This window comes from Rhinopithecus roxellana, chromosome 12 (genome assembly GCF_007565055.1).
Source record: "Rhinopithecus roxellana isolate Shanxi Qingling chromosome 12, ASM756505v1, whole genome shotgun sequence".
Classification (NCBI taxonomy): Eukaryota; Metazoa; Chordata; class Mammalia; order Primates; family Cercopithecidae; genus Rhinopithecus; species Rhinopithecus roxellana.
This window is the reverse complement of record NC_044560.1, coordinates 80,360,398-80,432,486: the sequence shown is the minus strand read 5'-3', so window position 1 is coordinate 80,432,486 and position 72,089 is coordinate 80,360,398. Positions and strand designations below refer to the sequence as shown.

At 38.9% G+C, this 72,089-nt stretch overlaps 1 protein-coding gene and 1 pseudogene across 1 annotated transcript; one reads left to right on the top strand and one right to left on the bottom strand.

The window, feature by feature from the left end:
* Positions 1–32,088: 32,088 nt before the first annotated feature.
* Positions 32,089–69,573, bottom strand: LOC104662184 (zinc finger protein 91-like). The gene is given in 5 exon segments (XM_030943025.1): positions 32,089–33,066; positions 33,068–36,018; positions 47,246–47,341; positions 48,317–48,443; positions 69,493–69,573. Coding segments are annotated over 5 exon segments (3,228 nt in total). The 5' UTR covers positions 69,514–69,573; the 3' UTR covers positions 32,089–33,033.
* Positions 57,774–58,539, top strand: LOC115900858 (annotated as a pseudogene).
* Positions 69,574–72,089: the final 2,516 nt, after the last annotated feature.

Sequence of the window (72,089 nt, the reverse complement as noted above, 5' to 3'; positions counted from 1 at the left end):
TTTAAATAAGTTTAACCTACAGTATTCAAGTTGCAGACAAACTTTGGTGAAACCCATTTCTTAGCCAGGTTTGTCTGTATTTGCATTAAATCATATAAACCAGAAGTTAAATCTTTCTGTTTCTCTTCTACCTGTGCTAGACCTATTAATAGATAGGAATCCAGTCTGGTACGTCAATAATCAAAAGTTGTACTTTAATTTTCACCCTTTTTTGGTTGTTAGCTTTTTTACTTAGAAACACACTCAGCATGATGGCAATAAGAGCAGAAGTCATAAGATCTACAACTATTGAGCACTAGCTACCTGCATCCTAATTTTTTTTTACGTATCACACTTTTTCATTCATTACAATTCTATGACAGAGGGATGTAGATGTAATTATTATCCTCAGGATTCATGTGAGAAAATAGAGACCCAGAGAGATGCCCAGCTATTAGAACTCAAACTATTAAGTTTGTTTCCAGGGCTGTGCTTCTGACCCCTGCCAGACTACCTACCATAGAGACATGATTTGTTCACCAAAAAATACTAACTGAAAACCTCCTGTGTGCAGAGTTCTCCCTGTTAGGCACATCAAGGGAAAAGATGGGCACACCAAGGAAACAGTGTAAGTGTTCCAGGACAGGGTTCTGGTTTCCAGAAATAAATCACAGCTTACCTATTCAACAGCTCATTTTAACTAATATTTGATGACATAAGTTAGACCTTCCCTTCTGTGATGATCAGGAACGGAGACGTGTTCTGTGGACTGAGGGGCTTGCAGAGGTCGTGTTAGTACATGAACTGACTGACTTGGATTTGTGTGGCCTCAAAGAGGGGGAGTTCAACAAGACAGGAAAGCAGAATGCTGGCAGACTGAGACCCAGTGGGAAAGTAGAGTGAAACCCTGAACAAAGCCTATCAAGGATCAAATTTTTACTATGTTCTCATTGGAAAGGATAGTGTGTGAAAAACAGGTGGTCTTTCACATGGGGGGAAATATTCCAGAAGTGAAAAAGGGTGGGCATGGACTCTGCGGTTCTGCTGGTCTTCTGTGTGGTGGGTAGTGGGGGACTCTCTTATCTCTTGAAACCTTTTCTGCAGACATCCACTTTTAACTTCAATGAAAGTGCTGAGCCCTGTTCAAGAACTCATATGAAACCTACTTTTGAAGAGACTTGAAACTGTAAACTCGTGTTTGGGAAATTTAGTTTTGCTTTGGGTAGGGCCAATGCCTTGAGAACAGGTCTATTGGTTTGTTATAATAGGTTATTGTTACTGTACATATTATAGAAACTCAAGATTTTGCCTCAGAATTTGCATTGGGATGATCCTAAGAAGTTCATAACATGTGATATGAGCCAAGTAAAGGCAACATTTGAATTGACTTGATTACTAATGTAATCTAAAGATTTGTCCAAGATCAACTGTGATAGCCTCTGGGAGGTATTATTTATTTGTTGTTTTGCTTTTTAAGCTGGAGGAGCAACATGTACTGGAGGACAGTGAGAGGAAGACCTGTGTGTTTTGAGTGTGTTTGAGATGGGGTCACCAGTGTGCCTAGATTCTTTTATGCGGGTGCCTGAGCAAGTTATGAAATTGGCAAATCTTGCATTGTGATAGGCACTTGAGGGTCTGTTTCCTGTTTCTTCCTATCTGTGGATAAGGACTATTTTGAAACCAGGAATACAGAATTGAAGTCATTCATGCTACCAGCTCAATTTTAACTGACTTATCCTCTGTATTTACTACTAGTATTATTATTATCATTGTTATGTTTCTCATGACATTGGGAGAGTTTCAGCAAAACAATAGTGGAAAGCAATCTGGATGAGTAGACCAGAATTCTGGCTCCTTTCTTTTCTCATCTGCTGAATATCTCTTTCAGCAAGCTTGCATTGGGAATAATTTTTTGACATCCAAACCTGGTCCCAGGCTCTAGAACTGCAAAGATGGATATAATATGGTTCTAGTTCTAAAATTCACCAGTGCCTCACAACCAGCAAGAACAAGTGGAAAACTGGCAAGTGAGAAGTTGCAGTGGAAAGAAAAGGTGATACTCTCAAATGTACAGGTTTTCCATGTGTAGAAGAAGATTGTGGGAAAGAAGAAATGTAAATTCAGGCAAAAAAGCAGTTTAAGTACAGGATTTGAAGTATTAAAATATGAGGCTTATTTGAGGACAGGGTAGGACAAGAAGTAGAGTGTGACAAGAGAATATAGTTTGGGAGTGTTGTGTAGAGATGGCGTGATAAGAGATATTGGCCTTAGGAAAACGGATGGGGGCTCAGCTGTGTAGGCTGTTACAAGCCATCAAATGTTTTGGAGCAGGGCTGTAATGTGAGCAGCTCTGTGTTACAAAGAGAACACTGCTAACCTTTTAGAAAGTTTAAGCTTGAAAAAAGACAATGTGTTCAGCAAAATGCAGTAGAAACTTGTACTTTGGTACCCTTTTTGAAAGACTACATTTTCCCTTTTTTAAAAGACTTTTCAGCCCAGAATATATGGGCTGCCTTTCTACACATGGTTAAATAATAGAAAGGTGAGAACATTTATTTTCCACAAATCAAATTCAATTAGACAATGTTTAAACTTCCCTAATTGTGTTTACTAATTGGTGCTTATTTAAACTCCTTAGACAGTAGACATCTTTAGAAGGGAGGGACTTCTTTTCTCTCAAAAACATTGAATATGAACACTAGCAGCTGAATGGAGATATGTGTAAAATAATTTTGAACAAAATGATTACTGTAATGGGGATACCAAAAACTTACACAAATCAGTAAAAAGTTAAATAATTCAGTAGCAAAATAAGCAGAAGATCTTACTAGATAATTCAAAAAGTGGTACACTAAACATATATAAAACCAAGTTACCTAGTTACTAAAATGTGTATTAAAATAATGAGATGCCAGTTTTTCACACATTAAAAAGGAATTTATCTTTAATTGGAAAGTTTTTTAAATTTTTTATTAAACTGTAATTTCTAGGGTACATGTGCACAGCATGCAGATTTGTTACACATGTATACATGGGCCATGTTGGTGTGCTACACCCATTAACTTGTCATTTACATTAGGTATTTCTCCTAATGCTGTCCCTTCCCCCACCCTCCACCGGATGACAGGCCCTGGTGTGTGATCTTTCCCACCCTGTGTCCAAGTGTTCTCATTGTTCAATTCCCAGCAATGAGTGAGAACATGTGGTGTTTGGTTTTCTGTCCTTGTGAGTTTGCTCAGAATGATGGTTTCCGGCTTCATCCATGTCCCTACAAAGGACATGAACTCATCTTTTTTTATGGCTGCATAGTATTCCACCGTGTATATGTGCCACATTTTCTTAATCCAGTATATCATTGATGAATATTTGGAATGTTTCCAAGTCTTTGCTATTGTAAATAGTGCAATGATAAACATACACGTGCATGTGTCTTTATAGCAGCATGATTTATAATCCTTTAGGTATATACCTAGTAATGGGATGGCTGGGTCAAATGGTATTTCTAGTTCTAGATCCTTGAGGAATTGCCACACTGTCTTCCACAATGGTTGAACTAGTTTACAGTCCCATCAACAGTGTAAAAGTATTCTTATTTCTCCACATCCACTCCAACACCTGTTGTTTCCTGACTTTTTAATGATCGCCATTCTAACTGGTGTGAGATGGTATCTCATTTGTTGGTTTTGGTTTGCATTTCTCTGGTGACCAGTGATGATGAGCATTTTTTCATGTGTCTGTTGGCTGAATAAGTGTCTTCTTTTGAGAAGTGTCTGTTCATATCCTTTGGTCACTTTCTCATGGGTTTGTTTGATTTTTTCTTGCAAATTTGTTTAAGTTCTTTGTAGATGCTGGACATTAGCCCTTTGTCAGATGGGTAGATTGCAAAAATTTTCTCCCATTCTGTAGGCTGCCTGTTCACTCTGATGGTAATTTATTTTGTTGTGTAGAAGCTCTTTAGTTAAATTAGATCCCATTTGTCTATTTTGGCTTTTGTTGCCATTGCTTTTGGTGTTTTAGTGATGAAGTCCTTGCCCATGCCTATGTCCTGAATGGTATTGCCTAGGTTTTCTTTTAGGGTTTTTATGGTTTTAGATCTAACATTTAAGTCTTTAATCCATTTTGAATTACTTTTTATATAAGGTGTAAGGAAGGGATCCAGTTTCAGGTTTCTATATATGACTAGCCAGTTTTCCCAGCATCATTTATTAAATATGAAATCCTTTCCCCATTTCTTGTTTTTGTTAGGTTTGTCAAAGATCAGATGGTTGTACATGCATGGTGTTATTTCTGAGGGCTCTGTTCTGTTCCATTGGTCTATATCTCTGTTTTGGTACCTGTCCCATGCTGTTTTGGTTACTGTAGCCTTGTAGTATAGTTTGAAGTCAGGTAGCATGATGCCTCCAGCTTTGTTCTTTTGGCTTAGGGTTGTCTTGACAATGCGGGCTCCTTTTTGGTTGTGTATGAACTTTAAAGTAGTTTTTCCAATTCTATGAAGAAAGTCATTGGTAGCTTAATGGGGATGGCATTGAATCTATATATTACTTTGGGCAGTATGGCCATTTTTACGATATTTATTCTTGCTATCCATGAGCACGGAATATTCTTCCATTTGTTTGTGTCCTCTTTTATTTCGTTGAGCAGTGGTTTGTAGTTCTCCTTGAAGAGGTCCTTCACATCCCTTGTAAGTTGGATTTCTAGTTATTTTATTCCCTTTGAAGCAATTGTGAATGGGAGTTCACTCACGATTTGGCTGTTTGTCTGCTATTGGTGTCTAGGAATGCTTGTGAGTTTTGCACATTTATTTTGTATCCTGAGACTTTGCTGAAATTGCTTATTAGCTTTACTGGAGTTTGGGCTGAGACAATGGAGTTTTCTAAATATACAATCATGTCATCTGCAAACAGGAACAATTTGACTTCCTCCTTTTCTAATTGAATACCCTTTATTTCTTTCTCCTGCCTGATTGCCCTGGCCAGAACTTCCAACACTAGGTTGAATAGGAGTGGTGAGAGAGAGCATCCCTGTCTTGTGCCAGTTTTCAAAGGGAATCCTTCCAGTGTTTGTCCATCTAGTATGATATTGGCTGTGGGTTTGTCATAAATAACTCTTGAGATACTTCCCATCAATACCTAGTTTATTGAGAATTTTTAGCATGAAGAGGTGTTGAATTTTCTCAAAGGCCTTTTCTGCATCTATTGAGAAAATCATGTGGTTTTTGTCTTTGGTTCTGTTTATGTGATGGATTACATTTATTGATTTGTGTATGTTGAACCAACCTTGCATTCCAGGGATGAAGCCAACTTGATCCAGGTGGATAAGCTTTTTGATGTGCTGCTGGATTTGATATGCCAGTATTTTATTGAGGATTTTTGCATTGATATTCATCAGGGATATTTGTCTAAAATTCTCTTTGTGTGTGTGTGTGTGTCTCTGCCAGGTTTTGGTATCAGGATAATATTGGCCTCATAAATGAGTTAGGGAGGATTCTCTTTCTCTATTTATTGGAATGGTTTTAGAAGGAATGATACCAGTTCCTCTTTGTACCTCTGGTAGAATTTGGGTGTGAATTTATCTGGTCTTGGACTTTTTTCAGTTGGTAGGCTATTAATTACTGCCTCAAATTCAGAGCCTGTCATTTGTCTATTCAGGGATTCAACTTCTTCCTGGTTTAGACTTCGGAGGATATATGTGTCCATGAATTTATCAATTTCTTCTAGATTTTCTAGTTTATTTGCATAGAGGTGTTTGTAGTATTCTGTGATGGTAGTTTGTATTTCTGTGGGATCAGTGGTGATATCCCCTTTATCATTTTTTATTGCATCTATTTTTCTCTTTTCTTCTTTATTAGTCTTGCTAGCAGTCTATCAATTTTGTTGATCTTTTCAAAAAAGCAGCTCCTGGATTCATTGATTTTTTGAAGGTTTTTTTGTGTCTCTATCTCCTTCAGTTTTGCTCTGATCTTAGTTATTTCTTGCCTTCTGCTAGCTTTTGAATGTGTTTGCTCTTGCTTCTGTAGTTCTTTTAATTGTGATGTTAGGATGTCAATTTCAGATCTTTCCTGCTTTCTCCTGTGGGCATTTAATGCTATAAATTTCCATCTACACCCTCCTTTAAATGTGTCCCAGAGATTCTGGTATGTTGTGTCTTTGTTCTCATTGGTTTCAAAGAACATCTTTATTGCTGCCTTCATTTCATTGTTTACCCAGTAGCATTCAGGAGCAGGTTGTTCTGTTTCCATGTAGTTGTGAGGTTCTGAGTAAGTTTCTTAATCCTGAGTTCTAATTTGATTGCACCGTGGTCTGTGGTTTGTTATAATTTCCGTTCTTTTACATTTGCTGAGGAGTGCTTTGCTTCCAACTCTGTGGTCAATTTTGGAATAAGTGTGATGTGGTGCTGAGAAGAATGTATATTCTGTTTATATGGGGTGGAGAGTTCTGTAGATGTCTGTTAGGTCTGCTTGGTGCAGAGCTGAGTTCAAGTCCTGGATATCCTTGTTAACTTTCTGACTTGTTATCTGATGTTGACAGTGGTGTGTTAAAAGTCTCCCCTTATTATTCTGTGGGAGTCTACATCTATTTGTAGGTCTCTAAGACTTGCTTTATGAATTTGGGTGCTCCTGTATTGGTTGCATATATATTTAGGATAGTTAGCTCTTCTTGTTAAATTGATCCCTTTACCGTTATGTAATGGCCTTCTTTGACTCTTTTGATCTTTGTTGGCTTAAAGTCTATTTTATCCGAGAGTAGGATTGCAACCCCTGCTTTTTTTGTTTTCCATTTGCTTGGTAGATCTTCCTCCATCCCTTTATTGTGAGCCTATGTGTGTCTCTGCACATGAGATACATCTCCTGAATACAGCACACTGATGGGTCTTGACTCTTTATCCAATTTGCCAGTCTGCGTCTTTTAATTGGGGCATTTAGCCCATTTACATTTAAGGTTAATATTGTTAAGTGTGAATTTGATCCTGCCATTATGATGTTAGCTGGTTATTTTGCTTGTTAGTTGATGCAGTTTCTTCCTAGCATTGATAGTCTTTATGATTTGGAATGTTTTTGCAGTGGCTGGTACTGGTTGTTCCTTTCCATGTTTAGTGCTTCCTTCAGGAGCTCTTGTAAGGCAGGTCTAGTGGTGACAAAATCTCTCAGCATTTGCTTGTCTGTAAAGGACATTATTTTTCTCTTAGAAAGCTTAGTTTGGCTGGATATGAAATTCTGGGTTGAAAATTTTTTCCTTTAAGAATGTTGAATATTGGCCCTCACTCTCTTCCGGTTTGTAGAGTTTCTGCTGAGAGATCCGCTGTTAGTCTGATGGGCTGCCTTTTGTGGGTAACCCAACCTTTCTCTCTGGCTGCCCTTAACATTTTTTCCTTCATTTCAACCTTGGTGAATCTGACAATTATGTGTCTTGGGGTTGCTCTTGCTCTTCTTGAGCAGTATCTTTGTGGTGTTCTCTGTATTTCCTAAATTTGAATGCTGGCCTGACTTGCTAGGTTGGTGAAATTCTCCTGGAGAGTATCCTGAAGAGTGTTTTCCAACTTGGTTCCATTCACCCCCTCACTTTCAGGTACACCAATCTGATGCAGATTTGGTCTTTCCACATAGCCCCATATTTCTTGGAGGCTTTGTTCATTTCTTTTTACTCTTTTTTCTCTAAATTTCTCTTCTTGCTTCATTTCATTCATTTGATCTTCAATCACTGATACCTTTTTTTCCACTTGATCGAATTGACTACTGAAGCTTGTGCATGCATCACGTAGTTCTCGTGCCATGGTTTTCAGCTCCATCAGGTCATTTAAGGTCTTCTCTATGCTGTTTATTCTAGTTAGCCATTCATCTAATCTTTTTTCAAGGTTTTTAGCTTCTTTGCAATGGATTCGAACACCGTCCTTTAGCTCGGAGAAATTTGTTATTACCAATCTTCTGAAGCCTACTTCTGTCAACTTGTCAAAGTCATTCTCTGTCCAGCTTTGTTCTGTTGCTGGCAAGGAGCTGCATTCCTTTGGAGAAGAGGCACTCTGATTGTTAGAATTTTCAGCTTTTCTGCTCTGGTTTCTCCCTATCTTTGTGGTTTTTATCTACCTTTGGTCTTTGATGATGGCGACCTACAGATGGGGTTTTGGTGTGGATGTCCTTTTTGTTGATGTTGATGTTATTCCTGTTTGTTAGTTTTCTTTCTAACAGTCAGGACCCTCAGCTGCAGGTCTGTTGGGGTTTGCTGGGGGTCCACTCCAGACCCTGTTTGTCTGGGTATCACCAGCGGAGGCTGCAGAACAGCAAATATTGCAGAACAGCAAATGTTGCTGCCTGATCCTTCCTCTGGAAGCTTCGTCTCAGAGGGGTACCAGGCAGTATGAGGTGTCAGTCGCCCCTACTGGGAGTTGTCTCCCAGTTAGGCTACTTGTGGGTCAGGGAGCCACTTGAAGAGGCACTCTGTCCATTTTCAGATCTCAAACTCTGTGCTGGGAAAACCACTACTCTCTTCAATGCTGTCAGACAGGGATGTTTAAGTCTGCAGAAGTTTCTGCTGCCTTTTGTTCAGCTATGCCCTGCCCCCAGAGGTGGAGTCTACAGAGGCAGGAGTCTACCTCCTTGAGCTGCGGTGGGCTCCACCCATTTTGAGCTTCCCAGTCACTTTATCTAGTCAAGCCTCAGTAATGGTGGATGCCCCTCCCGTAGCCTCGCTGCCACCTTTCAGTTCTATCTCATACTGCTGTGCTAGCAGTGAGCAAAGCTCCATGGGCATGGGACCCTCAGGGCCAGGCACAGGATTTAATCTCCTGGTGTGCCATTTGCTAAGATTGTCAGAAAAGTACAGCATTAGGGTGGGGGTGTCCCGATTTTCCAGATACCATCTGTCATGGCTTCCCTTGCCTAGGAAAGGGAATTTCCCAACCCCTTGCACTTCTCGGGTGAGGTGATGCCCTGCCCTGCTTCAGCTCACACTCCATGGACTGCATCCACTGTTCAAAAAGTCCCAGTGTGATGAACCCAGTACCTCAGTTGGAAATGCAGAAATCACCTGTCTTCTGCATCACTCATGCTGGGAGCTATAGACTGGAGCTGTTCCTATTCAGCCGTCTTGGAACCCCAGAAAATATTTTTTAAAATAACATGTTCCCCTGAACTCCTGGCTGATTTTGCACTGTGCATCAGCAGCCTTTAAAATGTGCTACATTTCTTAATATGGCAATTTTAACTAATACATTAATTTTGACATAATGAAGTGGAATCACTTGTCTGGGGTAAATACCTGAGGTTCACCATCTCATACCAAGGAAATCAAGTGGACACACAAAAACTTGGTTTAGGAGCAGATGTTTAATAGGCAAAAGAAAGAGAAAGGAGACTAGCTCTCTCTCCTGAGAGAGAGTGGGACTTCCAGTTTGCAGAGAAGTGCATTGGATTTTACAGACTGCCTTCAGGAGGCAGTGTCTGATTTACACAGGGCCAAAGATTGGCTGGATCAGTTATGGATGTTTACACAGCTCACAAGGAAGCTGGCTTCCCCACCTTAATCTTTGATTATGCAAACGGAGCATTTGCCAGCACCATGTTGCCTGCTTCTTACTCTACATGTGGTTTACAAAGAAAAGGGAAGATGGAGCCACCATTTTGAACATGTGTAGTTTCCAGGTAGCTCCTTTTCCTATTAGCAAAGGTTCCGGCATTTATTCATGCAAGCTTACAGCTTGCTTATCTATGTCTGCAGCTCAATCTTACAGGCTGCTCTTTGTTAAACAGAACTAATTTGTGGGCTTCTTATTAAAAGGAAAACTTTACCAAGGACTTTTTTTTTTGCCCTCACTCACTATTGGCCTAAATAATTATTTTTAACTCCTGTATCAATAATAGTTAATGTCATGGGAAATATTTATAATGTATTTGTATGTATGAATAAGCAAGACAGCAAGCTCTAACTAGTGGTTGATTTTAATTTATTTATACAAATGTGTTGGGTACAAGCATAATTTAGTTACATGCATAGATTGCGTTTATGGTATCCATCATTCGAATAATGTTCATTATAGCTATTAAGTAATTTCTCAGCATCCATCCCCACCCTACCTTCTCACCCTTTCATGTCAGGTGTGCTGGCCCTCAATGACCAATACACCAAAGGTAAATTTATTGTTTTCTGTGACTTAGAATTAAAAATCAGCCGAAGAGAAAAGATGACCCCTAAGTCAATAAAACATTTGTTTTATATATATATAGATAGATAGATAGATAGATAGATAGATAGATAGATATACACACACACACACATACACAGACAGACATATGTGTGTGTGTGTGCGTGTGTGTGTATTTCTTTACACTGAAGAAACTTATACAGAGTCTTTCCCACTGCACAAACCCAAAAGTAAAGCCAAATGGCTCTACGTAATAAACATTATGGTAATAACTTCCAAAAAAAAAAATTCCTCCAATGAATGTAAATTCAAAAATAAAATGAAACAACTGTTTCTTCAGATGTGCAGAAATCAATGTAAAGACACGTAAAGACATAGAAAACACAGAAAACCAAGGTTTATGACACTTTCAAAGGAGCATAATAATTCTCCAGTACTCTAAGAAGAAAAAAAATTTCATTTAAATGACTTTAAAATAGTTTTAAAAGACTTCAAAGTATAGATTTTAAAGAAGCTCAAAGAGACACAAGAGAAATCTGAAAACCAATACAACAATAAATAAATAAATGTAGAGTATGAATGGGAAATGTTCCAAGGAGATAGGTATCTTTTAATAGAAACTGAAACAAAAATTATGGAACTGATTTATTGAAGGAAAAAGAAAATACACTGAAAGATTCAATAACAGACTGAAACAAACATAAAAAGAATTTTCAAACCTTTAAACAGGTCTTTTAAAATAATATACTCAGACAAAAATAAGGAGAAAAGAATAAAAAAGAATGAACAAAGACTTTGAGATGTTTCTGACCACATAAAGTGACTAAACTTCAAAATTATCAGTTTTTCTGAGAAAGAAAAAACATCAAAAAGTTTAGAAAACCCTTACGAGTTGATGGGTGCTGACGAGTTGATGGGTGCAGCACACCAACATGGTACAAGTATACATATGCAATAAACCTGCACATTGTGCACATGTACCCTAGAACTTAAAGTATAATAATAAAATAAAAATAAAAATAAAAATTTTTTAAAAAGGAAAACCTATTTAAGAAAACAATTGATGAAAACTCCCCAACTCTAGCAATTGAATTAGACATACACATACAGGAAACTCAGCAAACAAAATACAACAAAATACAAATACAATATATTGAAAAACAGACATCATCATGGCACATGATAATCAGAATATCTAAAGTCAAAGTGAAGGAAGTAATTTGAAAATAAGCAAAAAAAAAAAAAAAAAAAAAAAAAGCATCTAGTCATTTATAAAGAAAATCACATTAGATTAAAAGCAGACTTCTCAGCAGAAACTCTACTGGCCAGAAGAGAATGGGATGGCACTTTTAGAGTATTTAAAAAAAAAAGTGCCAACCAAAAACTTTACATCAAGCTAGAATAACCATCACAAGTGAACAACATAAAGACTTACCCTGAGAAATAAATGCTGGGGAAACTAATTACCACTAGACTGGGCCTATGAAAGATGTTAAAAAAAAATCTAATATAAAAACAAAAGATTGATATTCACCATTATTAAAACATATAAAAGTATAAAACTAATAGGTCTTACAAAAAACAGAAAGTGAAATAAATCAAATCACAACATGACAGAATTTTATTAAACTACAAAGAAAAAATAAAACAAGAAAATAATTAACATTATGATAGTAACAAAACCTTACATATTAATATTTACCTTGAATATAAATAAATACTTCATTGAAATGTATAGATTTGGTTGGGTGCAGTGGCTCACGCCTATAGTCCCAGCACTTTGGGAGGGCAAGGTGGGTGGATCATGAGGTTAAGAGATAAAGACCAGCCTGGCAAATATGGTGAAACCTCATCTCTACTGAAAATACAAAAATTAGCTGGGCATGGTGGTGTGCGCCTGCAGTCCCAGCTACTCAGGAGGCTGAGAAAGGAGATCACTTGAATAGGGGAGGCGGAGGTTGCAGTGAGCAGTGGGACGAGATCGTGCTACTGCACTCCAGCTTGGCAATGCAGCAAGACTGCATCTCAAAAAAAAAAATAGATTTATGAAATGAATAAGAAAAAATAATCCAACCCTATGTTGCCTACAAAAATCTCAGCTTACTTGTAAGAAACATACAGATTAAAGGCAAATGGGGGGAAATATATTAACACAAACAGAAACCAAAAGTAAACAGGAATATCTATACTTACATCAAATAAAACAGGCTTTAAATAAAAAGCTGTAACACAAAGGATAAAGAAGATCATCATCCAATAATAAATAAATCATTTCAGCCAAAAGATATAATAATTCTAAATGTATATGCACCAAACATCATGGCACCCAGATTTTAAAAATAAATATTAATAAATCTATACAAAGAGACAGTAATACAATAGTGGAGAAATTCAACATTCTACTCACAACATTTGAGAGACCATTGAGATAGGAAATTTGGCAAATCAACAAAGTATCCCCAAAAATCAAAGTTATATCAACTACCTACTTAGATCACAATAGACTAAAACTACAAATCAATATCAAGAAAAATTTCAGAAAGTATAAATTTACAAAGAATTTAAACAAAATACTCCTCGGCTGGGTGCGGTGGCTCAAGCCCGTAATCCCAGCACATTGGGAGGCCAAGACGGGCGGATCACGAGGTCAGGAGATCGAGACCATCCTGGCTAACATGGTGAAACCCCATCTCTACTAAAAATACAAAAAACTAGCCGGGCGAGGTGGCGAGCACCTGTAGTCCCAGCTACTTGGGAGGCTGAGGCAGGAGAATGGCGTGAACCCGGGAGGTGGAGCTTGCAGTGAGCTGAGATTGTGCCACTGCACTCCAGTCTGGGTGACAGAGCGAGACTCCGCCTCAAAAAAAAAAAAAAAAAAAAAACTCCTCAACAGTGACTGTGTAAATGAAGTAATTAAGATGGCTGACCAGGGGTGGTGGCTCACACCTGTAATCCCAGCACTCTGGGAGGCTGAGATAGGTGGACCACCTGAGGTAAGAAGTTTGAGACTCGCCTGGGCAACATGGCAAAACCCCATCTCTACAAAAAAAAAAAAAAAAAATGAAAAAACAGCTAGGTGTGGTGGTGTGCACCTATTGTCCTAGCCACTCAGGAGGCTAATATAAAACGATTGTTTCAGCCTGGAAGGCAGAAGTTGCAGCGAGCCAAGACTGTGCCACTACACTCCAGCCTCAGTGACAGAATAAACCCCATCTCAAAACAAACAAAAAAAATTTTAAGATGAAAATTAAAAATTTGTGGGAAAAAAGATGGAAATAGAAACACAATATAATAAAACCTGTGAGATACATCAAATATAGTACTAAGAGGAAAGTTCATAGCCTAAAGACCTGCATCAAAAAAATAGAAAGCTTACATATTAAGGACCTGACATCACACTTCAAGTAACTAGAAAATTAATAACAAATCAAATTCTAAGTTAGAAGAAGAAATAACAAAAATCAGAACAGAATCAAATGACATGAAGTCCAAAAACAATAAAAATGATCAACAGAAGAGTTGGTTTTTCAAAAAGACAAAATTGGTAAATTGTTAGCTAGATTAACCACAAACAGAATAGAAATCTAAATAAACAAAATCAGAAATGAAAGAACAGACATTACAGTGGATACAACAGTAATATAAAAGATCACTAGAAACAATTTTAAACAACTAGACAGACACTCACAAACCTGAAAACCTAGAAAGAATGAATAAATTCATGGAAACAAACTCCCAAGATAGAGTCGGGAAGAAATAGAGTACCTGAACAAACCAATAATGAGTAGCATGATTGAGTTAGCAATAAAAAATGTCTTGACAAAGAAAAGTTCAAGACTAGATAAATGCACAGCAAAATTCTACCAAGTGTACAAAGAATAATAATCCTCCTGAAACTCTTACCAAAAATTGAGGATAATAAAATTCTTCCTAAGTCACTTCGAGGTCAGTATCACCCTGATACCAAAACTAGCCAAGGACACAACAAAGAAAGCTATTATTATAGTATTATTTATTATATTATTATTATATAAAATAGACAAATGGAAATCAAACTAAAAGTTTTGGCGCAGAAAAAAATCAACAGGATAAATAGGCAATCTACAGAATAAAAGAAAATACTTGCAAACTGTGTGCCAACATGGAACTAATATTCAGAATTTACAAATAACTCAACTCAAAAATATTACAATAATAATAAACAAAGAATTCTATTGAAAATTGAGCAAATAACATTACTAACCATTTTTCAATAAAGACATGAAAAATGGCCAACATGCATATGAAAAAAGTGCTCAATCTCAACTAAAAATAAAACCACCATTTTTGTTTTACTTTCTGAGATGGAGTCTTAGTTGCCCAGGCTGGAGTGCAGTGGTATGATCTCAGTTCACTGCAACCACTGACTCCCAGGTTCAAGTACTTCTTCTGTGTCAGCCTCCCGAGGAGTTGGGGCTGCAGGTGAGAGCCACCACGCCTGGCTAACTTTTGTATTTTTAGTAGAGACGTCGTTTCACCATATCGGTCAGGCTGGTGTCGAACTCCTGACCTCATCATCTGCCTGCCTCCACCTCCCAGAGTGCTGGGATTACAGGTGTGAGCTACCATGCCTGGTCAGAACTATCATTTGATTCAGAAATCTCATCACTAGGTATCTATCCAAAGAAAAATAGTTTATTATATGAAAATGATACCTATACTTGCACATTTATTGCAGCATGCTCACAATAGCAAATTGTATATACCAGAAAAGCTTAATATTCAAAATATATAGAAAATTCAAAGCAAAGGCAAGTATAATGATAATAATAATAATCCAACTAAAAAAGTCAAAAGACTGAAAAAATATTTTGCCAAAAATATTTCCCAAAAATAACCAGAAAATTAATAACAAATCAAATTCCAAGTTAGAAGAAGAAATAAATAAAAATCAGAACAGAACCAAATGACATTAAGTCCAAAAACAATAAAAATAATCAATAGAATAAAGAGTTGGTTTTTCAAACAGACAAAATTGGTAAATTGCTAGCTAGATTAACCACAAACAGAATAGAAATCTAAATAAACAAAATCAGAAATGAAAGAACAGACATTACAATGGATACAACAGTAATACAAAAGATCACTAGAAATGATTATCTGTATATATTTGTATATTTGAAAATATTTGTATATATTTATATACAATGACCAACAGATATATAAAAAAGTGCTCAATATCACCTACCAACAGGCAACTGCAAATGAAAACAATGATGAGTTATCACTTCAAATCTGTTAGGATTGTTAATATCAAAAAGAAAAAATAGAGAAATAAGTAACATCTGCCATTCATATTCCTGAGATTTCTGAAACAAATCTTAGTATCACCACTGCTCTCACACATTTCAGACATGATGGGAAAAGAAAACTTAAGAAATGATCTAACATGCAGTTCCTCAAAAATACTCAGAAATATTCTTATATTCCCCCGAAACAATGGAAGAGCAGGCATATCATGCAGTACCTTATAAGCCATCAAGAGGACTTTAGCTGTCACGGTACCCTCTAAGGAAAGTCACTAAATAGGAAGTAGAGTCCTTAGAGAATTTAAGGGTATGGGACAAAAGATGCTCCTATTTGAGAGCTAGAGAAATAAAAATGGCTTTTAAGGAAACCTTTCTATCGAAGCAAAGCATTTTATACCACATTTTAAGGTCTGGAATTCTTTTTGACCATTGTACCCCTCGTCTCTGTTATCTGCTTCATTCATGCTTACCTACCTGAGTATTTGACTACTGTCTCATGTCTCTTCACATTCCAGGCTTTTATTTGCTCAAAGCAGTAGATCAGATCAATTACAGACAGCAAGGTCTGTTTTGTTAGAAAAATTAGCATGACTTTCTGGGATTCTCCAGTTACCAACCTAGTACTATGTTCAGTAGAGAGGAAAGAATATTATGAAAGATTCCAGAAATTTAATTCCAAAATACTGTTTTCTGACAGAAACTTTTGAATATTTAAAACATATGTGACATTTCTGGGTCCTTAGCTGTACTATCCAATACTATTGAATTTAAAATTAGTGCTGGATATTGGATTTTAACATTTGTACAACAATGTTTAATGCCATTGAATTTCTAGAATTATCATTAATCTAGAGTGAAGGATACATATTAGCTCAAGAAAGGGGAAGGTTCCTGTTAAGATAAAACATCTTGAAAATTTTCTTATCTATTTCAATAAACCTTCAAGTTTTTCTTAAAAGTATTAATCTAAAAATAATTTATGCAGAGCAAAACCTCCCAAAATCATTCCACAGATAGAGAAAATAGAAGCCTTACAGTATATTAGAAAATCTGGGGGATATTTATTCTCACCGAGAGACCAGGTTTCTGTAGTTCTCTAACTTTGCATCTCTATACAAATTTCACTGAGTAGGATTCAGACATACCCACTCCTCCTGACAGAATTCTATGGCCAAAGCCTTGAATGTTAACATTTCCTAAGAAAACCAAAACACCCACACATATTTAGCAAATGGCCATGGGCAGTATTGTTAATTTTACTCTAGGTGTTTGAGAGTTACGAGAGCTGCCTCTGTTTTACATGAGAGACTGGAATTATCCGATAAAATATTGTTAAATAGAGAAAGATTCTCTAATGTAGTTTTGCATTCTGAGGAAATAAAATGAAAAAAGATCCACAAACCAATGTAGGTACTATAATTTTCTAAATAATACAGCGTAAAATTTATGGCATAAACACAAGCATATACAGTTTTGAGTGCCACATGTACATTATACACAGTAAGTTCTGTCTAGTTCTCATATGGAGAAATCACAGAAAGTTAGAAGGTACCTCTCAAATTTTAATGCATACATCAATGAACTGCAGATTTTGTTAAAATATGGATTCTAATTCAAGAGGTCTGGGATGAGATCTGAGTTACTGATTTGCTAACAAACTCAAAAATGACATAAATGATTCTAACTTAAGGAAAATACTTTGTAAAACATCTAGTGATAGAACCTAGGTTTTATCCCTATATATATGAGCAGTGAACGAAGATGACAGCCTTCATTTTCCAAAGCAAGATATAGAAAAGAGAAACTATTAAGAAAAGGGATATAAGAAAAATGGATGTGCTGTGGTCAAGAATAAGCTGAGGTAAACATCTGGTTCAGTATGACTCAGTGAGTTTGAGTGCAGGTGCACAATTCTCATTATGTAACCTAGTTACATAAGCTCATACTTGGCTCTGAGCCGCTACTCTGTGTAAGGAGTACACAGACAGGTGGATAGGAGGGGAAGAGAGTAAAGCTGCTGATCCTGTACACATGGCTCATGTCCAGGCTTCTGCCCAGAGATAATAAAGCCATATCAAAACTGCCTACAATTCCTTGAGTGTTTTTCCAGCAACCCACCACTCGCCCACTGACTTATGTCAGACCTCAGCTTGGTTAGGAACCTGACACTTGGCATGACTGGGGAGCTTTCAGATTAAATGTGATTCTTGACGCACATTAGTCAGAAAGTCTCTCCAAAATACCTGTTAATAATACAGTTTTTAGAAAGTAATCTTAAAGTGAAGAATTCCTTCAGAAAACACGTTAACCAAGTGAATAAAATGAATTGGACAGATTGGCATCGGGTGCTGATACATATAGGAGGATGCAACATGACTTCTATGAGATTACTGGCCAAAAAACATAAATTATTATTTAATTAATTTATTTATTTATTTTGAGATGGAGTCTCATTCTGTCACCCAGGCTGGAGTGCAGTGGCGTGATCCTGGCTCACTGCAAGCTCCGCCTCCCGGGTTCACATCATTCTTCTACCTCAGCCTCCTGAGTAGCTGGGACTACTGACACCCGCCAACATGCCTGACTAATTTTTTGTATTTTTAGTAGAGAAGGGGTTTCACCATGTTAGCCAGGATGGTCTCAATCTCCTGACCTCGTGATCTACCCGACTGGGCCTCCCAAAGTGCTGGGATTACAGACGTGAGTCACCACGCCCGACAAAAAATATAAATTATAATCTGAATCTAATCTTGAAAAACATGTTTTATGCAAAGTTCAAGCCACATATGATGCCCATGTTTTGTAACTTCTAGTAGTCTATTTAAATAATATCTCTTCAGCATTCTAGAGGCACATTTCTTTGAATTAATTCCTTTACATACATATCTTTCTAAATTATTCCAGGCTATTAATTCCATCCTTTTCCAGTTGGAATTTTAAAATTATGTTCTTCAGAGAGCTGATGAAGCATTCAGATGGAACCTAAACGGTGCACTTTTCTCCCTCACTGATATCTGAGGACCCAGCAGCAACCCCAATAAGAATGTTTTATATCCCTGAAAGATTCTCTCGAAAGCTTAAGGGAATGAGTAACTCCACCTTCCACAGGCTTAATCCCAAGGCACAAAGCCACCTGCACCAGCAGAATGAGTCAGCAAGACAGCAGAAGCAGGAAGAATTGGCGGGAAGACACATATCCCCTGAAGATGGAGAAGGAGGCCATCTGGGTACAGCAGCTGGACAAAGGAAGCTCCTCAGCCTCCAGTCGCCTCTCTGTGCATGCCCCGTGGTCACTGATCTCACCCACCAACAAGTGTCCCAGGAGCCCAGTTAACAGGGAAAAATCGACACAGCCTCTCTTGGTTTCTCCGGTCCAAAAATCCAACGTTGGTCCAAGAAGGCTCTGACATGTGCCAGGCATGTGCTGATCATCTGGTCTTAGGGGGATGCCTCTAAGCCATTCGATCCCGTCCTGGGAACAAAAAAGGCAGTGGTGACAATCGCTTCTTTTATCGTCTCCCTCCAGCTGCCCAGGACAGTACCCTTTTCCCTGTTCTCTCTAGCCTAACCCCTGTTATGCGAAATTCCAAGCTTTCCATTCCAAAGGACAGCCTTGGAGGCTGCCTCATAAAAAACCTACAAACCTTAGGCCTAAGGCAAGATATCCGTGCCTTGTCTTGTTTCGCAATTCAATCTGGACACAATACGAATTGGATAATGGGTCCAAATGGCCCACAAATGGAACACTGGCCTTTACAATTTTAACTGACTTAATCAGTTATTGCTGATGGCTGGAAAAATGAGAAATTCCTTATATCCAGGCCTTTTTTGCACTCAGATCACAACCTAATCTCTGCAGTTCTTGCTCACCTGTTCAAATCCTCCTCCTCTATTCTCGCCGCCCTGATCGCCTTCCTCCTCCCGACCCTACCTCTTCTTTGGATCCAGCAGACTGCCATCCACCCGTCTCAGCCCCTACCTCTCCCTGTCAACCATCTTCTTTCACCTCCAAGCCTCTTCTTTATCTTCTCAGCCACGATCTTCTCAGTCCCCATCTTCTCAGTGGCCATATTCCCAGCCACCATGTTCCTAGTCAACAGTATCCAATTCTTTTCCTACATCGTCCCCTCCTCATGACAATTCTAGTATTGCCTGTACCCATTAACCTCCCCCACCACCCTCTCCTGAGGCTTGTAAACCCATCCCGCCACCTTATACTCCTACCTATCCTCCACTGCCTGTTAACTCAACCCCCCTTCCCCATTCAAACCCTCAGCAGGAACCACTTCCATGTTCCTCCTTCTCTCCTATCCATGCTTGCTCAGGCGCCATCTTTGGCCCATGCTCCAGCCTTACTTCAGTGCCGGTGCTACAGTGCCCCCTTCAGGAAGTAGCAGAAACTGAACATACTGTTAAGAGTTCATGTTCCCTTCTCCCTCACTGATCTCTCTCAAATTAACAAAAAGACTCAGTTCATTTCCAGAAGACCCTACCTCTTATACTGGAGAGCTTCAGTACCTCACCCAGTGTTATGAACTAACTTGGCATGACCTCTACATTATCCTCTCTGCCACCCTCTCCCCAGAAGACCAGGACCGTATATGGACCCTAGCTCAGGTGCATGCCAATACAATTCATAACCAGGCTCCTGCCCAGCCTGCTGGTGCAGAGGCGGTTCCCAACCAGGACCCCCACTGGGATTATCAAGACGTGGTCCCTGGATGCCACCATCGAGACAACATGATTGTGTGTCTCCTTGTAGGACTCAAAAAGGGTGCCCATAAAGTGGTAAACTATGAAAACCTTTCAGAAATCACCCAAGGTCATAACGAAAACCCAGCCCTTCTTCTCTCTTGTTTAACTGACACCATGAGAAAGTATACCAACCTAGACCCAGCTAGCCCAGAAGGAACCACTAAACCTTTCTCTCTATATACCGATGAATGGTGTGGAGTTGCAGCAGGTGTTCTAACCTAGTCTAAGAGACCCACCCTCCAGGTTGTTGCCTACCTCTCTAAATGGCTTGAAGCCACAGTTCTAGGATGGCCTGCCTGCCTCTGAACATTGGCGGCAGCTGCTGTCCTCACCCTTGAAAGTCTAAAACTATCTTTCCAAGCCAACTTAACAGTTTATTCAACCCATAACGTCTAAGACATGCTAGTTCACCACAGTGTACTAAGTTTCATCTCTCCCCCACGGCTCCTCCAACTGTATGCTCTATTCATAGAAACTCCACACATCACCATGCTAACCAGCTCCCATCTAAACTTGGCCACGTTCTTAGCTGAAGCTACCACTGTCCAAGATCCTACACACTTCTGTGTCAACACTGTTCAAACCTTTCTTATAGCTTTTCCAAACCTAACAGAGCAACCCCTTCCAGATGCCTTCTTTACTTGGTTTGTAGATGGCAGCTCCTTCCTACATCAAGGATGCTAGCATGCTGGCTATGCTATAGTGTCACATCCCCCCCCCCCCCCCCACCCGACACACACACTATTCAAGCTAATCCGCTCTTCCTAGGCACCACCTCCCAAAAAGCTGAACTCATCACCCTCATTCAAGCTCTCACCCTAGCAGTCAGACAACAGATCAACATATATTCAAATTTTCATTATGCTTTCCACATAGTGCACTCACATTCATCCATCTGGAAAGAACAGGGTTTCCTAACTGCAAAAAAAAAAAAAAACAAAACACTCCTGTCATAAATGACTCTCATCAGCAAGCTCCTCAAGCCACTAGACTCCTGCAGAAAGCTGCCATCATTTATTGCAGGGGCCACCAAATGCTGGACAATCCTGTATCGGCTGGAAATCTAGCAGATAGAGAAGCCAAACAAGTAGCCCTACAACCTGTGCAAGGCCACTTTCTGTGCCTCTCTTCGTTCTCTCCTCTTTACTCCCCAGAAGAAAAGGGGGACTACCAAGCCCAAAACCTTCAAAACCAAGGACCATTGTATGTCAAGGAAAGGCGCTTCATTCTTCTTCACAATCTCTATCCTCCATAAGCCTCCACAACTCTTTCCATGTCAATTACAAATCTCTCCTGCAACTTCTCCACCCTATCCTCACTTGCCTTCACCTTTCCAGCCATGTTTGAGAGATTACCCAGTCCTGCTCTATCTGCCAATCAGTATCAACCCACAGCTGCCTCTGGCCACCGCCTTTTCCCACTCACTAAGCCCAGGGCCAGGTACCCAGGCAAGACTGACAAGGAGACTTTACTCACATGCTGCCCGATAAACAGCTCTGCAATCTTCTAGCCTTTGTCTGTACTTTCTCCAGGTGAGTAGAAGCTTTCCCAACAACTTCAGAAGATGCAAATGTAATCACACAAACTCTCAACATGCATAATTCTCCATTTTGGACTATCAACATTCATCCAGTCTGATAATGGGCCTGCCTTCCTCAGACAAAGTACCCAAGGTGTCTCTATATCCTTACGTATAAAATGAGTTCTCCACACACCCTACAGTCCTCAATCTTCAGGCAAATTTGAAAAAAATTATCTGTTGTTAAAGCCCAACTCATCAAGCTGGCTCTAGAAACCCTCCAGTGGTGCACAAAAAAAATCTCCCTTTTGCCCTCATGAGATTCTGCACAACACCAAAGGCACAGTCTTTATAGTCCCTTTGAAATTATGTTTGGCTGAATGTTGCGGGAAGTCAGGGACTGGCTGAAGCTGCGTCAGAAGAACATAAAGTGTGAAGATTTCATGGACAATCACTAATTCCCAAAATTAATACTTTTATAATTTCTTACACCCGTCTTTATTGCAATCTCTGAATATAAATTAAGATTTCATGAACATTTATCACTTCCCCAATCAATACTCTTATAATTTCCTATGCCTGTCTTTAATCTCTTAATCCCATCATCTTCATAAACTGAGGATGTATGTTGCCTCAAGACCCTGTGATGATTGCATTAACTGTACAATTGTTTATAAAATGTGTGTTTTACAAATGAGATCTGATTGTAAAACATGGGTGGTTGAACAATATGAAATCAGGGCACCCTGAGAATGAACAGATTAACGGCAATTTTCAGGGAACAAGGAAAGATAACCATAAGGTCTGACTGCCTGCGGGGTTGGCAGAATACAGCCATATTTTTCTTCTCACAGAGAGCTGATGGAAGGACATGTGAATAGGGGAAATATCACTGATTTCTTTTCCCAGCAAGGAATATTAATAATTGATAATAACCCTGGGGAAGGAATGCATTCCCAGGGGCAGGCCTATAGACGGCCACTCTGGGAGTGTCCTTTTTTTTTTTGAGACAGAGTCTCGCTCTGTCACCCAGGCTGGAGTGCAGTGGCCGGATCTCAGCTCACTGCAAGCTCCACCTCCCGGGTTCCCGCTATTCTCCTGCCTCAGCCTCCCGAGTAGCTGGGACTACAGGCGCCCGTCACCACGCCCGGCTAGTTTTTTGTATTTTTTTTTTAGTAGAGACAGGGTTTCACCGTGTTAGCCAGGATGGTCTCGATCTCCTGACCTCGTGATCCGCCCGTCTCGGCCTCCCAAAGTGCTGGGATTACAGGCTTGAGCCACCACACCTGGCCGGGAGTGTCTGTCTTATGTGGTTGAGAGAAGGCATGAAATATGCCCTGGTCTCCTGCAGTGCCCTCAGATTTGCTTGGATTGGAAAATTCCAGCCTGGTGAATTCTAGTCAGACTGGTTATCTGCTTGTGAACTCTGTTTCCTGTTAAAATGTTTATCAAGACAATGTGTGCCCAGTAGGACATGGACCCTCATCAGTAATTCCAATTTTGCCCTTGCCTTGTGATCCTGTTCTCCCCATTTGCCTTGTGATCTTTTACTGCCTTTTGAAGCATGTGATCTCTGTGACCCACTCCCTATTCATACCCCACCTTTTGAAATCCCTAATAAAAAATTGCTGGTTTTGCAGCTCGGGGTTGCCATCACAGTCCTACCAATATGTGATGGCATTCCCGGAGGCCCAGCTGTAAAATTTCTCTCTTTGTACTCTTTCTCTTTATTTCTCAGACCGGCCGACACTTAAGGAAAATAGAAAAGAACTTACGTTGAAATATTGGGGGGCTGGTTCTCCCAATAACCAAATTTTGTCTCGGGGCCTCCACCCTTCCCAGATTCTGAGCCACTAGGGAATTACCTCCCCTCCTTAATCCAGACACAGTCTTTCTTTCATGAAGCAGCAAATGAGGCCATGCCCCTCCCTGTCAACACCTCCTTGTCCTTTCAACATAACTGTCTTGCAGGCACAGATGTGTTTATCTGCCAACCCAACCCTCACAAAAACCTACAACTGAAGTTGACAGGCCCCTGCACTGTGATACTCAGCACGCTGACTGCAGTGAGAGTCCAAGGACTCCCCAACTGGATTCATCGCACCAGGGTCAAGCTCACCCCCAAGGCTACTCCTTCCTCCAAAACATTAACAGTGGGAAACACTATTGGAGTCCCTGTATGTAATAATAATATAAAACAAACAAACAAAAAACAACCACGATCCTTAAAGGCAGGAGGAAGCCAAAGATGGCAACAGGATGAATGGCCTCCAGAACCGATCATCGAATATTACGGTCCTGCCACTTGAGCTGAGGATAGTTCATGGGGTTATTGCACTCCCATATATATGCTAATTAGAATAATTAAGACTACAGGTAGTTTTAGAGATAATCACTAACCAAACCGCCTCAGCTCTGGAAATGCTCACAGAACAACAAAACCAAATGCATGTGGCTATTTATCAAAACAGGCTAGCACTAGACTACTTATTAGCAGAAGAAGGTGGGGTCTATAGTAAGTTTAATATCGCCAATTGTTGTCTTAACATAGACGATAACAGAAAAGCAGTACTAGGAATCACTTCAAAAATCAGAAAAGTAGCCCATGTACCAGTCCGAACCTAGAAGTGGTGGGGCCCAACAAACCTTTTAGGAAGGTGGTTCTCTAATTTAGGAGAATTTAAAACGCTGGTAGGACCAGTAATCTTCATCACCGCATTCCTCCTGTTGCTCTCCCATGTAATCCCACTAATGATAAAAGCCACTAGAACTCTTGTTGAAACTACAGTTGGCCACCAGACAATCCAGACAATGCTCCTGCTACAATGACACAATGGGTATCAACCCATCTCTCAAAAATACCCCAAAAATTAAGTTTTTATTTTTTGAAGGTACCCATCCCACTCCTATGTCATGCCTGAAGTAGTTAATGAGAAAGTTGTCCCTTTTTTCTATAACCAAATAGACAGGAATGAAAGATTCTCCCTGGGGTCTGAAAGCTTAAGGGAATGAATAACTTCTCCCTCCTCAGGCCCAGTTCCAAGGTGCAAGGCCACTTGTGCCAGCAGCATGCATCAGCAAGAGAGTAGAAGGAGGAAGAGATCTGGCCAGGAGACACATTCCCCCTTAAGATCAAGAGGGAGGTTGTCCGGTACTAGGTAGCAGTCACGTCAGACTGGGACACTTCCTGTTTACAGAGGACTATAAAACCCCTGCTCTGTCCTTACTTGGGGCTGAGGCCATTTTAGGTCTCAGCCCACCTGCACCCAGGTTCTCATTAAAACAGTCTGTTCTCCACATTGCCTCATCTTGTCTGTTGGCGTGCTCTCAGGGTTCGAACCAATACAAGAGCCTTGCAATCCCCATCTGCCCAAGCTGATCTGTCAACAAAGAAAATACTTTCATGCTGGGCAGTGGCTAAAGCCTGTAATCCCAGTCCTTTGGGAGGCCGAGGTGGATGGATCACCTGAGGTCAAGAGTTTTGAGACCAGCCTGGCCAACATGGCAAAACCCCATCTCTACAAAAACACAAAAATTAGCTGGGCATGATGGTACACACCTGTAATCCCAGCTACTCGGAAGGCTGAGGCAGGAGAACCGCTTGAATCTGAGAGGTGGAGGTTGCAGTGAGTCAAGATCGCGCCATTGCACTCCAGCACAGATGACAGAGCAAAACTCCACCCCAAAAAAGGAAAAAAAAAAAAAGAAAAGAAAATGTTTTCAATATTTCAGGGTATAAATTCAAGATGAGTATTATTTGTGATATATAAGAAGACTGGATGGAGAGAATAAAGGCTCTGATAAATTGGGAAGAATTATTTTAAAGAGATCCTTTCACTGTCATGAGAAGAAAATGGAAAAGGTAGTTGAAACAATCTTGTTAGGCAAAAGCATCAGAAGTAGAAATGTAAATGATTGCAATTCTAAATACATGAAATTCTAGAAGAAACTGTGAACACAGTTTTGACCTGGGACACCTATCTAAGAATCAACCATGTTTTCTCTCTTCTGTAATTCTTTCTCAGGTGAGATTATCTGAACAAATTACCACCTTCAGCTTGAGAATGTGTCTTTAAAGGCATTAGGAACAGACCCTCTGAAGGAGGCAGACTGCTCCGACAGGACCCGGGAGACACCCCAAATACTGTGAGTGCCCCAACTGCAGAAGTGGGAACGGGAGACCCTCCTCTCCTGAACACAAACCCCCATACAGAGTGCAGGAGGCAGCAGGGAGGCCCTGGGAGCTTGCTGAATCCCCAGGCAGCCCATTCCTGCCTGGCACCACAGGAATCCATCAGGAGGGAGGACAGAGGAGCAGGGGGTAAAACACCAAGGGGAGAAGGACTTCCCTAGCTGAACTTTGCAAGAATTTGAACAAGGCAAGAAGCCTCCTGGCCAGAACTCGGGGTGAGGCAAGAATCTGGCTTGCAGACTTCACAGGCAGAGAAAAACTAAAGCACTGTTCTTTCCCAGCTGGGAGGCAGGAAGCCTTAAGCAATTTTCAAGCCCAACTTGCCCTCCACCTGGAAACAGACTAGGGGCTGTTGTGGGGGCAAAGTGAAATTGAGACCGGCTCTTTGGTTTGCATGGGAGCTGAGTGACGCTTGTGACTGATGGCTTTCCCCACTTCCCTGACATCCTGTATGACTGAGCAGAGACATCCATAATCCTCCTAGGTACAAAACTTTAGTGACCTTGGAATCTCACCCCCACCCTCCACAGCAGCCGCAGCAAGACCCGTCCAACAAGAGTCTGAACTAGACACATCTAGCACCTCTCGCACCCAATTATTCTTCCCTACCCAACCTGGTGGTGGTAGACAAAGAACATAATCTTGCACTGCAGTCTTGAAGACAGAGCAAGACTCTGTCTCAAGAAAAATAAAAATTAAAAAATAATAATAATAAAAATTAAAATAAAAAAACCCACAAAACACCAAACTATGCAGGCAATAAAGAGCGTGATGAATGCAATGCTACCGCACATTTCAATATTAATATTGAATGTAAATGGACTAAATGCTCCACTTGAAAGACACAGAACTGCAGAATGAATAAGAACTCACCAATCAACTATCTGCTTTCTTCAGGAGACTCAGCTAACATAACACATAAGGACCCAAATAAACTTAAAGGGGTGGAAAAAGGCATTTCATGCAAATGGATACCAAAAGCAAGCAGGGGTAGCTATTCTTATACCAGACAAAACAAACTTTAAAGCAACAGTGATTAAGAGACAAAGAGGGACATTATGTAATGGTAAATGGCCTAATCCAACAGAAAAACATCACAATCCTAACGATGTATGCATCTAACACTGGAACTCTCAAATTTATAAAACAATTACTAACAGACCTAAGAAACGAGATAGACAGCAACACCGTAACAGTGGCAAACTTTGATACTCCACTGACAGCACTAGACAGGTCATCAAGACATAAAGTCAACAAAGAAACAATGGATTTAAACTATACCCAGGAACAAATGGATTTAACAGATATGTATAAAACATTTTATCCAACAACTGCAGAACGCACATTCTACTCAACAGTGCATGGAACTTTCTCCAAGACAGATCATATGATAGGCCATAAAATGATCCTCAACAAATTTAAGAAAATTGAAATTATGTCAAGCACTCTCTCAGACCATAGTGGAATAAAATAGGAAATCAACTCCCTTCAAAACCACACAAATTCATGTAAATTAAATAACCTGCTCCTGAATGAGCACTGGGGCAAAAAACAAAATCAATATAGAAATTAAAAAATTCTTCAAACTGAGTGACAATAATGACACAATTTATCAAAACCTCTGGGATACAGCTAAAGTGATGCTAAGAGGAAAATTCATAGCCCTAAATGCCTACATAAAAAAGTCTGAAAGCAAAAACGGACAATCTAAGGTCACACCTCAAGGAACTAGAGAAACAAGAACAAACCAAACCCAAACCTAACAGAAAAAAGGAAAATAACCAAGATCAGAACAGAACAAAATAAAATTGAAACAAAAAAATACAAAAGGTAAATGAAACAAAAAGCTGCTTATTTGAAAAGATAAATAAAATTGATAGACCATTAACAAGATTAACCAAGAAAAGAGGAGAGAAAATCCAAATAACCTCACTGAGAAATGAAACAGGAGATATTATAACTGACACCACTGAAATACAAAAAAATCATTCAAGGCTACTATGAACACGTTTACACACATAAACTAGAAAACCTAGAAGAGATGAAAAAATTCCTGGAAAAATACAACCCTGTTAGCTTAAATTAGGAAGCATTAGACACCCTGAACAGACCAATAACAAGCAGCGAGATTAAAGTGGTTAATTTAAAAATTACCAACAAAAAAAGTCCAGGACCAGATGGATTCACAGCAGAATTCTACCGGATATTCAAATTAGTACCAATCCTCTTGACACTATTCCACAAGATAGAGAAAAGAGGAACCCTCCATAATTCATTCTATGAGGTCAGCATCACCCTAATACCAAAACCAGGAAAAGATACAACCAAAAAAGAACACTACAGACCAATATCCTTGATAAACATTGATGCTAATATTCTTAACAAAACACTAGCTAACCATATCCAACAACATGTCAAAAAGATAATCCATCATGATCATGCTGATTTCATACCAGGTATGCAGGGATGGTTTAACACACACAAGTCAACAAATGTGATATACCACATAAACAGAATTGAAAACAAAAACCACATGCTCATCTGGATAGATGCAGAAAAAAAATTTGACAAAATTTAGCATCACTTTATGATTAAACCTCTCAGCAAAGTTGGCATACCAGGGACACAGCTTAATGTAATAAATAAAAATTATCTATGACAAACCCACAGCCAACATAATACGGAATAGAAAAAAGTTGAAAGCATTTCCTTTGACAATGGGAACAAGACAAGGATGTCCACTCTCACCACTCCTCTTCAACAGAGCCATGGAAGTCCTAACCAGAGCCATCAGACGAGAGAAAGAAATAAAGGGCATCCAAATCAGTAAACAGGAAGTCAAACTGTCCGTTTGCTGATGATATGATCATTTACCTTGAAAACCGTAAAGACTCCTCCAGAAAGCTCCTAGAACTGATAAAACAATTCAGCAAAGTTTCTGGATACAAGATTAATGTACACAACTCAGTAGCTCTTCTATTCACCAACAGCAACCAAACAGAGAATTAAATCAAGAACTCAACCTCTTTTACAATAGCATAAAAAAATTAAATGAATATACCTGATGAAGAAGTTGAAAGACCTGTAAAAGGAAAATTACAAAACACTGCTGAAAGAAATCATAGACAACACGAACAAATGGAAACACACCCCATGCTCAAGCATGGGTAGAATAATTTGTGAAAATGACCATACTGCCAAAAGCAATCTATAAATTCAACACAATCCCCATCAAAATACCACCATCATTCTTCACAGAGTTAGAAAAAACAATACTAAAATTCATATAGAACCAAAATTCATATAGAACCAAAAAAGAGCCTGCATAGCCAAAGCAAGACTAAGCAAAAAGAACAAATCTGGAGGCACCACACTACCTGATTACAAGCTATATAGGCCATAGTCACCAAAAGAGCATGGCACTGGTATAAAAATTGGCACATAGACCAATGGAACAGAGAAGCCAGAAATAAACCCAAATAATTACAGCCAAGTGATCTTCAAAAAAGCAAACAAAAACATAAAGTGGGGAAAGTACACCCTTTCAACAAATGGTTCTAGAATAATTGGCTAGCCACATGTAGGAGAATGAAACTGGATCCTCATCTCTCACCTTATAAAAAAATAAACTCAAGATGGATTAAGGACTTAAACCTAAGACCAGAAACTATAAAAACTCTGGAAGATAAAATCGGAAAAACCTTTCTAGGCATTGGCTAGGCAAAAATTTCATTACCAAAAACCAAAAAGCAAATGCAATAAAAACAAAGATAAATAGCTGGGACCTAATTAAACTAAAGAGCTTCTTGCATGGCAAAAGGAACAGTCAGCAGAGTAAACAGACAACTCACACAGCGGGAGAAAATCTGCACAATCTATACACCTGACAATGGATTAATATCCAGAATCTACAACAAACTCAATTATACCTCTGACAAAGGATTAATATCCAGAATCTAAAAAATAACTCAAACAAATCAGTAAGGAAAAAAAAGAAAAACAAACAACCCCATCAAAAAGTGGGGTAAGGACATGAATAGAAAATCCTCAAAAGAAGATGGCCAACAAACATATAAAAAATGGTTAACATCACTAATGATCAAAGAAATGCAAATCAAATCCACAATGCAATACCACCTTATTCCTGCAAAAATAGCCATAGTCAAAAGATCAAACAACTGTAGATGTTGGCGTGGATGTGGCAATCAGAGAACACATCCATACTGCTGGTGGGAATGTAAACTAGTACAGCCACTATAGAAAACATATAAATGCATATGGAAAACAATGTGGAGATTCTGTAAACAACTAAAAGTAGAACTACCAGTTGATCCAGCAATCCCACTACTGAGTATCTACCCAGAGAAAAAGAAGTCATTATTTGAAAAAGGTACTTGCACATGCGTGTTTCTAGCAGCACAATTCACAACTGTAAAATCATGGAACCAGCTGAAACGCCCATGAATTAACGGGTGGGTATAGAATCTGTGAGATACATACATATGTGTGTGTGTGTGTATGTGTGTGCGTGTGTATATATATATACAATATGTATAATGTGTATTTATATATATATACACATGCACACATATATATGTTGGAATTATAATTTTATATATATATATATATATATGTTTGAATACTACTCAACAATAAAAAGGAATGAATTAACAGCATTTGCAATGTCCTGGATAAGATTGGAGACTATTATTCTAATGGTAAAACAAATATCGTATGTTCTCACTGATATGTGGGAGGTATGCTATGAGGATGCAAAGGCATAAGAATAATACAATGGACTTTGGGTACTTGGGGGCAAGAGTGAAAGGGGAAGGGATAAAATACAACACATATAGTGCCGTGTACACTGCTTGGGTGCACCAGGATCTCACAAATCACCACTAAAGAACTTACTCAACTAACCAAATACCACCTGTACATAAGTAACTTATGGAACAATAAAATTTTAAAAAATTATTCTTATAATTACAGACTGGCTCACATAATGAATTCTTCATAAACTATTACACAGGCCAGGCCTGGTACCTCATGCCTGTAATCTCAGCACTTTGGGAGGCTGAACTGAGTGATCACCTGAGGTCACACTTTGGAGACCAGTTTGACCAACATGGTGAAACCTTATCTCTACTAAAAATACAAAAATTAGCCCAGGCAAGGTGGCTCATGCCTGTAATCCCAGCACTTTGGGAGGCTGAGACGGGTTGATCATGAGGTCAGGAATTTGAGACCAGCCTGACCAAAATGGTGAAATCCTGTTTCTACTAAAAATACAAAAATTAGCCGGGCATGGTGGCACATGCCTATAATCTCAGCTACTCAGGAGGCTGAGGCAGGGGAATTGCTTGAACCTGAAAGGCAGAGGTTGCAGTGATCCCAGACTGCACCACTGCACTCCAGCCTGGGAGATGGATTAAGACTCTGTCTCAAAAACAAACAACAACAACAACAACAACAACAAAAAACCCTATTAAACAAAAAAGAAAATTAAAGTCCAGCATGAGTGCCAGTCAAGTTAAAACAGAGAACTTGCATGGGGAGATTCTGAACCAAAAGATTGTACAGTAATAAATTTAATACAAAGCAGATAGCATAAATTTGCTTTCAGCATTTTTGAGAATTTTTGTTTTCTAGTAAATTAGACACCTTCTTAAAATGATTTATTTTGTTCCAGTATTGCTTTTTTTCTCCTATAGTTTCAAATTTATACTCAAACACACTCCAGAATTTATTTATACCTAAGATTCATCTTTAGACTAATAGATGTGTATTTTTAACTCAATGTTAATCAATACTAACAGTCCATATGTGCTTGCAGGCAGAGGCCACATGTTCAAAGAAAAATATATTAAAAAATTTTTAAAGATTTATTCGGGACTCAGAAATGTATGTATTTTACTTATGTTTGTATATAATTTTTATTATGACCATAAAAATAATCCTGTAGTCAATAAAAATTTAATTGTACCTTTAAAAATAACTAAAACTGTAGAATTGAATTGTTTGTAATACAAAGAATCAATACTAGAGGTAATGGAGACAGTATTTAGTCTAATGTAATGGTTATATATTGTATGCCTGTATCAAAATATACCATATATGGCATAAATATGTACACATATTAGGTATCCACAAAAATTAAGAATACATTTAAATGTGAAAATAAAAATAAAAATTTAACCTAAAGGAACAATATTCTTTAACTTAATGGCAATTAAGTCACTGGCAAAAAAGTTTACAAGAGATGTCAGTCCATTTATCTTACTAAACAGTATATTTTTACCATCTTTTACTTACACCCTTGAGTAAGGTGGAATAGGTTAAAGTTAGAGGCATAATAACACTTTATTGAATTCACTATAGTATTTAACATGTTAAAAATGTTGAGTTGAAAAGTTAAGTTCACATGTAATTTATAATTTTAAAATATACTGCAATATTTCATAAAAATGCAATCATATTAAATTTTAACTAAAATTAAGAATGTTTTCCTTTCATAATAATGCAGAAGAATACTAATCTGAACACCTACCTCATGCGTCACTCAATATTACAAATTAACCACAAAGATCCTCTCTACTTAAATTTTCATCATGCATCTTACATTTTAATGTCCTTAATCTTTCCATAGAAAAGGTCATAAATAATGCCTCTTCATATTTGTAATGCTTTTCCAAAATAAATACTCTTCTGTACTTTAAAGATGTATTTTCTGATCAATCTTTTGACAGTAATTACACTTCTAATGTTTTTATTTAGTATGAAAGCTCTGATTTTGAGTAAGATGTGAGCAGGTATTAATGGCATTTTTACTTTGTCTATATTTGTATACTTTTTCTCAAATATAAATGCTTTCCTGTTCATTAAGGTGTGACCATTGGTTCAAAGTTTGGCCACATTGTTCACACTGGTAGTTTTCTCCAGTATGAATTATCTTACCTACAATCAAGTGTGACAATAATTTAGATGCTTTGTCGTATTCTTCACATTTCTAGGATTTCTCAGCAGTATGATTTTCTTGCTGTTTAGAAAAGTTTGAGTTGTCAAAAGCACTGGCACATCTTTCAGGTTTGTAGAGTTTCTCTCCAGTATGAATAATCTTATGTCTGTTAAGAATTCAGGACTTTTTATAGACTTTACCACATTATTCACACTTGTAAGATTTCTCTCCAATACGAGTTATCTTATCCGTATAAGGTGTGAAAACTGGTTAAAGGTTTTGCCAAATTTTTCCTGTTTGTAGGGTTGCTGTCCAGTATGAATTTTCTTATGTCTGATTAAGGCTGAGGACCAGAAAAAGGATTTGCTACATTCTTCACATTTGTAGAGTTTTACTCCAGTATGAATTACCTTGTGTTTAGTAAAGGCTGAAGACCGGTTAAAAGATTTCCCACATTCTTTACATGTGTAGGGTTTCTCTCTAGTATGAATTTTCTTATGGTTAGTAAGGATTGAAGACTGGTTAAAGGCTTTGCCACATTTTTCACATTTGTAGGGTTTCTCTCCAGTGTGAATTATCTTATGTTTAGTAAGAGCTGAGGACTCTTTAAAGGCTTTGCCACATTCTTCACATTTGTAGGGTTTCTCTCCAGTGTGCATCCTCTTATGTCTAGTTAAGGTTGAGGATTGGCTAAATGCTTTGCCACATTCTTCACATTTGTAGGGTTTCTCTCTAGTATGAATTCTCTTATGTCCAGTAAGGGTTGAGGATGATATAAATGCTTTGCCACATTCTTCACACTTGTAAGGTTTCTCTCCAGTATGAATTATCTTATGTGTAGTAAGCTTTGAGGATCGATTAAAAGCTTTGCCACATTCTTCACATTTGTAGGGTTTCTCCCCAGTGTGCATCCTCTTATGTCTAGTTAGGGTTGAGGACTGGCTAAAGGCTTTGCCACATTCTTCACATTTGTAGGGCTTCTCTCCAGTATGAATTATCTTATGTTCAGTAAGAGTTGAAGATTTCCTAAAAGCTTTGCCACATTCTTCACATTTGTAGGGTTTCTCTCCAGTATGAATTATCTTATGTGTAGTAAGGGTTGAGGATTGGCTAAAAGCTTTGCCACATTCTTCACATTTGTAGGGTTTCTCTCCAGTGTGCATCCTCTTATGTGTCGTAAGGTGTGAGGGTTGGCTAAATGCTTTGCCACATTCTTCACATTTGTAGGGTTTCTCTCTGGTATGAATTCTCTTATGTTCAGTAAGGGTTGAGGACCAGAAAAATGCTTTGCCACATTCTTCACTCTTGTAAGGTTTCTCTTTAGTATTAATTACCTTATGTGTAGTAAGATTAGAAGATTGATTTAAAGCTTTGCCACATTCTTCGCATTTGTAGAGTTTCTCTCCAGCATATATTATTTTATGTTTAGCAAGGGTTGAGGGATGCTTAAAAGCTTTGCCACATTCTTCACATTTGTAGGGCTTCTCTCCAGAGTGTATCCTTTTATGTCTAGTTAGGGTTGAAGACCACATAAATGCTTTATCACATTCTTTACATTTGAAGGGTTTCTCTCTAGTATGAATTCTTTTATGTTTAGTAAGGCTTGAGGACCAGATAAATGCTTTGCCACATTCTTCACACTTGTAAGGTTTCTCTCCAGTATGAATTATCTTATGTGCAGTAAGATTTGAAGATCGATTAAAAGCTTTGCCACATTCTTCACATTTGTAGAGTTTTTCTCCAGCATGTATTATTTTATGTTTAGTAAGGGTTGAGAGTCGCTTAAAAGCTTTGCCACATTCTTTACATTTGTAGGGTTTCTCTTCAGTATGAGTTATCTTATGATTAGTAAGGGTTGAGGAATTGTTAAAAGCTTTGCCACATTCTTTACATTTGTAGGGTTTTTCTCCAGTATGAATTCTCTTATGTTTAGCAAGGGTTGAGGAATGGCTAAAAGCTTTGCCACATTCTTCACATTTGCAGGGCTTCTCTCCAGTATGTATCCTCTTATGTCTAGTTAGTGTTGAGGACCATATAAATGCTTTGCCACATTCTTCACACTTGTAAGACTTCTCTCCAGTATGAATTATCTTATGTGCAGTAAGATTTGAAGATCGATTAAAAGTTTTGCCACATTCTTCACATTTGTAGCATTTCTTTCCAGTATGAATTATTTTATGTGTAGTAAGGGTTGAGAATTGCTTAAAAGCTTTGCCACATTCTTTACATTTGTAGGGTTTCTCTCCACTATGAATTATCTTATGTTTAGTAAGGGTTAAGGATTGCCTAAAAGCTTTGCCACATTCTTCACATTTGTAGGGTTTCTCTCCAGTGTGTACCCTCTTATGTTTAGTAAGGGTTGAGGATTGCCTAAAAGCTTTGCCACATTCTTCACATTTGTAGGGTTTCTCTCCAGTGTGTATCCTCTTATGTCTAGTTAGGGTTGAGGACCATAGAAATGCTTTGCCACATTCTTCACATTTGTAGAGTTTCTCTTCAGTGTGTATCCTCTTATGTCTAGTTAGGGTTGGGGAGCAAATAAATGCTTTGCCACATTCTTCACACTTGCAAGATTTTCCTCTAGTATGAATTTTCTTATGCCCAGTAAGGGTTGAAAGCCAGATAAATGCTTTGCCACATTGTTCACACTTGTAAGGTTTCTGTCCAGAATGCATTATCTTATGTGTAGTCAGACTTGAGGACTGATTAAAAGTTTTGCCACACTCTTCACACTTGTAGATTTTCTCTTCAGCACAAAGTATTTTATGTGTAATAAGGGTTGAGAGTTGCTTAAAAGCTTTGCCACATTCTTCACATTTGTAGGGTTTATCTTCAGTATGAATTTTCTTATGATTAGTAAGGGTTGAGGACCAATGAAAGGTTTTTTCACATTCTTTACATTTGTAGGACTTCTCTGTAATACTTATCATATGTCTATTTGAATTTAAAAATTTATAAAAGACTTTCAAATATTTACCACATTGAAATACTTTGCTCCGGGTAGTTGTGAAACACTGGTTAAGTTTACTATAACCTTCTCTGTACACCTTACACTCATCCACACTTTTACAACTTTTTCTTAACTGTAAATTCTCATGTCCACATTTTTCATATTTTCTCAGTAATACTTGTTGAAAAGAATCTTCCATGCCCTGCTCTGGCCAAAAGTCTTGAGCAAAATGAGGACATATATCTGAAAAAAAAAATAAAAATATTAAATTACTCCACTGACTGAACTCAAATGAACATAGTTTTAAAATCCTACCTATAAAATTACACAAACAAACAAAATAGCACTGCAAAATACCACAGGCCCTAAGTCTTTTTATTTATTTATTTATTTTTTTGAGATGAGTCTCACTCTGTCGCCCAGGCTGGAGCACAGTGGCGCGATCTCGCTTCACTGCAAGCCCCGCCTCCAGGGTTCATGCCATTCTCTTGCACAGGCCCTAATTCTTTCATAGGCATATATATGTAACAAAAACATACAGATCAAATTACATCTATATTAATAAGTGTGTGCAGTGTCTTGGGTGAGCACAATGCAAAAAACCACACAGAAAAAAAAGAAATCTGTTAAATTTACCCGACACAGCTTTTCCAGCTTCCCATTATAATAGTGTGCCTTTAGAGGTAAATTGCCAACTCTTGGTTTCTGTTTTAAAAGAAAGGTAAAATACTAGCCCATTCATTTTTATTTCTAGCTTTTAGGGGCTTTTCCCGACACTGGTTTCTGTCTCTTATGACATAAAGTGTTGAAAGAAACCATAGCATAATTTTGAATGACAGTTTGAGTGCTGAAACCAAAGAAAAATGTTACAGCAGCAGAGAGATCACAGTACCACAGAAAGGAAACAGGCATAGCAAGTGATTACTGACTTCTACAAAGTAACATGAGTAAACCCTCTTAATTAAAAATAAACACAAAATTTCAGACAACACATACCCTAAGAACATATTGGAGAAATTCCCCTAATCATTAGACAAGATAGTTGTTTTCAGACTATGCCAGGACAAAACTACATTATAAAGACTTTGACAGGTAGCTTTTTTTGATGTCCACATCTCAAAGATTATAATATATACAAAATAGGGCAATATGATTCCACCAAAAATATAAAATTTTCAGAAAGAAACCATAAAAAGATGTGTACATTAATTTTAAGAATTGATAATAAATTGAATAATACTGATTAAAATAGGAACAGAGACAACTACAGAGAATCAGAAAAATAAGGATGAGAACAAAAATATTTAAGATTTCAAAAAAACAGAAATTGTGGAAGTAAAAATATAAAAACTGATCCTAAAAGTAAGAAAAAATGATGTAAATATAAAGAAGCTCAACAAACTAGGATCACAGAAAGATATTTATAATAAACACATATATAAGCATGATTTCAAAAGTCACAGACAAAAAAAAAAAAATCTTTGAAGCTGCAAAATAAAACTGATGTGCCAGGCCAGGCATGGTGGCTCACACCTGTATTTTAGGCACTTTGGGAGGTCAAGGCGGACAGATCACCTAAGGTCAGGAGTTCGAGACAAGCCTGGCCAACATGGTGAAACCCCGTCTCTACTAAAACTACAAAAATTAGCCAGGTGTGGTGGCGTGTACCTGCAATCCCAGCTACTTGGGAGGTTGAGGCAGATCATGAGGTCAGGAGTTCGAGACCAGCTTGACCAACATGGAGAAAACTTGTCTCTACTAAAAATACAAAATTAGCTGGGTGTAGTGGCACATGCCTGTAATCCCAGCTACTCAAAATGCTGAGGCAGGAGAAACGCTTGAACCCGGGAGGCAGAGGTTGTGGTGAGCCAAGATCGTGCCATTGCACTCCAGCCTGGGCAAAAAGAGCAAAATTCTGTCCCAAGAAAAAAAAAAAAAAAATTGGTAGTTAATACGTATTAAGATTTAGCTTTCAAGATAAAAACATTTTAGCAAAATGTTGCATGAAAATTTCAAGATGATTAATAAGACTATATATTTAAATATATTTTGTGGTAAATTTTGTTTTTGACAAGTAAAAACAATAATAACTAAAAGAAGTACAGAGTTATGATAGTTTTAAATTATATTCACATTTAAAAGTGTTTCTCCCACAAAAAAAATAGATTCATAAATAAATAGGATGTTGAAATTATAAGAATTTTATGACTACTGAGCTTACACAGGATTAGAAAATCATTCACAACAAACCTACAAGACAAATATACAAGTTATAAAACACACAAAGATAACATTTATACTGGAAAACAAACATAGAGATAATTCTATTGGAAAAAGACATATGGCTCAATCATATTTGATTTTGCTCCAGACTGTCTTAAATTGCATAAAGTTAAATACTGGCATGAACAATTATTATACTAAAATATCAAAGCATATATAGATGTGTGGTGGCATACCCTAAAATATATAACACAAAAATATAAAATTGCAAAACCAAATTAAAACATGGAATGTGAACCATATTAGATGCCATCAACTAGATTAACATTCATTAAGAAAATCTTAGAAGAAGAATATGGAAAAAAATAATACAGAGGTTACTTGAAAATAAAAAAGGGTGAGAACTTCCCAAATTTTGATGTAATAAAAGAAAAAAAAAACTCTAACCAATAATACTTGATTTAAATTTATTTCACTTTAAAAAGAAGATGAAAATAAAAAATTTCCAAAATAAAAAGTGAGAATGTTCATCACCTCTAGCACAGTTCTACAAAAAAGTGCTACATGGTGTCCAGGCTCCGTGGGCTCATGCCTGTAATCCTACAGTTTTAGGAGGCAAGTCTGTTAGAACACTAGAAACCAGAAGCTTCAGATCAGCCTGAGTAAAGTGAGACTCTGCGTATAACAATAAGAAATGCTAACATGAGTCAGTTTTGTTTAAAAAAAAAACTACTAGACAGTATCATAAAACCATATATAAAGTTCTCTATTAAATGTAAATATACAAATACAGAAATCTTTACTATCATAATGATGATGCTTAAAACCCAGAAAGATCTTCCACAGAATATTTAAAACAGAATAAAAATGGTAACCGTAGACACCAAGCTCCCATTTTCAATAATAAATAGAAGATTCATATAAAAAGGAATAAGAAAACAGAAAACCTAGACAACACTATACACTGTATTTATTATTCTGCATATAGAAGAATACCTGAGAGTGGATAATTTATAAAAAAGCAAGTTTATTTGGCTCACAATTCAGCAGATTGTATAAAAAGTGTGTGCCAGCATCTGCTTCTGGTGAGAGTGTCAGCAAGCTTACAATCATGGTGGAAGGTGAAGATTAATTGTACGTACCACATGATAACAGACAGAGCTAGTATGAGGTGAAGGAGCCAGGTTCTTCTAATAAACCAGCTTTCATTTGAATTAATAAAGCATACACATTTTGATTACCAAGAGGATAGTGCCAAACTATTCATAAGGACTTTGTCCCATGACCCAAACACCTCCTACCAGGTCCGACATCTAACATTTAGAATTAATTGTAGCATAAGGTTTGGGTAACATCAACATCACAACCATATTATAGACCAACTAGGTTTAACAGACACGTACAAAACTTTTCAGTCAAAAACAAGGGAGTACACAATATTCTTATTTGCACCTGGTGTACTCTGTTATGACACACACTAAGTTTCATTAAATTTAAGAATGCCAGGTCGGTGGTGTAGCTCATGCCTATAATCCCAACACTTAGAGAGACCAATGTGTGAGGATCACTTAGAGCTAAAAGTTTCTGGCCAGCGTGGGCAACACAGTGAGACCCTATCCCTACAAAATAATCAAATAATTATTTAGACGTGGTACTTTGTAGTCCCAACTACTTGAGAGGCTTAGGTGGAAGATAACTTGAGCCCAGTAGGTTGAGGCTGCAGTGAGTCAACATTATGCCAAAACACTCCAGCCTGGGAGACAGAGTAAGATCCTGTCATCAAACAAAAACAAACACACACTAAAAAACAAATAAATTTAAGAAGATCAATATTATTCACTTTGTGTTTTCTGATGAAAACTATATTAAACTGGAGATTAAAACTGAAAAATCCAAAAATACATTAAAATAAAACACTCTTCAACATATTTTTGCTCAGGAATAAAAAAATTTAACGTTTCAAAAATTTCAATACAACCTACAGTGGTAGACAAATTCAATATAATCTTTATGAAACTCCCAATAGTAGTTTTTTAAAGAAATATTGTTTGAGATGTTAAAATTTTATTATGAATTATAGCCAACCACCCACGGAAAAATACAAAGAAGCATTATAACTTCCGATTTTGAAACATATTAAAAGCAACAATAACAAAAACAATGTGGTACTCACACAAAGACAGATAAACAGATGAAAGAACAGAGTAGAGCCCAGAAATGAACTCTTCTGTACATGGCCAAATAATCTCCCACAAAATTGACATGAGCACACAACAGAAGATAATCTTTTCAAAAAATTATGTTAAAAACTGAATATCCGGCCGGGCGCGGTGGCTCAAGCCTGTAATCCCAGCACTTTGGGAGGCCGAGACGGGCGGATCACGAGGTCAGGAGATCGAGACCATCCTGGCTAACACGGTGAAACCCCGTCTCTACTAAAAAGATACAAAAAACTAGCCAGGCGACGTGGCGGGCGCCTGTAGTCCCAGCTACTCGGGAGGCTGAGGCAGGAGAATGGCGTGAACCCGGGAGGCGGAGCTTGCAGTGAGCTGAGATCCGGCCACAGTACTCCAGCCCGGGCGACTGAGCGAGACTCCGCCTCAAAAAAAAAAAAAAAAAAAAAAAAAAAAAAAAAAAAAAAAAAAATAACTGAATATCCATACTGATAAAATAAAGATCAATTATTTCCTTAAACTATATGTGAAAATCTTTTAGACACAGGAAGATAACTTTTTTGTTGTCGTTGTTTGTTGTTGTTGTTGTTGTTTTGAGATGGAATCTCGCTCTGTTGCCCAGGCTGGAGTGCAGTGGCACGGTCGGATCACTGCAACCTCCGCCCCCGGGTTCAAACAATTATCCTGCTTCAGCCACCCAAGTAGCTGGGATTACAGGCACCGGGCACAGCACCTGGCTAATTTACGTATTTATTTATTTATTATTTTGAGACGGAGTCTCTCTCAGCCGCCCAGACTGGACTGCAGTGGCACGATCTCGGCTCACTGCAAGCTTCGTCTCCCCGGTTCACGCCATTCTCCTGCCTCAGCCTCCCAAGTAGCTGGGACTACAGGCGCCCCCTGCCACGCCCGGCTATTTTTTTGCATTTTTAGTAGAGATGGATTTTTTTTTTGCATTTTTTGCATTTTTGTTGGCCTGGCTGGTCTCGAAATCTTGACCTCGTGATCCGACCGCCTCGGTCTCTCAAAGTGCTGGGATTACAGGCGTGAGCCACCGGGCCCAGCAGCATAAATTTGTAATTTATTAAACACATATAGGGGAGGCGGGGCACTGTGGCTCATGCCTGTAATCCCAGCACTTTTGGAGGCCGAGATGGGTGGATCACGAGGTCAGGAGTTCAAGACCAGACCAGTCTGACCAAGATGGTTTCGAAAACCCGTCTCTACTAAAAATACAAAAAATAGCCAGGTGGGGCGGTGCATGCCTGTAGTCTCAGCTACTCAGGAGGCTGAGGCAGAAGCATCGATTGAACCCAGGAGGTGGGGGTTGCAGTGAGCCGATATCGCACCATTACACTCCAGCCTGGGTGACAGAGCGAAACTCTATCTCTGCCTCTCTCTCTCTCTCTATATATATACATATACATATATGAAACATATGACATTAGTCTTGGTGCCAAATTCTTAGATACATTAAATGCATGAGCAACAAAGAAAAAAACAGAATTTTACTACACTACACTTAGAAATTTCTGCACATTTAAGTAAACATTTAATAGAGAAATAATACCTACTATAAAATGGGTGAAAATATTTACAAATTACATGTGATAAGAGTGAATATCCAAAAAATATAAACAACTTGTAAAATGGAGCAATAAAGTCGAATAACTTTATTTAGAAATAGACAAATAATTAAAATAAAATTTCATTAAAAATCAAATGAAGAATTTGAAAGGACACACAAAATTACTAATTTGTAGAGAAATACATTAAAATCACAATGAAAAACAAAATCCCCTCACACCCACTTAAATGGTCACTATCAATTTTTTAAAAACACCAAATCTATTGATAATGCAATAAAAATGAAACCTTGGGCTGGGCACAGTGGCTCACACCTTTAATCCCAGCACTTTGGGAGGCCAAAGTAGGCAGATCACGAGGTCAGGAGTTCGAGATCAGACTGCTTAACATGGTGAAACCCCATCTTTACTAAAAATACAAAAATTACCCGGGTGTGGTGACATGTGCCTGTAATCCCAGCTAGTCAGGAGGCTGAGGCAGGAGAATCGCTTGAACCCAGAGGTGGAGGTTGGAGTGTGACAGTATCATGCCACTGCACTCCACCCTGGGCGACAGAACAAGAATTCGTCTCAAAAAAAAAAAAAAAGAAACTTATTGATTGTTGGTGGAAAGCAGGATGCACCCATTATTTTATAATGTTATAAATATACTTTAAATAAAATTATCAAATACAGCAATTCCATTTATGAATCTATATCTAAAATATGCATCATAGGACCTTGAAGACATATTTGATACAATGGAATATTATTCAACCTTAAAAAAAAAACTCTTGTCACATTTAAAGATACACTTTGAGATTATGTCAACTGAAATAAGCTAGTAATGAAATGATGAATGTTACGATTTCACTTAGATATATAAAATAGTAAAACTTGTAATTTTTTCTTTACAAAAAAAATTGTAGTGGAAGGGTGTTTGTCAAGGGCTAGAGAGAGCATAAAATGGTGGGTAAATGTTATTTAACGGACACTGCATTTTAATTTTGCAAGATGTAAAATTTCTAGAAGTCCTTTGCATAACTATGTTAATACAGTTAACATGCCTGAAATATACAGTTTGGTTTGTTTTATTTTGTTTTTTTGAAACAGGGTCTCAATCTGTCACCCAAGCTTGAGTGCAGTGGCACATTATGGCTCACTGCAGCCTTACACTCTCAGGCTCAAATAATCCTGCCCTTCAATCTCTCAAGTAGCTAGGACCACAGGTACACACCATCATGCCTGGCTATTTCTTAGATAAAAATGTTTGTAGAGAGGGTGTCTCCATATTTTGCCCAGGCTGGTCTCAAATTTCTGGGCTCAAGCAATCCTCCTGTCCTGGCCTCTCAAAATCCTAGTCTTACAGAAGTGAGCCACCACCATGCCTGGCCCTGACATGTACATTGAAATAGATTTAAGAAGTTAAATTATACGTTATGTGTTTTTACAACAATTATTTTTGAAAAAACTAGAAAAAATAAAGAATTGTAAATTTTCTTGAAAATTACCTTCAAATCACAAAAGGGTTTTTTCACACAAAGGAAATACATATTCATCATTAAACACATGGTGAAAATAATGCTATTTCAAGGGCTACTCACTAAGATAAGATAAAACCAACATGAACTAAGAGGTTGGGCAAGGTGGCTCATACCTGTAATCCCAGCACTTTGGGAGGCCAAGGCAGGCAGATCACCTGAGGTCAGGAGTTCAAGACCAGCCTGACCAACATGAGAGAAACCCTGAAAGAAAAATACAAAATTAGCCGGGCATGGTGGCACATGCCTGATATCCCAGGTACATGGGAGGCTGACACAAGAGAATCGCTTGAACCTGGGAGGTGGAGGTTGCAGTGAGCCAAGAACACGCATTGCACTCCAGTTTCAGCAACAAGAGCAAAACTCCATCTCAAAAAAGAAAAAAAAAATTGAGATAAGAAAGAAGATATACAAGATAAGCTATAACCAAAATTGGTGTCATATTTGTAGACCTAAAAACACACACACATGGCCGGGCGCGGTGGCTCAAGCCTGTAATCCCAGTACTTTGGGAGGCCGAGACGGGCGGATCACGAGGTCAGGAGATCGAGACCATCCTGGCTAACACGGTGAAACCCCGTCTCTACTAAAAAATACAAAAAACTAGCCGGGCGAGGTGGCGGGCGCCTGTAGTCCCAGCTACTGGGGAGGCTGAGGCAGGAGAATGGCGTGAACCCGGGAGGTGGAGCTTGCAGTGAGCTGAGATCCAGCCACTGCACTCCAGCCTGGGTGGCACAGCGAGACTCCGTCTCAAAAAAAAAAAAAAAAAAAAAAAAAAAACACACACACACACATATATAATCTGATTGTGATACACATATGGCTCCTTTATCTTTTAATTAAATCCCACATTGACTTAAAGTATACAAACAGAATTGCAAATTGTCTAAAATTATAACACATAAGTAAAGCCAAAAACACAATAAACTGATATTAAGAAACTTACACAAAAAAACACACTAATGTAGAACTGCAAGAAAATAATGAAAGAAAGGTTTACTCATAAAAGCTAGTTGGCAACATTAATGTATGTTAACAAGTAATTTGTCTAGAAAACTGCAATGTTTGACTGTAACTGTGCAGTCATGGAAGGCAGGCATTTTAAATTATGGTATCTATTGTATAGCAATAAAATCCCAGAGAAAATGCAGTACAATCATAAATAGGAGATGCTAATGAGAAACTTAATAGAATAAGCATATAAAAGAAACTAGTGTCAATTTTTATGTTTTAAATATGTGCTATTTTTACACAAAACTACTGTAATTCAAGTTTAGAACCAAATATAGCCTTAAATAGCTAAATTATGTATATATTTAGCAGAATATGGTTAGAGCTTCATATATAAAACAAATATTTGAGGAATAAATTATTTGCTGACAAAAGTGGCTGAAAATTCTGTAATTCCTATTAGCCTGCCTGCATACTAATTATCTAATTCAGGCACAACATGTACATTCTAGTATAATGTCCTAAATGTCTGAATCCAAAACTACAGACAAATTTGAAGTAGAAAATAAAAACAAAAATTTATATAGACAATGACATTAATAAGATTAACAAAAAAAAAAAAAAAAAAAGGTGCCCTATTTGCTTAGCTCCTGACAGCAAGGAAATTTGTCAGCCATTCCTGACAAAAATGTGTTTGTGAGACAACCAGGCATCATGGTTCACCCTGTAATGACAGCTATACAGTACATTAAAGTTGGAGAATTGCTTCCGGTCAAAATATTAAGACCTGCCGGGGTTATGGTGCAAGACACCATCTCAAAAATAAGTGTATTTAAAAGAGCTGAGATCCAGGAAGGGAGTTATAAAACTCTGCTGAAGCACAAGACTGAAGGTAATCCTTTTTAGAAGACAGGCCCTCATTCAGGTGGCAAACTACAGGACTACTGTTTTTGGCTACAGATGAGAAAATGTTCCACCTAACTTGGTTCCACTGAGAATTTTGAACTTTACTCTGTAACCAACCCAAACCCTTCCCAGCCACAGTCTGGGGGAGGTCCTGCCCTTCCAGAGGCCTGAAGAAAGACACCCATTTATAGCCTTGCTGGCAGGCCTGCAGACCTTGGTCTTTACTGTGGTCCCTGAAGCAGTTCCATGATTCAGTTCCAGCTCCCTGAGCCACAGTTCATGGCCAATTCTGCCTATGTAGAAACCCATAGTGACCTGGGAAAATCCTTTCTCGTACTCAGTGAAAGCCATGCTCATCCATATCCTGATATAAGGCCCACCATATGCAGGCCTGACTGCAGAAACCTGCCTTTGGGTCTGCCCTGCGCAGCAAAGTCCTGAAGGATATTCAATCTGTCCAAAAATTAAATGAGAATTACAACTATCCAAGCCCCTTTTAACAACACATCTAAAGATGGACCCTTGTGCAAGCCCAGCAGACTTAAGACCAAGCTACAACCCCTCTTCACTACAAACCCAGAGGGTATTCTATTACTATGGGGGCCCAACAAAAATAGATTTTTACTTTCTGAAACCAGTTTTTAAATACTTGAACAGGTGTTTGCTCCTTCAAGTTTACAGTCACCAATGCAAAACTATTGTTTCTTATTGTCAATGCTTCTATTTTAACATAGCACTGAAACTATGTGGAAAATGAAATAGTCAAAAGAAAAATTTAAAGTCACTGAAATTGAAGACCAATAAGTAAAATGTTGCTTTTTGTAGATCATGTAATTATGTATATATATATATATAAACAGTACTTTAAAACCTGTTTAAACTAATGAATACACTCAATTAGCAAAATATAAAATTAACATACAAGTGTAAATTATGGTTCCATACACTTAAAACAAACTATTTGATAAAATAGAGGAAAAGGCCGGGTGCGGTGGCTCAAGCCTGTAATCCCAGCACTTTGGGAGGCCGAGACGGGCGGATCACGAGGTCAGGAGATCGAGACCATCCTGGCTAACACGGTGAAACCCCGTCTCTACTAAAAAATACAAAAAACTAGCCGGGCGAGGTGGCAGGCGCCTGTAGTCCCAGCTGCTCGGGAGGCTGAGGCAGGAGAATGGCGTGAAACCGCGAGGCGGAGATTGCAGTGAGCTGAGATCCAGCCACTGCACTCCAGCCTGGGCGACAGAGCGAGACTCCGTCTCAAAAAAAAAAAAAAAAAAAAAAAATAGAGGAAAAAAGCAATGTTAATTACAATAGTAATGAAATAATCAATTTTAGAATGAATTTAACCAAAGAGCTCATAAATATTTTAAGTGAAAGATATAGCAATGAAAAAAATTAGAGGACCCAAATAAACTTAAAAATATTTTACTTTTATTGAAAGAAAAAGTATTGTGAAACTGTCATGTTATCCAAAGTAATCTATAGATTCAATAAACTCCCTATCAGAATTCCATTGTTTTTTATTCACAGTAATGAAAAATGCAATCCTAAAATGTACATGAAACTACAATAAACTTTGAATAGCCAAAGCAATCTTGAAGAAAAAGAACAAAGCAGAAAGGCATCAAATTTATAATTTCAAATAATATTTCAAGACCATAGTAATGAAAACAGGATGAAATGTGCAGAAAAATAAAGAACAACAACAAAAAAACCCAATGGAACAGAAACCACTACTCTCATGCATTTCAGACATAATGCAAAAAGAGAACTTAAAAAACAGTTTAAAATAGAGTGTCTCAAAATTATGCAGGTATCTGTCTTCCACAAAAACAAGAAAAAAGAAGTCAGATTGTGCACTCATGTATGTCATGAACAGTACTTTGGCTGTCACTGTAAACTTGAAGAAAGATAATTGTAGGGAAAGTAGAATTCTTAGAGAATGTATAAGCATTAGCAGAAGTGAGAGTATAATTAAATAAAAAATTCAGGCTTCCCAGAAACTATTTCCTTTGGAACACAGCTTCTCAGATCACTTTAAAGACTTGCTTTCTTCTTGCCTTTGGACCTCTCATCCATGTTGTCTGTTGTATTCACTCTCACCTACCTGGGGACTCATCCACCATCTCATGTCGCTTCATATTCCAGGGCTCTTTTCCTTGCTCCAGACAGGTGATCAGGTCTGGCTTAGAGACAGCAATACCTGTTTTATTAAAAATAACTAACATGAATCTTGCTCATATTCTTCAATTGCCAAATTAGTAATGTGCTCAGTAAACAGGATATAATAGAATATTCGAATAAATTTATCCCAATACACTAATTTGTAACAGAAATGTTTACATATTTAGAAAGCATTTTGATTTTGTAGGTTCTTAATTTTACTGCTTGGTACTACTGAATCAAAAACTGGTGATGACAATTAGATTTTAAGGTGTAACAGTATTTTATGCCACAAAACTTCTGAAATTACCACTAATCTAAAGTGAAGGACATAGATCAGCTCAGGAATGTGGAAAGTTCAGGTCAAGATGAAACTTCTTGAAGAAATTCTTTTCTAAACAAACAAATCCCCAGGATTTTCTTGAAAACAGAAATCTGAAAGCAAAAATTTCCAGAAAACATTCTACAAAAAAGAAATGAAGCCTGTAATCCCAACATTTTGGGAGGCTGAGGCGGGCGGATCACGAAGTCAGGAGATTGAGACTACCTGGCTAACACAGTGAAACTCCGTCTCTACTAAAAAAAATACAAAAAACTAGCCGGGCGAGGTGGCGGGCGCCTGTAGTCCCAGCTACTCGGGAGGCTGAGGCAGGAGAATGGCGTAAACCCAGGAGGCGGAGGTTGCAGTGAGCTAAGATCCAGCCACTGCACTCCAGCCTGGGCGGCAGAGCGAGACTCCGTCTCAAAAAAAATAAAAAATAAAAATAATAAAATAATAAAATAAAATAAAAATAATAAAAAAAAGTTAGCCAGATGTGGTGGTGAGCATCTGTAGTCCCAGCTACTCAGGAGGCTGAGTCAGGAGAATGGTGTGAATCCGGGAGGCGGAGCTTGCAATGAGCCGAGATCGCACCACTGCATCCAGTCTGGGCCATCTCAAAAAAAAAAAAAAAAAAAAAAAAACCACCACCACCATTAGTCTGTATTAGAAATTTAGTAATAAAATTTTCCTTACCCAGGAAGACCAGGTTTCTGTAGTTCTCTAACATCACATTCCTATATAAATTCTGCTGTGCAGCGTCCAGACGTTGCCACTCCTCCAGAGAGAATTCTATGGCCACATCCCTAAATGTCAACAGTCCCTGGAAAACACACACAAACATACATATTTACAAAATGGCTATGGGCAGAATTTTTCATTTGACTCAAGGTAAAATGAGAAAGTGACTAGAACTGGTTTTGACTTATAAGAGTGGCTGAAATTATCCAATAAAATAATTGTCAACACACAAACATTTTGTAACATATTGTCTAACTCTGAGAAAAGACAGTGGCATAATATCCACAACATCAGTGTATATATGATACTTGTCTAGATGATAAAGTGTAAAATTGAGGGCATAAACACTAACAAGTACATTTTCGAGTGCTGTATTTACATAATATAGAATGAGTTGTATATATTTTTCAGATGAAAAAGGCATAGTTGTTTATATATTTCCGACAAAATAGACATGTTGAGTTAGAAGGTACCTCTCAAATTTTAATGTGTACGATAAACTAGACATCTTGTTAATGCAGACTATTTTTTCAGGAGATCTGAAATAAAGTCTGAGTTACTGAATTTCTAAAAAGCTCACTAGTAATGCCAATGTTTTGACCCCAAAAGACTATTTTGTCAAACATTCAGTAAGTGGAAGAGCCTGTGTTTTCTTCAGTTTTTCTGTTCTGTAAACAAAGATGAGAGCTTTCATTTACCAAAACAAACAATGCAAAGAAAACCTAAAACAAAAGAGCAGTTGCCAGAATAAATGTGATAGTTCATACACCTCACCTGCATAAAGATACTTAATGATGAAGAGAAAAATAACTCCATAGTGAAAAAATCTGTAAGAGAGCTTATTAAGCAAGTGAGTTATTAATATCAGTTGCACTAGAACAAGTTTCTGTAGTGTGCTCATGCATCCAGGACACAGCATCACTACTGAGATATTGCCCCCACGAAAGTAAATTATAGTCTGAATTTATCCATAAGAAAACATCAGTTGTATGCAAAGTTCAAGATACAGATATCTTCCATGTTCTACAATTTTTAATAATGATTTTAAGTACTTTCTTTAACACCCAATAAGTAAGTATCTCCAGATAATTTTTTCTCAACTTTCTGGGTAATAAATGCCATCCCTCTTTATAGGAGCATTTTCTTAATCCTGTAATGCATAGAGATAATAAACAAAATGGAACCTCAACATTGTATGTTCTCCATCTTTACTAAGAATCTCAGGTTTTCTCCATAGAAAGAGATTATCCACACCTTTCCATGTTCAACAGTCATAAAAAGAACATTTTTAATATTGCAGATCACAAATTCATGGTGAGAATTCTGCGTGGCATATAAGAAGCCATGATGCAGAGAAGGCTGTGGTAGATAGAAAAGAAATATTTTTGAAGGACCCTTGACTATCATAAGCATTTTTTTTAACCGAGTTTTGTTCTTGTTGTTGCCCAGGCTGGAGTGCAAATGGCACAATCTTGGCTCAACAAAACACAACCTCTGCCTCCTGGGTTCAAGCGATTATCCTGCCTCAGCCTCCTGAGTAGCTGGGATTACAGGCATGCACCACCACACCCAGCTAATTTTATATTTTTAGTAGAGACAGGGTTTCTCCACGTTGGTCAGGCTGGTCTCGAACTCCCGACCTCAGGTGATCCACCTGCCTCGGATTCCCAAAGTGCTGGGATTACAGACGTGAGCCACCGCGCCTGGCCTAGCATAAGCATTTTTAAAAGTACTTAAGACAAACTCAATAGGGAGAAAAAACGCAGGTATAGAAGTAAAAATTTGCAAGTACTAAACCTGTGGCATTCCATGAGGCAGAGAGGACATAGCTCTTGATCTGAGACATGTTTAGCTGAAAAAAAGCCATTTTTTCTCTTTCTCCTCCTCCTCTCGAATTCTTTCTCAGATGAGATTTTCTGAATTACATCTGCATCTTGAGAATTTGCCTTTAATAATTTGAGCACCACATGTTTACCTGTTACCACCACACCCAAAGGCAGAAGGCCCAAGACACAAAACCTCTACCCATTTCTGTCCTGTATAACAGAAAAGATTCAGGAACAATGAGCTGCTCCACAGAGATAAAAATATAAGTTTCTCTTTTTTGTTGTTGTTTTTTCTGTCCTCAGGTGCCCTCCCCTGCTACAGACACTGGCAATTTCTGCTACAGTAATATAAATATTGGCCACATTGTCCTGTCCTTACAAATCTAAATAGAACAGTTTCCTGGACCACCCTTTAGTGTAAAGGTAGAACTTAATGCTCATGAATGTATCTTGAACTTCTCATACTTGATTCTGGCACCTTAGAGTCACATGAGGCACTTAATTAAATAGATGTTTTCTTCAGAACATTAAACAGAAACTGTAAAAAGGGCACAAGTAAAGAGATTCCTATAAATTGGTCATGTGACTCTAAGAAGCCTGAGCTTATAACCGCTTACCTAAGCATTGTCACTCAAGCTTTAATTAGCTTATAAATCACTAGGTAAACTTGGCCCCACTCTATGTAATGTGATTCTGCAGCTTTGGAAATGGTCCATAAATGGGTGTTCTAAACAAGTCCTCTGTCAGTGCTGATGTCACTCTCCCTGGGCTTATTATTAGCATTTGTTACAAAAATGAGGCACAGCACAAAGTCCCTTACACTCAGCACTCTTGTCACAACACAAATACTTCTGATACAAACGAAGACAACCATTCCCTATCTTAAAGTGTATTATTTGCTGGCTCTTTCAAGTTCACAGAGAAAACAGAAAGCAGCAATTTCTGAGTAAGTCTGCATTTGGAAAACAACATGTGCACATGTACTAATGCAATGTTTATTAAGCAGGTATTATGTAATCAATAGGATGTTACAGAGCACTGTGATAACTCATTATTTGATTTAATTCTAATAACAGCCTGTCAGTTGATACTAAGTGTTCAATAATTCTAAGGATTTAGAATAAGGACCCAGCATTTTTATTTCTTTTGTTTTTCTGTCACTAATTGTTTTTTAAATGCAGAGAATAAAATCTAAATATAGACAGATGAGAGGGACATAAATAGACTGTAAGGTAATTTAGATGAATTATTATATTTTTATTTACTATTTTGTGACTTGTGAATCAACTACTGCATCTGTAGGAACAGAAAACAGGTTGCTAAATGGAATGTCTCTGCAAACACTGGTTTCAACAAAAAATTTAAAAACTTAGACCCTATAATACATATTTTATATTTTCCATTTATCTGCTTTTGGTTTTCAGAAAATTGTGAGAACCAACTCTAAAAAGGCAACAGGATTCATCACCAAAAACTTTGATCTCTTCTAATTAGTTCTGTGAGGCAAGACTCCAGGGTAGGGCAAAACCTAAGTAAGGCCTTCAAAAGGGTGAATCTAAATAGGGCTGAAGCAGGGTGTAGAGCTGATGTAAAATTCTGTTCTTTATGCCACTGGGGAGTATTTTTAGTTCCGTTTCGTTTTTTAAGCGTAGCTTAAAAAAACAAAAATCCTTAAATCTCAGAGTTTATGTAATTGTAATCTTTTTTAGCCCCACTGCCCTTTCAATTTTTTATCACATATTAATAAGCAATTTAAACAAATCCCTTAAGGTTTTCTAGAATAATTTTTTAAACGATAATTACGTATTCTTAGCAGGGCATAAAAAATACAATAATAACTCTTGTTTATTAATATATGTTCAGGTATAGACATCAGAAGTCACAAAAATATAAAGAAAATGGCCCAAATAAAGCCCATATTTTTGCACACATCTATTTATTGTACCCACCATATGATGCATAATTAAACCACTTATCCAGTTGCTAGTCTAGACTAAAATTTCTTGCATGGTAGGGACCATGACTGCTTCATTTATTTTTCTAACGACTATATGAATTGGAAGCAATTAGTTTATTTGTTTGAGTCTCCAGACCTCCTCATCATTCTTCACTCAAGTACCAGGGAACTAGAGAAACTCTCATCTGGGTACTAACCAAAGACATCTCTTGTATGAGGGGGGGAGCAAACAGAGGATGACTCATTTCTTTTACACTAAGACAGAAGCAAAATTAACCACTGTAGTCAGTCTGACACAATTCTGTTCTGGAGAAATTTTCAAATGTCTCAAAAACACTTTGGTGATTGTGAGAGCATTTCCAGTGACCCTGGACTGATGGTCGAATAATAAACCAGCAAGAGAGACTCAGGCTGATTCTAAATAGAAAATGAAACTACCAAATAGGCAGAGACATAATTCTGTATGCATATTTAGTTGACAGCATGCATTTTACAGCATAACTGTGAGCTGACTGGAAGCCTGAGAGGGAAAGTCCCCTCTAGAGTAAAGCTTGGTTGGCACCTTATGTGTTTATATTATGTCTGGTAATTCTATACAGTGTTTGGGAAATATAATTTTTATTAATTCTCTTCAGCACCAGAGAAACTGCAGTAATAGAAGAGAAAGAAAACTGTTTCATTACACAATTAAATCTGAATGTCACATGTATTACAATCCATCTGCTTAAGGATTGAAAAGAAATAAAGACGGTTACCATAATTAGTTCACAAGTAGAAGAATGTACAGCGCCATGTCATAGGTAGTTCATCCTAAATTCACCTGGTCACTGGGGAGGCCATCCCTGTATGCTAATTGGTTATATTCAATGACAAAATAAGCTTTTCACATATTCATGGCAGAAGGTAGTTTTGCAACTTGAAGCCAGCTGCCTGCTGAAGGTAGACTTTCACTCTTCTACAAAAGTGGTTGAATAGGGTGCTATCTTTTTGGCTACTTCTATTTTAAAGCAGTGGCTCTCTACTCCCTGAGGACTGGGCTAGCACACTCCTGCTTCCATTCTTCTGGTGGCCAGTGTCCTCTTTTGTTTCCTACTATCTGCCACTGTGGTACAGCCCACAGCACAGTGCTCACAGCTGGCAGCTCAACTCAGGTGAATGACAATTGCCGCAGGAGCACTTCAGTGTCACATCAAAGAGTGAAGCCTGGCTGGGTGTGGTGACTCATGGCTGTAATCCCAACACTTTGGGAGGCCGAGGTGGGCAGATCACGAGGTCAGGAGTTCAAGAGCAGCTGGTCAACATGGTGAAAAAAAAAATACATATATATATATATATATATACGCTGGGCATGGTGGGTGGGCACCTGTAATCCAAGCTACTCGGGAGGCTGAGGCAGAAGACTCCCTTGAACCTGGAAGGGGGAGGTTGCAGTGATCCGAGATTGCACCATTGCACTCCAGTCTGGGCAATGGAGAAGAATCCATTTCAAAAATAAAGTGAAGCCTGACCTGCACAAGGAGAGCCTGCAGGCCTCCTGGGTAGAATTGCACCTTCACAATAATGGGATTACAAGCATTATTTAAGCCACAGTTTCTATTTACAATGGTGACATGGAAAATATACTGCTGGATTTCCAGCATGCATCCAGATAGAGATAGCTCTAAGAGTTCTCACTGTGACAGCCCACATCTTTCACAGACATTATGGGATACTAATAGAGCTTCTAAAACAGATACACAAAGCATTCGAAACAAAAACAGCTCTCATTCCAAGAAAGATGATATTGAGAGAAAAAAAAAAGAAGTTAAAAGCATCTTAAGAAAAAACTGAGATTACATGTAAGATTGATCAAGTCAGCTAGAAAATATTCCTCTAAAAAGAATCTCTAAGTACCCGAAGTGCATAGCTACTCATAGCATGAGAAACATGAGTGTTATGAAGAAAGGGGGCATATTATCAGCAGAATTTTAAAAGACTTTTTTTCCATCTCTGCTGCTCTCTAATCTGCTGCCCATTAAATGTGGCATCTAAATAGAAATATATCTGACAACTACCACCAGCACTTTTTGATTAAAAAATTAAAATCTGACTGTGTTAATATAATGGAATATACATGAGCCTGCAACATAGCTAATTAAAGAGTTATTACAGTTTTTGGGTGGCCAAATCACCTGCCTTTATTTGTCCTGTAATAGCAGCATTCCATTTCTGAAATTAAACATACTAAAATTATACTTACCTATAACTATCCCTATTGGTTAAATTAATAATCATATCAGACTAACATCTACTGTAACAATTTGGTAGTAAATTTTATTTGGATATTAGATATAAATATATAATTATGAATAATTTTAATATATGACTCAAAATGTATGTAGGATTTTAAAAATTTTTCTGTAACTATAATTCAGTTGAAAAACTACATTTCAAAAGTATGAATCACAATATTAGAACAACTATTTAAGGAATTCATTCAAAGTAAATATTGTGGCTTTATACTCTTGTAGAAAATACAGTTGAATGTATATGAATGCAGGTTGTCTACAAACATTACACGTAACTATGCTAATTGCACTGAAGTAATAAACAGAAACAAAGGTATGAAAATGCACTCCACTTTTCAGTTTAAAACCTGAACTCTTTTTTTTTTTTTTGAGAGGGAGTTTTGCTCGTGTTGCCCAGGTTGGAGTGCAATGGCATGATCTCGGCTCACCTCAAACTCCACCTCCTGGGTTCAAGTGATTCTCCTGCCTCAGTCTCTCGAGTAGCTGGGATTACAGGCATACGCCACCATACCCAGCTAATTTTGTATTTTTAGTAGAGACGGGATTACTCCATGTTGGTCAGAATGGTCTATAACTTCAGGTGATCCGCCCATCTCGGCCTCCCAAGGTGCTAGGATTACCAGCGTGAGCCACCGCGCCCGGCCATAAACTGAACTCTTTTTGCTTTTGTAGTATAAATACTTTAGCCTGCAAATAATTATCATAGATAATCAGGTTTCTGTCAACTTACTCAGTATCTTTCCTATACTGCAAAATTTAATCCTATTTTTACACTCAACTTTTGTGTGCTGTTGAAATGAGTGTTACTCTGAACAGATCTGTGTCAACTTTAAAAGACTAAAAATCATAAGAACAATCTTTTGCCAAAGCAAAAATGAAGCAATTAATCTCAGGTCCCAGATAAAGACAATCCTGAGGAAAAAAAAAAAAGACAAAAGGTTTATTCAGCTGTTAATATGATTTACATATATTTCAAAAAAAGGGAGATAAAAATCTACACATAATCTAAATGTTATAAGAAAAGAGATTTTAGTAAGATATTTTCTCTTACTTGTAGTCTCTTATTTCTAATTTATATTTACTTTTACAAAAGCCACGTCTCTAAACATGTTCTTGAACTCTTGGACATCTAAATTTTGCACACTGGGCGAGCAGAAAAGAATGTTTATGGAAGACAAAACAGAAGAGAGAAAGGTGTTACATAAAACTCATAGGTCCAGATGAATAAAGCATGTTCTTAGAGACCTATGAAGAGATTTAGATTCTGACACAATAATAGTGGGAGACTACAACATCCCACAGGCACTAATAGACAGATAACTGAAGAAGAAAAGTAACAAAATATTATAACCTAAACTCAACACTTGACCAAATAGTCCTAATTGGTATCTACAGAACTCTTCATCTAAAAATAACATAACATACATTCTTCTTATCACCACTCTAAAACTGACCACATACTCAGAAATAAAAAAATCCTCAGGAAATTTAAAAATCTCAAAATTATACAAACTAAATACACAGAGATATTAGCACTGACCCCACAAAAATATCTTGAAGTCTACCATGAACACCTCTGTGCACACAAACGAGAAAATCTAGAAAAAATGAAAAATTATTAAGGAATACATCCTTCCAAGAATGAACAAAAAAGAAATCAAAGCCCTAAATAGATGAATAAGAAGCTCAAAAATTGAATTAGTAATAAATAGCCTACCAATCAAATAAAGCCAAGGACCAGACAGATTCATAGCTGGATTCTACCAGATGTACAAAAAAGTGCTGGTATTATTTCTACTAAAACTATTTTAAATAATTAAGAAAAAGTAACTTCTCACCAGCTCATTATATAAGAACAGCATTACTATGATACCAAAACCTGGCAGAGATAAAACAAACCAAAAAAATTCAGGCCAATATCTTTGAACAATGATACAAAAATCTTCAACAACATACTGACAAAATCCAGCAGCATATCCAAAAGCAAACCCACTATGAGCAAGTAGAATTTATTTTGGGAATGCAAGGTTGCTTCAACATACACAAATCAGTAAATGTGATTCATCACATAAACAGAACTACTAAAGACAGAAACCACAAGATTACCTCAACAGATGCAGAAAAAGCTTTTGGGTAAACTTTAACATCTTTCATGTTAAAAATCCTCAACAACCTAGGCATTGAAGGTATATGCTTCAAAATAAGTTATCTATGACAAACCCTCAGCCCCAACATACTGAATGAACAAAACCTGGAAGCAGATGGGTACAGTGGTTCATTCCTGTAATTTCAGCAATTTGGGAGGCCAAGGTAGGTGGATCGCCTAAGGTCAAGAGTTTGAGATCAACCTGACTGACATAGCAAAACCCCGTCTCTACTAAAAATGTAAAAATTAGCCAGGTGTGGCGGCGGGTGTCTGTAATCCCAGCTATTTAAGAGGCTGAGGAAGGAGAATCGCTTGAACCCAGAAGGTGGAGGCTGCAGTGGGCCGAGACTGTGCGTGAGAGACAAAGGGAGACTCTATATCAAAACGAAAAAAAAAAAAAAAAGCTTGAAGCATTCCTCATTGAAAACTGGCACAAGGCAAAGATGCCTTCTCTTAACACTACTATTCAACATAAAATTGAAAGTCCTGGTCAGGGCAGGAGATAAAATAAAAGGCATTTGGCTAGATGCAGCGGCTCGCGCTTGTAATCCCAGCACTTTGGGAGGCCAAGACGAGTGAATCACGAGGTGAGGAATTCCAGACCAGCCGGACCAACATGGTGAAACCCCGTCCGTATTAAAAATACAAAAATTAGCCGGGCGTGGTGTCACGTGCCTGTAATTTCAGCTACTCAGGAGGCTGAGGCAGGAGAATCGCTTGAACCTGGGAGGCGGAGGTTGCAGTTAGCCAAGATCGTGCCACTGCCCTCCAGCCTGGGCGACAAAGCAAAACTACACCTCAATAAAAATAAAAGGCATTTAAACAGGAAAAGAGGAAGTCAAACTATCCCTGTTTGCAGGGAACAGGATTCTACATCAGGAAAACCGTAGAGTCTTGGCAGAAAAGCTCTTTAAACTTACAAATAACTTCAGTATAATTTCAGGACACAGCCCTCCACATCCAACCAATCCCGGGCTGCAAGGCACCTGGGGAGCTGCGGCCTGGCCAGGGCAGTGCACTCAGGTGGCCTCTCTTCCCTGCGGGTAACCGCTCAACATGCCTAGAGCCACTTCTGAAGCCACTTGAGAAAAATGATGTGACAGTTCCTATCGAAAAGGATTCTTCAGAAACATAACATGTGTGAAAAAAGTGGCCCTTTTTTCCGACTGCAAAACAGACATTCTCAAATTCCAAAATGCCAGCCAAGGCCCCAATTTACCTGAAAGCAGCCAATAACAAGAAAGGAAAGAAATTTAAACTGAGAGACATTCTGTCTCCCGATATCATCAGTCCCCCTCTTGGAGACTTTTGCCACACCATCCAAATCGGCAAAGAGGGCCAAGCAGGACATCTTTGGGGATATTTCCTTTCTTCAAGGGAACTATGAGCTTTTACCTGGAAACTAGGAGAAAGCACATGTGGATCAGTTCCCTGGGCATAATAAGTTCTTCCGGTAAAACAGCACCTCAGACTCTGTGTTCACAGAAACACCCTCCTCAGTGGTCAAAAATGCCATCTCCCTCACGATCACTGGAGGGTCCCAAGCTCTCATAATGCTCTTATTGTCACGGGTGAAATTTAATTCCAAACAGAAGTCCTTTGGACCAATAAAGCTGCCAAGGCTTAGCTGCAAGCCCGTCATGGAGGAAAAAGCTCACATGAAAAGCAGTCTGTTAGAGAAAGGAAAAGTCCACCAGGGGGACACCTCATGGGGCTCCAGCAGTTCTCCATCTCAGTCCAGACAGGGCAGGGAGAGCCACTCCTCCAGCCTGTCCGAATAATACCCTGACTGGCCAGTCGAAGACATGTTTCACCATCCCGCACCATGCGAGCTCATCAAGGGAAAGACTAGGTCAGAGGAGTCCCTCTCTGACCTTACAGGTTCCCTCCTCTCCCTGCAGCTTGATATGGTGTCCTCACTTTTGGATGAGGTGCTGAATGTCATGGAAAAAAGAAAGTAACAGGATGCCAACTTATTTCCTCTGGAGTGGAAGGTACAAAAACAAACTAAACTAACCATAGTTGAACAGAAGGGCTTCCGAAGCTGTATTTGCAGTTTTGTGATGGGTTTTCTAAAATAATATTCTTATGAAGTATTTTTTTAACCTGTTATGCGTTATTTGCAAAAACAATTTAGAAAAAAAAAAAAATCTGTCTTGGCAAAATGAGGAAATCATCAGTCAGAACCCATTTTCAGCAGGCACTGGTGCTGTTTGGCTCACATATTGTTTGCAGACACACAAGAAATCTGGCTTGGCCAGGATTGGCACTAGCTACAAAGGGCTGGGCGAGTCACCTTAAGGAACTTTACAGAACTTTACAGCTCTCCAACATTTTCTGAGCAAGAGGAAGTAAAAATGTATTTAACACCTCAGCCTTTTTTCTAGACTCTTTTCTATATATTGCTTGGGCTCACCGTAGCGAATTCTCTAGTGTTAAAACTTTTCTGTTTTCACATTTGAACTTTAATGGGTTTTGGAGATTTTCCTGTAGTTCTTATATATCCCTGTTTATTATATCTATATTGCAAAATTTTAACTGTCAGCTACATGTTGGTAAGATATAGGCAAAATATTACTATAATAAGTTATTTTTTAAAGTAAAAATATATTTTTACATGCCTTTGGCAAAAAAAAATTTTAGGATGCAAAATAAGTGGAAAAAAATTAGTTGCATCCCTGCGAATCAACAACATTCAAGCCAAATATGAATCATAAACATAATCCCATTCACAACTGCTGCAAAAAGAATAAAATATCTAAGAATACAGCTAACCAGGAAGGTGAAAGATCTCTATAAGAATTACAAAACAATGCTTAAAGAAGTCAGAAATGGCATAAATGGAAAACTTTTTGCTCATAAATAGAAAAAATCAATATCCTAAAAGTGATCAGACTGTCTCCAAAATTTACAGATTTAATGCTATTTATTATCAAATGACCAAAATATTTTTAACAGAACTAAAAAAAAAAAACTACTGTAAAATTCATATAAAACCAAAAAAGAGTCTGAATAGCCAAACAACAAAGCTGAAGGCATTACATTACCTGTTTTCAAATTATACTACAGAGCTACTGCACACAAAGAAACATGGAACTGGTACAGAAACAAACTCATAGATGAATGTAACAGAACAGGGAGCCGAGAAATAATGCCACACACCTACAACCACCTGATCTTCAACAAAAGTAACAATAGAACTGTGGAAAGAATTTCCTATTTAATAAATGGTTGTGGAATAACCAGCTAGCACCATGGAGAAGACTAAAACTAGACCCTTTTATTACACCATATGCAAAAATCAACTCAAGATTAATTAAAGACTGAAACGCTAATTTTAAAATTATAAAAAACCCGCAGATAACTGAAGAAATACCATTCTAGACATAGAAACTGGCAGCGATTTCAGGATGAAAATACCAAAAGAATTACAACAAAAGCAAAAATTGACAAATTGGACCTAAACTAAAAAGCTCCTTCACAGAAAAGGAAACTATCAACACAGTAAACAGACAACCTACAGAATAATAGAAAATATTTGCAAACTATGCTTCTGACAAAGGTCTAATATCCAGAATCCATTAGAAACTTAAACAGCTTACAAGAAAAAAATACCTAATTAAAAAGTAAACAAAAGACATGAAAAAGATGCTTTTCGAAAGAAGACAAACATTTGGCTAACAAGCATGTAATAAAATGCTCATCAATAATCATTAGAGAAATGCAAAGAAAAACCATGAGATACCATTCACACCAGTGAGAACGGCTATTAAAATGTCAAAAATTAGATGCTGTCAAGGTTTCAGAGAAAAGGGAATGCTTATACTCTGCTGTTAAGAGTGTACATTAATTCAACCATTGTAAGAAGCACTGTGGCAATTTCTCACAGAACTAAAACCAGAATTACCATTTCACCAAGCAACCTCATAATTGGGTATATACCCAAAGAAATATAAATTATTCTGTCATAAAGACACATGCACAAGCGTGTTCACTGCAGCACTATTCACAATAGCAAAGACACGGAATCCACTTGAATGCCTATCAATGGTAGACTGAATAAAGAAAATATGGTATGATCAGGCACAATGGCCCATGCCTGTAATCCCAGCACTTTGAGAGGCCAAAGCAGGTGGACTGCCTCAGCTCAGGAGTTTGAGACCAGCCTGAGCAATATGGAAAAATCCCATCTACAAAAATGCATCTCTAAAAAAAAATACAATAAGAAAAATTAGTTAGGCATGGTGGCACATACCCATGGTCCCAGCTACTTGGAAGGCTGAGGAATGACAGTATTGCTTGGCCCACCACGATGGCTTATGCCTGTAATCCCAGAACTTTGGGAGGCCAAGGTGGGTGGATCACCTGAGGTCGGGAGTTCAAGACCAGCCTGGCCAACATGGTGAAACCCCATCTCTACTAAAAATACAAAAATTAGTCGGCGCGGTAGTGGTAGGCGTCTGTACTCCCAGCTACTCGGGAGTCTGAGACAGGATATTTGCTTAAACCTGGGAGGCGGAGGTTGCAGTGAGCTGAGATGGCACTATTGCACTTCAGTCTGGGCAACAAGAGTGAGACTGTCTCAAAAAAAAAAAAGGGCCGGGCACAATGGCTTACTCCTATAACCCCAGTACCTTGGGAGGTGGAGGTGGGTAGATCACTTAAGGTCAGGAGTTCAAGACCAGCCTGACCAACATGGTGAAACCCCATCTCTACTAAAAATACAAAAATTAGTCGGCGCGGTAGTGGTAGGCGTCTGTACTCCCAGCTACTCGGGAGTCTGAGACAGGATATTTGCTTAAACCTGGGAGGCGGAGGTTGCAGTGAGCTGAGATGGCACTATTGCACTTCAGTCTGGGCAACAAGAGTGAGACTGTCTCAAAAAAAAAAAGGGCCGGGCACAATGGCTTACTCCTGTAACCCCAGTACCTTGGGAGGTGGAGGTGGGTAGATCACTTAAGGTCAGGAGTTCAAGACCAGCCTGACCAACATGGTGAAACCCCGTCTCTACTAAAACTACAAAAATCAGCCAGACGTGGTGGCAGGCACCTGTAATCCCAGCAACTCAGGAGGCCGTGGCAGGAGAATTGCTTGAACCCAAGAGGCGGAGGTTGCAGTGAGCCACGATCATGCCATTGCATTTCAGCCTGGGCAACAGTGAGACCGTCTCTAAAATTAAAATGAAATAATAAAAAAATACGATACATAAACATCATGGAATACTGTGTGGTCATAAAAAACAAACAAACAGAAAACAATAACCAAAAACAAGATTATGCCCTTTACAGCAACATGAAACTGGAGACCATTATTCTTGGAAAACGAATGCAGAGGCCAGACGTAATGGCTCACGCCTGTAATCCTAACACTTTAGGAGGCCGAGGCAGGCAAATCACCTGAGGTCAGGAGTTGGAGACCAGTCTGGCTATTATGGTGAAACCCCATCTCTACTAAAAAATATAAAAAATAGCCAGGCATGGTGGCAGGCACCTGTAATCCCAGCTACTTGGCAGGCTGAGGCTGGAGAATTGCTTGCTTGAATCCAGGAGGCAGAGGTTGCAGTAACCAAACATCACGCCATTGCACTCCAGCCTGGGTGACAAGAGTGAAACTGTCTTAAAAAAAAAAAAAAAAAAAAAAAAAAAACAGAAAGAAAGAAAGAATACTAATGCGGAAATGGAAAACCAAATGCAGGTTATTTATAAGTAAGAGCTAAATAATAAAAACATGAACACAGAGACGAACAACAGACACTGAGGCCTAGTTGAGGGTGAAGGGTGGCAGGAGAAACAGGGTCAGAAAAAATACCTCTTTGGTGCTATACTTAGTACCTTAGTTACAAAATAATCTATACATAAAACCCCCATGACACAATTTTAGCTGTAGAGCAAACCTGCATGTGTACCCCTAAACCAAAAGTAGAAGTTAAAAAAAAACTCCCTGGGTGGGGAAGAGTACACTCCAGGTAGAAGGACCGGTTTGTGCTAGATAGTGGCCCAGGTGGGGCTGTACTCATTTATTTCTGGGTCCATGCAGGCAGATGAGTTTATGAACAGGTGGTCCGGACCCCTAGGTTGGTTGACAAAACAGATTGCTGCTGCAGATTCAGTGTCTGGAGGTGGGAATACACCAGGAGACTTGGAGACACTTCTGTATAAGTTTTTGGCAAAAAAAACACTAAGATCAAAAATGCTGTAGTAAAATTCCTGAGTGTGGTTCCCTGTCCTGTGAGAGGTGTGGACACATTAATGTCTAGTGAGTATGTTAGTTAGAGAGTAAAAATCTTGTGGTGGCGGCTGTGGCAAAAGGGGATCTGCCATCACAGCTCCTTTCCTCTAAGTTTTCGGTTCTCTGTCACTATGGAAGGGGAGCTGGAATCACTGAACAAGGGACAGTGTGACAGCCTGTGTAGAGGAGAGCACAGCCTCTCATTCCTGGACATTCAAAGGTTTATTCTAATCCAGGAGTCTGTGATATCTTTCTTCTAGCACCCAATCTGTAGAGTTTGTGAACACCAAGCAATTCTCCAACACCAACTTATTGTCTAACACTTGAATTCTGACACCACCAAGACTCAGCACAGACCTTGATTCAGGGCTCACTGTCACAACACTGTCCTCACTGCAGATGCCAGTCACAAACTCTATAAGCTCATCTATGCTTCTGAGATACTGTTTAAAAACTGGGGACTCCCATAATGTTACTGAAACGTACTGATTTGATAGAGCTCCTCACAGAACTCAGCAGAACACTGTAGTTATATTTACCATTTTCACATAAAAGATACAACCCAGGACAGGTGTGGCAGCTCACTTCTCTAATTCCACCACTTTGGGAGGCTGAGATAGGTGAATCACCTGAGGTCAGGAGTTCAAGACCAGCCTGACCAACACGGAGAAACCCTGTCTCTATTAAAAATACAAAATTAGCCGGGCGTGGTGGAACATGCCTGTAATCCCAGCTACTCGGGAGATGGAGGCAGGAGAATCGCTTGAACCTGGGAGACGGAGATTGCGGTGAGCTGTGATTGTGCCATTACACTCCAACCTGGGCAACAAGAGTAAAACTCCATCTCAAAAAAAAAAAAAAAAAAAAAAAGGTACAACCCCAACAAAGTCAAGTGAAAAAAATATGAGACCAAGAATAAAGGTGGAAAAAGATGAAGTACATAGATGATAAAGAGCTATGATTCATAAAATTCTCTTTTATGTTCTCCAAAAACACTTTATGGGGAAAAAAACAAAAACAAACAAACAAACAAACAAAAAATGCTTTTCATTATGATGCCCAACACCAACATGCCCGATTAATTTTTGTACTTTTAGTAGAGATGGGATTTCACCATGTTGGCCAGGCTGGTCTTGAACTCCTGACCTCATGTGATCCACCCACCTTGGCCTCCCAGAGTTCTGGGATTACAGACATAAGCCATTGTGGTGGGCCAAGCAATACTCTCATTCTTCAGCCCTCCAAGTAGCTGGGACCACAGGCGTGTGCCACAATGCCTAATTTTTCTTATTGTATTTTTTTTAGAGATGCATTTTTGTAGATGGGATTTTTCCATATTGCTCAGGCTGGTCTCAAACTCCTGAGCTCAGGCAATCCACCTGCTGTGGCCTCTCAAAGTGCTGGGATTAAAGGCATGAGCCATTGTGCCTGATCGTACCATATTTTCTTTATTCAGTCTACCATTGATAGCCATTCAAGTGGATTCCGTGTCTTTGCTAGTGTGAATAGTGCTGCAGTGAACACGCTTGTGCATGTGTCTTTGTGACAGAATAATTTATATTTCTTTGAGTATATACCCAATTATGAGGTTGCTTGGTGAAATGGTAATTCTGGTTTTAGTTCTGTGAGAAATTGCCACATTGCTTTTTACAATGGTTGAATTAATGTAAACTGTTTACAGTGTATAAAGTATTCCCTTTCCTCTGAAACCTTGACAGTATCTATTTTTTGCTCTCTTTTCTTACCTATCACACAGCCAGAAAAACGCTTTGTGCATTTTCTCCTTTTTCTCATTAAAAATCAGCTGACTTTGTCTTCAGTGGTAAACATAAAATACTTCTTTTTTTTTTTTTTTTTTTTTTTTTGAGGCGGAGTCTTGCTCTGTCGCCCAGGCTGGAGTGCAGTGGCCGGATCTCAGCTCACTGCAAGCTCCGCCTCCCGGGTTCCCGCCATTCTCCTGCCTCAGCCTCCCAAGTAGCTGGGACTACAGGCGCCCGCCTCGTCACCCGGCTAGTTTTTTGTATTTTTAGTAGAGACGGGGTTTCACTGTGTTCGCCAGGATGGTCTCGATCTCCTGACCTTGTGATCCGCCCGTCTCGGCCTCCCAAAGTGCTGGGATTACAGGCTTGAGCCACCGCGCCCGGCTAAATTGTATGGTAGCTCAGACTGAGGGTAGCTCAAAGTTCAGGAGCCTGTGGGAAGAAAATATACTTACGTTCAGTTTGATAAATACTTCTTAATCAAACTGAACGTAAGTATATTTTCTTCCCACAGGCTCCTGAACTTTGAGCTACCCTCAGTCTGAGCTACCATACAACACCATTTTATGTTTATCCTAAGAACACGTTGATCTCAGGGTAAAACGTTCTCTGATCTAAAATCTGATTTTATTACCCTCCATGTAAACATTCCCCTCCTACCTCATTACTAATCGTGTTTGCTTTTCCCTAGGGAAAAAAAAAGTCATTGTCTGCCTAATCTTTTCAATCTTTGAAAATCTTATAGTTGCTACTTCCTCCTGTTGCAATACTCCTTTGAAATTCAATTTTTTACATGTATTTAACTTTGATTTGAAAAAGTCTAGAAACTGCCTCAAAACAGTAACAACTTCATCTTCAGCAAGACCCTCCTCATACCCTTTTACATTAACCTTAACTGCATCTGCGTGTGGGTTGCCAGCTTTCCAGGGCTCTGTAGATTCTCTCAGTAAAGAGCCTTCTTCCATAGCTGGGGTGAGCAGGCTGGGACATCTGCAGGGGAGGCCCCCCAAAAGGAACTAACTGGGCCTTTAAAAACCTCCTTTTGCAGACTCAATATTAGGCTTAGCTTGGAGTCACTGGGCTTAAGCTTTAATTTCTTTTTTTTTTTTTTTGAGACGGAGTCTTGCTCTGTTGCCCGGGCTAGAGTGCAGTGGCCGGATCTCAGCTCACTGCAAGATCCGCCTCCCGGGTTTACACCATTCTCCTGCCTCAGCCTCCGGAGTAGCTGGGACTACAGGCGCCCGCCACCTCGCCCAGCTAGTTTTTTTGTATTTTTAGTAGAGACGGGGTTTCACCGTGTTAGCCAGGATGGTCTCGATCTCCTGACCTCGTGATGCACCCGTCTCGGCCTCCCAAAGTGCTGGGATTACAGGCTTGAGCCACCGCGCCCGGCCAAGCTTTAATTTCTATGTCAGAGTTATTAACTTGGTTTTTGAAACTATAACTAGGTGGTAGAATAATTCAGCAAAATTACGCAGTGTTCATATAAGGGAAGAAAATTTTAAGGTGCTTACATCTTACACCTCAGTAAGAAAAGCAAATGTATTTATTCCTTTCAGACAATAAATGTATTATGTTATTATTTGTATCAAAAATCATGTAGTAAACAATTAGCCGGGCACAGTGGCTCATGCCTGTAATTCCAGCACATTGGGAGGCCAAGGTGGGTGGATCACCTGAGGGCAGGAGTTCGAGACCAGACTGGCCAAAATGGTGAAACCCCATCTCTACTAAAAATACACAAATTAGCCGGGTGTGATGGCAAGCGCCTGCAATCCCAGCTACTCAGGAGGCTGAGGCAGGAGAATCACTTGAACCCAAAAGGCAGAGGTTGCAGTGAGTTGAGATTGTACCACTGAACTCCAGCCTGGGTGACAAGAGTGGAACTGTCTCAAAAAATAAATAAATAAATAAAATAGTCACATGGGAACACTTTTAGGAGGTACTAAGTTTCATCACATAAAATTTAGCATTAAACTCAAAAATCAAAATACCAGGATACAGAACCAGGCACGGTGGCTCACATCTGTAATTCCAGTACTTCGGGAGGCCAAGGTGGAAGGATCATGAGGGCAGGAATTCAAGAGCATCCTGGGCCACATGGTGAAACCCCATCTCTACGAAAAATACAAAAATTAGCTGCGCATGGTGGTGCACCTCTGTAATCCCAGCTCCTGGGGAGGCTGAGACAGGAGAATTCCTTGCATGTTTGAACCCAGGAGGCAGAGGTTGCAATGAGCTGAGATCACACCACTGCACTCCAGCCTGGGCGATACAGCAAGACTTCGACTCAAAAATATGTAAATAAATAAGACAGAAAAAAAAAAACCCTTAGGTCAAAAGAAGTGAACAAAGCTTTTCAAGGTACAGATATGTCTTCCTCATGTGTCAAGTCAGGCCATTCAGTTACTTGAGACTGTCCCACCCCATCATGCTCACTTAAGTGCTCAATAACCTCCTCTCAGGAGACTCTGAACTCTGCCCCCAGTGAGTGCCTCAGGAGCATTTTACTCTGCAAGTTCTTATACTATCTCACTGGGGTCAGTTTTTTGGGTTTTTTTCTTTTCTTTTTTTTTTTTTTTTTTGTCTTTTGGAGTGGTGGGTATCTTTTTTTCTAGAAATTTTTTTACTTTTTTTCTTGTACTATTTTTCTGCCTCCTAAAGGAATCCAGGAGGCAGAAATTATTTGTTTTCTCCTCAATACTAGTATCTGATTGGCTGACCAGCAATGTGTCTCCAAGAAATGAAAGCTGAATTGGGTGAAGGCAATATTAATGTCTCAAGGAATTAACTTTAAAAAAAGGTGCACCAGGAAATGCCTCTCAGCCTCAGGGCATCTACCTGCACACTTGAGAAGCTACACTCAATACCTCAGGTTGTCCTATGAGAGAATATGACCCAGTAGCTGATATTCACTAGACACTGTAGCAGACATAGCCATGGTGGGTATCTTGGTTTATCCCCATACGGTACTGAAACCCAGGTCCAAGCAAAAACTGAAGGGTGACTGAAGACACATCACCCAATAAAGTTTCCAAAAGGAAAACATGACCCAAAAACATTCTGATAAGATATCTGTGTCTAGGGAAAATAGAAGACAAAAATGCACAGAGATATTTTACAATACAGTGTCAGGAGATTATTATTTGCTTTCTTCTCATAGGAAATATTTACAAAAAGAAAACAAATCTTTTTAAATGTGCCATCAAATGCTTTGTCAAAAAAATAATTACTTGGCCAGATGCGGTGGCTCAGGTCTGTAATCCCAGCTCTCTGGGAGGCCGAGGCAGGGGGACCACTTGAGGCCAGGAGTTTGAGACCAGCCTGGCCAACATAGTGAAATGCTGTCTGTACTAAAAATACAAAAATTAGCCAGATGTGGTCGTGGGCACCTGTAATTCCAGCTGCTTGGGAGATTGAGACAGGAGGATCATTTGAGCCCAGTAGGCAGAGGTTGTAGTGAGCCTAGAGTGCCTCACCGCACTCCAGCCTGGGTGACAGAGCAAGGCTCTGTCTCAACATCTAAAAATAAAAATGATTAAAATAGGTATCAAAATGTACACTACAGGACAAATGGTTGATAAAATGAATTAGGGAGGAGAAACTGGCATTTGGGGATGTCAGACGAAACTGGAAATTTAGTATTTTACTGCAAGCCAGAGTTAGGCTGGAGGAATAGGGGATGAGGGGTAGATTTGAGGCCCTGCTTGGGACACATGTAAAAAATTCAGGGAAAAATCAGTCCCCTGTGGAGTGTGAAAATCATTAAGTGGCAGGTAATTAGATTGAGGTGTCTCTAGTCCCCGGATTTCTACTTCTGAAAATAAAAATCTAAACTCAAGAGCATTTTTTGGTAAATTACTACATTGGCAGAAACAAAATTTAGGCTTAACCAAGTATAAAATGCCAATTAAGCTCTGATTACATAACCAGGATATTTCCACCTTGATTGTAAAAATTAAGAAACGAGGCCGGGAGAGGTGGTTCACGCCTCTAATTCCAGCACTTTCAGAAGCAAAGGTAGGTGGATCACCTGTGGTCAGGAGTTCGAGACCAGTCTGGCCAACAAGGTGAAACCCCGTCTCTCCTAAAAATAAAAAAAAAAAAACTGACCTAGTGTGGTGGCAGGCGCCTGCAATCCCAGCTACTAGGGAGGCTGAGGCAGGAGAATTGCTTGAACCCAGGAGGCAGAGGTTGTGGTGAGCTGAGATAATGCCATTGTACTCCAGCCTGGGTGAGAGAGCAAAACTCCTCCTCAAAAAAAAATACGAAACCAAAAAAAAAAAAAAAAAAAAAAAGGAAACTACATAACTGTACCTAACAAATTACTGAATTTAGTTCTCTTTATCATGAACCTTATAAAAATATTTCCTTCAAGTCCTTTCATAGACCACAAATTACAAACCATAGCTGGGTGCTCTAAAATTTTTGAATCACTCTTTGATTATTTAATATTTTCGAGGTGACGCCCATAAATTTTTAATAGGGAAAAACAGGCCCTGGGAAGCTCACGGACTAAAACTCTTCCTATTCATGAACCAGCACCCCGAGTCAGGATTCTCCCCTGACAACCCTCCCGTGGTCCCTGCACAGTCTGGAAGAGACGCGGCGCTGCCGGTGCAGAGCTGCCCAGAGAGGGCTCCAGGCCAGGGCACAGTCACTGGGCAGGGAAGAGACAGGATGCCCGGAGCCCGGCTGTCAGCGCAGCCGCCATCTTATCGCTGAAGGGGACTGCGGCCGAACTGGGCAAAGAGAACTCGGGGCACAGATCGTGGAGCTGAATACGGAGAGGCCTGAGTCCCGCCACAGCCGCTTCCCACCGGTTTCAACCAGCCCCGTTCCCTCTCTCGGGAGGTCGCACCTAGCACTCTCACCATTTCTAGGCTTCCAGGGGTTCCTGGCGTCTTAGCTGTGGATCCCCAATACCTGCAGGTCACAGGGCCACATAGGCTTGGCTTCCTGGAGCACAGGATACAGAGCAGTGAAGAGGAGACCTAGAGCTCCAGCGGCAGCAAGAGACAAAGGCCCCGCCACATCCCGGAAGCCGCCCTGTCTGCTCCAGCTTTGTGCCTGATTGGACAGTTCCCAGTTCAGCATCCCTGATTAGATAACGTTTAAGACCCCGCCTTCTCAGGCCCTGAGTGACAGAAGATGTGATCAGACACTGGGTTGAAGAAAGAAAGAGTGCCAGCCTAGGCTGCAGCCTTTTCAGGCAGGGCTTCCTCCCTGAGCTCAGCCAGGCCCACCTCAGAGCATGGGAAAACCCTGTCTCTTCTTTGCTCTCTTTTTCAATGCACTCAAAATGTGAACAAAAATATTTTATGTATATTAATAATACATAAAATTTTTGTTCCAGAGAAAATCAACTTTTACTTTATTAACAGTGTATTATCAATAATAAAGCCAATTTGATAAAACGTTGTAAGTCCCTCAACCGGGCACCGTGGCTCACACCTGTAATCCCAACACTTTGGGAGGCTGAGGCAGGTGGATCTCCTGAGGTCAGGAGTCCAAGACCAGTCTGGCTAACATGGTGAAACCCCATCTCTACTAAAAATACAAAATTAGCTGAGCGTGGTGACACATGCCTGTAATCCCAACTACTCAGGAGGCTGCGGCAGGAGAATTGCTTGAACCGGGAAGCCGAGGTTGCAGTAACCCTAGATCGCACCAATACACTCAAGTCTGAACACTAAGAGTGAAATTTTGTCTCAAAAAAATGAAAAATAAAAAATAGCTGAGCATGGTGGCACACGTCTGTAATCTAAGCTACTCAGGAGGCTGAGGCAGGAGAATCGCTTAAACCTGGGAGGCAGAGGTTGCAGTGAGTTGAGATCATGCCACTGCACCCCAGAAAAAAAAAAATAGAAAATAAAAATAAAATAAAGTACATTGGTCTTTTTGACCTCTCTAGATTTTTATATATATTTTATGATTTCTTATAATTTTCTAATTTTTTTCTTTTTTTTTTTTGACCGAGTCTTGCTCTGTGGCCCAGGCTGAAGTCCAGTGGCGTGATCTCAGCTCTCTGCAACCTCTGCCTTTCAGGTCCAAGAGATTCTCCTCCTCAGCCTCTCGAGTAGCTGGGATTATAGGTGTGCACCACCATATCCGACTAATTTTTTGTATTTTTAGTAGAGAGTAGAGATGCGGTTTCACCATGTTGGCCAGGCTGGTCTCAAACTCCTGGTCTCAGGTGATCCACCTGTCTTAGTCTCCCAAAGTACTGAGATTACATGGGCAAGCCACGATGCCGGTCCATTTTTTAACTTTTTATATTTTATTTTAACCTACATTATTTTTACTTTTTCAATTTGAAACAACCTTTAAGTAATTTCAAAACAGACAAATGTTTCTAACTTTTTTCATCAAGAGCATATTTTTCTTTTGTTTATACACTCTCTATTTTCTTTTAATTTCCGAGATAGAAGCTTGTTCTGTCACCCAGGCTGAAGTGCAGTGGCATGATTTTGGCTCACTGCAACCTCCACCTCCCAGGTTCAAGCGATTCTCCAACCTTAGCTTCTGGAGTAGCTGGGATTACAGGAGTGCACCATCATGCCTGGTTTATTTCCTTATTTTAACCAGTGACTGGAATTTGCCATGTTGCTCCGGCTGGTCTTGAACTCCTAAGCTCAAAATGATCTGCCTATCTCAGCCTCCTAAAGTGTTGGGATTACAAGGCATGAGCCACGACACCTGGCCTTAAACACGCTCTTTGAATAATTAGTTTTTTTACATCTAGTAGTCTTAGCTTTATATATATATACAGTGAGTTCTAAATTTCTCTTCAAAGAATCAGTATGTCAGTATATTCAGCTCTCTTATTCTTTATTCTCCATTTTAAAGTTTAACTTCTTCATTGTTTATGTCTCCAGTTTTAGTAAACAACCTTCCCACCAGTACTAATCAGTAGTTTACACCTGCTCTGACCTGAGTCACCTTTGGTCACCTGTTCCATAAAAGTATTTCTCGCCCAAACTGCTCACCCCACCACTCTGGCTTGTACACCTCCTCTCTTTAAAACAGCCAATGGGAATTAGTTTAAACTGTGCAGTCCAACCCTAGCCAACAGGGGAATGATACAGCAGTAGGGGCTACCTGTGTAAGGGCTAAGAACCCCTTTCCCTCCCTTCCTCAGGTGTGCTCTTGCCATTGTTCCATTCATGAGATGCACCCTTCTATAAAAGTAAATATTGCCTTGCTGAGAAAATTTACATTCAAGTACTATTTCTTTTGCAGGACCAAAAATTTGCTTCTAACATTTAATAAAAGATGTTTTTACAAATTTTCTCTTAGCTAACAAATCTAAATATAGTTAGCTTTTTTATAACATATTAAAGATTCTGAGCTGGGTGCAGTGGCTCACGCCTGTAATCCCAGCACTTTGGGAGACTGAGGTGGGTGGATCACAAGGTTAGGAATTGGAGACCAGCCTGGCAAATATGGTGAAACCCCATCTCTACTAAAAAATACAAAAATTGGACGGGCGTGGTGGTGTGCACCTGTAGTCTCAGCTACTC